Source organism: Amborella trichopoda, chromosome 13, assembly GCF_054954075.1.
Source record: "Amborella trichopoda isolate Santa Cruz 75 chromosome 13, AtrichopodaSantaCruz75HAP2 v2.0, whole genome shotgun sequence".
Classification (NCBI taxonomy): domain Eukaryota; kingdom Viridiplantae; phylum Streptophyta; class Magnoliopsida; order Amborellales; family Amborellaceae; genus Amborella; species Amborella trichopoda.
In genome coordinates this window covers 23,873,213-23,945,301 of record NC_142348.1, presented here as the reverse complement: position 1 = coordinate 23,945,301, position 72,089 = coordinate 23,873,213, and the positions used below count along the sequence as shown (strand labels likewise).

Below are 72,089 nucleotides of genomic sequence, written 5' to 3'. Positions count from 1 at the left end.
TTAGTATATATATATTATATATATATACACCCTGTATATATATATAAACCACTAATGAAGGTCTACATGATCATTATATTAGTGTATGTAGAATGCATCTATTAGTGTATACATATACAGTACAAAAGCACTTATCAATACATAAGAGTGCATGTGCGTGCGCATATCCATATATATATATATTGATAATTATATATAATTGATAGGAAGCAACTGTTTGCTACACGCATAAACATATTAGTATATATACACGCATCAGTCCATACACAGCGTACATATATGTGTAGTATAAATATCTGTGAGTACGAGTGTGAATGTGAGTGCGCGAGTGTGAGTGTGAGTGCAAGTGCGAGTGTGTGAGTGTGTATTTTTTACACACTAATAACTATATATACAACTGATAACAAATGTGTTGTATGGTTCTATGCATCAGTATATATATATATATATATATATATATTTATACTTTGAAACCAATGGTATATATTACTTTACATCAATATGTTTTCAAATTGTGCTATTAACTGTATATATCACTGATAATAAGTATATACATGGTCTTATACATTAGTGTAGATATAAACCCTTTAAACATATGCATATGAATGTGCGTTTATACATATCGGTATACATAGACGCCAATAACAGTAAAAAAGTTTGGGTAAAAAATAACAGTAAAAATTGATAATAAGTGACTATATGGTCAAATATATCAATGCATATACAAATGTATGTACGCAGTATCAATGCGTAAGGGTGCATGTGCATGCGCATATCGGTGTATATATAACTGAAAGCAAGTTTATACATACACGCATAAACATATCAATATATACGTATCGTATATATATACACACTGTGTATATATATATGTATATATATATATATATATATAAACAGCTAATAAGTGTCTGTATGGTCACATATTTCAGTGTATATAGAATGCATGTATTAGTGTATACATACACAGTAGATATGCACTTATCAACGAGTTAGGGTGCATGTGCATGCCATAGCAGTGTATATATACTTTCATAATTGTATATAACTGATAGAAGGTAACTATATACATGCGCGCATAAACATATCAATTTATACATATCGTATAAATACTCACAGCAGTCCATATATAACACGCACATATGTGTACTATATATATCTGGGAGTGTGAGTGTTAGTGTGAGTGTGTGTGTGTGAGGTGTGTGTGTGTGTGTGAGTGTGTGTGTGTGTGTGTGAGTATGAGTGTGAGTGTGAGTGTGTGTGTGTGTGAGTATGAGTATCAGTGTGAGTGTGTGTGTGTAGCATATAAATCAGTGTACATATACGTTCATAATTGTTTAAACTGATAAATAGTGTATATATGGTTATACACATCAATGTATGTAAAAAACTATATATTAGTGCAGTGTATATAAAAAGTTCTGCACTTTACAAATACACACCTATCAGTATATACACATCGTATAGATACAAATATCACAAACACATAGACACATATCAATGTAATTTATACATACTAATAACTAATGTATTGTATGGTTATATGCATCAGTAACAGTATATATTGCTATACATCAATACGTAAACAAATTGTGCTAATAACTGTATATATCACTGATAATAAGTATATACATGGTCTTATATATTAGTGTATATATAAACCCTTTAAACATATAAATATGAGTGTTCGTATATACATATCAATGTACATATACGCTAATAACTGTAAAAACTGATAAAATGTATCCATATGGTCATTTATATCTGTGTATATAGAAATATATGTAAGCACTATCAATGCGTAAGGGTGCATGTATGTGTGCATATCAGTGTATATATAACTGATAGCAAGTTTATACATAAACGTATAAGCATATCAGTATATGCATATCGTATATATACACACTATATATAAATATAAACTGCTAATAAGTACATCGAATGCATGTGCGTGCACTTATGCGTGCGTATATTCTTCGATTATTGTATAAAACTGAAAGCAAGCAACTGTATACATAATATATACATATCGTATATATATGTATATATACACACATCAGTCCATACACAACACACATAAGTGTAATATATATATCTGTGAGTGTGAGTGTGAGTGTGAGTGTGAGAGTGGATGTGAGTGTGTGTGAGTGTGAGTGCGAGCGTGAGTGTGAGTGTGTGTGTGTGTGGGTGTAGTATATAACTCAGTATACATATATAACTTCATAATTGTATATGCACTAATCAACGCGTAAGGGTGTATGTGCATGTGCATATCAGTGTATATATATATTGATAATTGTAAATAACTGATAACAAGCAGCTGTATACATAAACGCGTAAATATATCAATATATACATATCATATATATACACACATCTGTCCATACACAACATGCATATATATGTAATAAATATATATATATCTGTGAGTGTGAGTGTGATGTGAATGTGTGTGTGAGTGAGAGTATCAGTGCACGTGTGTGTGTATGGGTATATGGATGTAGTATATAAATATATCATATATATACACACATCAATCCATACACAACACGCATATATATGTAATAAATATATCAGTGAGTGTGTGTAACTGTGAGTGTGAGTGCGAGTGTGAGTGCGAGTGCGAGTGCGAGTGCGAGTGCGAGTGCGAGTGCGAGTGTGAGTGTGAGAGTGAGTGTGAGTGTGATTGTGAGTGTGAGTGTGAGTGTGAGTGTGTGTGTGCGTGGGTGTAATATATAAATCAGTGTACATATATGTCCATAACTGTATATATACAGTTATGCATTTCATATATACACATATATCAGTATATACACATTGTCTATACAAACATCACACACATACATCAATGTACTTTTTACACACTAATAACAATATATATAGCTGATACCTAATGTATACATGCACGCATAAACATATCAGTATATACATATCGTACATATACAAATATCAAAATACATAACAAGCATATATGTATAGTATATATATATATTTATGTGTATGACCATATATACACTTATAATCAGTTTATACAGTTATTAGTGTATATGTATATATATATATATATATATATATATATATATATATATATATATATATATATATATACTACACATATATGCGTGTTGTGTATGGACTGATGTGGGTATATTTACGATATGTTTATGCGTGTATGTATACACTTGCTTGCTATCAGTTATATACAATTATACATGTATATATACACTGATGCGCATGTAGATGCACCCTTACTTGTTGATAAGTAAATATATACTGTGTATGTAAGTATGTATAATATATGTATTCTATATACACTGATATATATGACGATATAGATACTTATTAGCAGTTTATATATATATATATATATACCGTATTTAATATACGATATGTACATACTGATATATTTATTCGTGTATGTATACACTTGCTATCAGTTACATAAACAGTGTTTATATATTCGATATGTATATACTGATATATTTATGCGTGTATGTATATACTAGCTATCAGTTGCATATAACCTGATGTGCACACGCACATGCATCCTTATGCATTGATAAGTTCATATATACATTACATATACATTGATATATATGACCTTATAGATACTTATTATCAATTTATCGGTTATTAGCTTATATGTACACTGATATGTATATACACACACTCATACGCATATGTATAATATATAAGACCATGTATAAACTTAATATCAGTGATACATACAATTATTAAAACAATTTATGTACATACTGATGTATAGCAATACATACCATTATTTTCAATGTATATATATATATACTGATGCATATAACTATACAATATATTAGTTGTGTGAGCGTGAGTATAAGTGTGAGTATGAGCGAGTGTGTAGGTGTTTGTGAGTGAGTGAGTATGTCTATGTGCGAGTGTGTGTGTGTGTGTGAGTGAGTGTGTCTGTGAGTGTGAGTGTGATTGTGTGTGTGAGTAACATATAAGTTAATAACAATATAAACTGATAATAAGTGTATATATGGTCATATACATCAATGTATATAGAAATGTATATATTAGTACACAGTATATGTACAGTTATGCAGTTTACACATACACACATATCAATATATACATATCATATATATACAGACATAACACTCACACACTCACTTATAACAATGTCTTTTTAACACACAAATAACTGTATATAAAGCTGATAACTAATGTTATGTGACGATAATTGCATCAGTAAATAAATATACACCGAAAACAATGGTATACATCGTTATACATCAATACGTACACAAATTGTGCTAATAACTGTATATAACACTGGCAATAAGTATTTACATGGTTTTATACATTAGTGTACATATAAATCGTGTATACATATCCATATGAGTGCATATCAGTGCACATATATGCTAATAAATGTATAAATTGATAATAAGAGTCTACATGGTCATATATATCAATGTAAATAGAAATGTATGTATGCACTATCAATGCTAAAAGGTGCATGTGCGTGTGCATAACAATGTATATAACTGATAACAAGTTTATACATACACGAAGAAACATATCAGTATATACATATCGTATATATACATACACTATATATATATATATAAACAGCTAATGAGTGTCTATATGGTCATATATATCAGTATAGATAGAATGCATGTATTAGTGTATACATACACAGTTATGCACTTATCAACGCGTAAGTGCATGTACGTGCACATACCAGTGTACATATACATTGATAAATGTACTTAAAAGATACAAAACAAATGTATACATACATGCATAACATATAAGTATATACATATCGTATATATACACACATCAGTCCATACACAATACACATATATGTATAGAATATATATCTGTGAGTGTGAGTGTATGGATGTGTGTGTGAGTGAGTGTGTGACTAAGTGTGAGTGAGTGTGAGTGTGAGTGTGTGAGTGAGTGTGTTTAATATACATATCGGTATACATAAACGTTAATAATTGTATAAACTGATAATAAATGTATATATGGTCATATACATCAATATATGTAGAAATGTAATATTAGTGCACTGTACATATACAGTTTACACATACAAACATATCAAAATATACACATCGTAAATATATAGACATCACACAAATACACATATCAACATATTTTTTACAAATTAATAACTGTATATATAACTGATAACTGACGTATTGTAAGGCTATATGCATCAATATATATATATACACACTAAAAATAATAGTGTATACTACTATACGTCAATAAGTTCACAAATTGTGCTACTAATCTTATATATCACTGATAATGACGTATATATATGGTCTTATACATTAGTGTATACATAAACTATTTATACATATGCAAATGAGTGTGCGTATAAATATATCAATGTATATATACGTTAATAACTGTATAAACTGCTAAAGGTGTATGTAGAAATGTTTCTATGCACTCTCAATGCGTAAGGGTGCATGTGCGTGTGTATAAAAGTGTATATATAACTGACCGTAAGTTTATACATACATGCATAAACATTTCAGTATATACATGTCGTATATATACACACTATATATATATACAAACTGATAATCAGGGTCTATATGGTTATATATATCAGTCTATACATAATGCACGTATTAGTGTAAACATACACAACATATATGCACTTATCAACACGTAAGGGTGCATGTGCATGGGAATATCAGTGTATATAAACAATGATAATTGTATATAACTGATAGCAATCAACTGTATACATAGACGTATAAACATATCAGTACATACATATCGTACATATACACATATCAGACCATACACAACACACATATATGTGTAGTATTTATATCTGTGAGTGTGAGTGTGAGTGTGAGTGTGAGTGTGTGAATGCATGTTTGTGTATATGTGTGTGTGTAGTATATAAATCAGTGAACATATAGGTTAATTACCGTATAAACTGATAATAAGTGTATATATGATCATATACATCAATGTATATAGAAACGTACATATCTTAACACACTAACAATTGTGTATATACAGTTATGCACTTTACACACTATGCACTTTATACACAAACATATCAATATATACTCAACGCATCTATATAGACATCACACACACACACATATCAATGTTATTTTTACACACTAATAACTGTATATATACCTGATAACTAATGTGTATTAAGGTTATATGCATCAGTGTATATATTCACACTGAAAACAATGGTATATATTGCTATACATCAATACGTACACAAATTGTGCTAATAACTGTATTTATCACAGATAATAAGTAAATACATGGTCTTATACATTAGTGTATACATAAGCCCTTTTTACATAAGCATAAGAGTGTGCGTATATACATATCAGAGTACATATACGCTAATAACAGTATAGACTGATAATAAGTATCTATATAGTAATATATATTAGTGTATATACAAATATATGTATGCACTATAAATGCTAAAGGATGCAAGTGTGTACGCGTATCAGTATATATATAAATAATAGCAAATTTATACATAATCGTATATATATACACACTGTATATATATAAAAATAAAAATAGCTAATAAGTATATATATGGTCACATATATCAATGTAAATAAAAATGCATGTATTAGTTTAAATAAGTATCTATATAGTCATATATATGTCAGTGTAAATATAATGCATGTATTAGTGTATACATACACAATATATAAACACTTATCGAGTATGGGTGCATGTGCACGGGCATAGGAATGTATATATACATTGATAATTGTATATAACTGATAGCAAGCAACTGTATGCATACACGTATAAACATATCAACATATACATATCGTATATATACACACATCAGTCCATACACAACATGAATAGAAGTGTAATATATATATTTGTGAGTGTGAGTGTGAGTGTGTGTGTGAGTGTGAGTGTGAGTGTGAGTGTGAGTGGGAGTGTGAATGTGTGAGTGAGTTTGTGTGTGTGTATGTATGTGTGAGTGAGTGTGAGTGTGAGTGTGTGTATATGTGTAATATATAAATCAGTGTACATAATATAAAATTAGTGCACTGTATGTATACATTTATGCACTTTACACATACACACATATCATTATACACACATCGTATATATATAGACATCAGATACACACACACATATCATTGTATTAACCACTAATAACAGCATATATAGATGATAACTAATGTATTGTACGGTTATTTGCAACAGTTTTTATATTTACACTGAAAATAATGGTATATATTGATATATTGAAGGCTTCCGAGCTTGGCGGGTTGTGCGCGGCAGATCGGTTAGCATGGGCTCAGTATGCCTCTATTGAACTCGAGTCTTATTTGCTGATCGCGTAAGGACCGGTTCTTGATGGTCTAGGGATCGTGACAGTTTGGTGGTTAGGTCATATTTTATGGCGCTGACCACTATGCCGGATTCACGCACTTGCTCTGCGGGCCCTGTGATTTGAAGAGGGTAGAAGGGGCTCTAGTGAAGAGGGTCATCAGAGTTGGCTACCCCGATTGTTTTAGTGGCTTCTCTGATCAGGATTTTCTGACCACTGTCGTGCTTAGCTTTGAGGTTTTTATGGACCTTATGCCAGAATTGCGATTGGGATTGCGACTGGCCGACTTTTCTTGCGCAAGAAAGAGCCGTCTCCATCAGATGAAGAAATGAGTATGGGTCAGGAACTGGAGTCAACCTAGGCCAAGGAGAACGAAGGACTTGATCTCCCAACGGGTCATTGCCCTGAGCTCTCTTATGGGCTTTAGAGACATGACCGAGCTGATGGGGCTGGCTCAAGATGGTACTCTTGGGGAAGGCCTTCAGATGTGCAGATGCACAAGAGGCAAATAAGGTATTGGAAAAAGTACACTCAAGCATATGTGGGCTGTATCAGTCCGGCCCCAAGCTCTATGTACGGATACATAGATTGGTGTATTATTGACCTTCGATGGCTGCTGATTCCTTAAACTATGCCAAGAGGTTCCAGGTGTGCCAAATGCACTCGAGCCTTATTCATTAGCGTCTAGAGCGCCTACTCCCTACAATGGCATCATGGCCCTTTTCACAAAGGGGTATGGACATTGTAGGTCTTATCGACCCTCCTTCTGCAATGGGTCATGTCTTCATTCTAGCGGCAACAGACTATTTCTCCAAGTGGGTTGAAGCGGTCCCCCTCAAGCAAGTTCTTAGGGCTACAGTGGCCAACTTTGTGCGGTATCACATCATATACCGGTTTGGGGTGCCTGACCGAATTATATCTGACAATGGCCCTCAATTCAGAAGCCATCATCACATTGATCGCTTGGTTAAGCATTTGGGTTCAAGTGGAAGTATTCAACTGTGTACCACCCTCGGGCGAACGGCTTAGCTGAGGCTTTCAATAAGACCTTGCGCAGTGTTTTAAGGAAGTCAGTATCAAAGACGAAAAAGATTTGGCAAGAGAAGCTTCTTGAAGCATTGTGGGCCTATCACACCACCACACGAAATGCCACCGATTCCACTCCTTATTCCCAGGTCTATGGAGGTGGAGTCTTACCTCTTGAGATTCAACTCCCTTCGTTGTGTCTCACCATACATCAAGGACTGACCGAAGATGAGAGGGCTAAGCTTTGCTATCAAGAATTAGATGGCCTCGATGAAAAGAGGTTAGAAGCTCAGCAGAATCTCGAACTCAACCAAGGGAGAATGAAGAGGGCCTTTGATAAGTCTGTCAAAGTCTGCTCATTCTCTCATAGAGATCTGGTTCCCGCCGTCAAAAGGCCGATCATTATGCATGGGCATAGTCATGAAAGTCTCGCCAAATGGGGCTTACATACTGGCCCATCCTAATGGAGAGGAGGCGATGCCCCCCATCAATGGGTGATATCTAAAGAAGTATTATCCTTGATGCTCTCTCAAAAGACTCAATAAACAACAAAAAGGAAGTAAGAACAAAAAGAAAACAAAAGGAGGGAAAGAAAAGAAGCGAGACAGTTCAAACAAAGTTTAACTATTTTTATTGCATTAGAAGGAATTACAAGCCAAAAAGCCCATTATTAGGGAGATTACAAATCTAGCAAGCAGTATTGCTCTCACAACAGAAGAAAAGAGGGTAGTTGTGCCAGAGTTTCGCCCTTGCATCTGAGGAAAAGATGATGGTTACAGGCCAAAAAGTTGGTCTCGCATCAGAAGAAAAGAGAGTAGGTGCGCCAAAGCATCGCTCTTGCATATGAGAAAAAGATGATGCTCTCGCAGCAGAGGAAGGCAAAAAGGGTTCTAGATGGCTTTTATCAGACATACAAGGCAAACCCTTCTAACAAGGAACTGGCCTATGATGGAGAGCACGCCCCTTCACAGTGAGTATCCTTCCACAGAACAACATGGAGTTCACAGTTGTGCAGGAGGACTTGGCTTCCAACAGACTTCATAAGCCTGACCTTACCATTGGTCACCACCCTTTGCCTACCCAAGTCATCGTCGTGCATGACTATCGCCGCGCGTGACTCAGCGCCATGTGTGATCATTGTCACGTATGACTTAGTGTCATGCGTGATCATTGTCACGTATGACTTAGTGTCATGCGTGATCATCGCCACACATGACTTAACACCGAGCGTGATCATCGCCGCGCATGACTCAGCGCCATGCACAATAATTGTCGTCCTCAACTCATTGCCGAGCATGACCACAGTCGGGCACGACTTGCCGCCGTCCATGAAAGGATCGCCGAGTGGGCATGAGGGCATAGTTACTGCCGCTCACTATGAGAGCCGTGTGTAACCTACCACTGTACGTGTTGGCCTGCAATTGTTCAGGCCCTGTGAATCTTCGTCTCCCCAGAGACTATTCAACTCCCTTCAGTTTCTGTGACCCTTCGGTTGCTTATGGCTCTTTGCACCCTCCCAATGACCGTTCGTCTTCCCCAGTGATTGCTCACTACCCTACGACCTCTTCTAACTGGGAAACCTTATACCCATCAAGGAACTCTGCCACTTAGTGGGACCTTTCCCCTACCTCCACACCATCGGAAAACCGTCAGAAGTCTGCGGAACTACACCCTCAATCCCTATTTTCTCGCTCGACCGGTATCTCAGAACCCTTGCCATAATAACTTAGCTAACAAGACACCAACAATAGTGACCCCCGCGAACACCTCTGTGTTTCCAGCCAGAACTCTCTTTCTTGCTACTCTCGCCCTATGTTCTTGCCAAAATCACCGTCAGGAAGTTTCCCTCTCTCACAGCTAAACCTCTAAATGTCTTACCTTTGGTAAAATAGTGAAAAGGAGTTTTACCCCCTTAAATAGACGGCGTTCCCTTGAAGTGCCCCAAACAATTGAAAATGCCAGTCAGGTCCTTAAAGGCCAAAAGGCGATGGGCTGGATAGGAAGCCCAAACACAGGTCACTGCTGCCCATGTAGCGCCGAACATCCAGTGTCAGCCGGATCAAGACTAGGTCGAGCTCAGGCCTTAGGCCCAAACCTAGCACCGCGCATGAAAGTCACTGGCCAACGTCGTGCATGACCGTCGTTTATGAGGGCTGCTCAGCGCCGTTTGTGCAATTGTCACCTTGCCTATTGTCGCGCATGTTGTCGTCGACCACACTAGCGTCGTGCGTGCCTAAGCATGGCTACCGCCATTTGTGTTCTACTGTTATCCCTAGTGGAATTACATATGTGCCCCGGTCTGTCATTCCCAGTGGAGTTGCCAAGCTGGTTCTCGCCCTCCGAGTGGTAATGACCAGGTAGCATATGGCTCGGGTTTCAAGGAGAACCCGAGACTTGAGACCGCTCTCTTAAAAACCTTGTTAAGAAACAATGGTAGGTACACCAACCAGTGAGAGAGGAATTTAATGTGAGGCGGGACACACCTCACCTGGGTTCGTGACTCACTCGGGCTAACTCACGTGGGCACCCTCTTAGATTACGACGGAAAGCCCCCTAGTCCTACAACTAGTTCAAAATTGACTCCATTGACATGTACTCTCCTGTTTTTGCAATCACACATACACGATTAATTTACAAGACAAGTGGGCCAAGGGACCTCACCTTATCTTTGGGCGAATTCACACATATGTGCACATTCAAAGGAGAAAGGGAAGAAGTGATGAGATGAAGATTGGGGTGATGGAAGGAGAAGAAAGAAATAGAATAGAGAAAAGAGACATTTGACCGGGTGGCTAGCCTGACACAGTGGTTAGACTGGTATGGTGACTGACCTAGCGTGGTAGCAAGATAGGCACGGTAACTCAAACTGACACGGCTAGCGGTTTTGGGATGAACCATACCTGGGCTGTCGTAGACAATCAATGGTGTCGTTCTATTCTCTTTCTCGATGGAAGGGTGTGCCATTAGTGCCCTATGTAATAGGAACCTTAAAAAGGGACCTTGTGCCTAATCCTATGGGTTCCCTCCACAAACGGAAGATTTGGCTGAGAGCCACTGATATCTCCCTCCATGTGTGGCATAAAAATACTTCTAGACAGATTGGTGAGACCTATGAAATTCCATTGGAAGTCTTCTAAATTTCTCCCATTGGACACCATTCAGTTGCTCATTGAAGTCGTAGATTCCCTGCTCATACCTTCCAAGTCATGGCTTGCCATAAAGGCCACTTTTTTTGGGTTCATATTGCTTGGTATACTAGCTGACCCCAAAATAGTTGGGATAAAGCTAGGACAAAGATGATGATAGCCTCGCATTCTACATGATATACTCTTGGCAGCCATGGGCAGAACCATGGTGTAAGTTGAAGAGGGACTATGGTAAGGTCCATTTAGAACAGACAACAGAAGTCCATGAAGGGTGGACTGCTGTAATCCACAGACACCAAGGAGAGCTCTTGTAACTATCGAATGGTAAATCTTGGGAGTCCTCATGTTCGTACCACCTCAGTTTAGATTCTAGATGCGAATGCATCTCAACATTGATGCCCCCTAATCTCTTTTGTGTAGCGCTGACACATGCCCTAGTGAGCTCTCCCCCAACACCTCCACTTCAAGACTACCATCATCATGTGTGCTAAAAAGCCTGCTAGTTCATGTAGAGGGATGATCAACTTGCCATCCTGGACCTGTCGATCTTCCCTACAACCAACACATGAGACAACTGGCTCCCCCTAATCCCATCTGATAACCCACAATCGCCCCCCCTTCGCCCATCATGTGATATTCCACCACGTCTCCTCGATACAATCGAAGGCTGCAGTTTCATGGGATTGTGACACCTGTTCCCCCAACCTTGTCCTCTCATGTTTCCATTCGACCTATTTCTTTGGTTGTCACTTGTCAACTAACTCACCCTTCCCCACCTCTCTTGAGTAAAGAGTTGCGGGTGCTATTGTGGGAGGCACCCTCTAGCCATCTCCAATGTCATGTCAATCCCCTGTCACCGAACTCATCACCACCTCCCTCTCATCCACATGTACTCTCCCTTAGGGCTCTACTTTCCCACAATCAATGCAGGTTCTAACCCCCCTCCTTTCCTAAGTAAATCCACCACACCACCTCTCATCCCCCATCTTACCTCTACCATCTCTCATCTTGCATAACAGGATGTCCCCCAGCTATTGGCCCCCATTCCGCTTACAGACCTGAAAAGATCAATCCCATGGGTGAATGCTTAAAAAATGGGTGAATGCTTAAAAACAAAACTTAATTACAATTTAGGAAATTGGAAATAAATCTCGAAATTAGGCGCAATGACCAAAATGTTCCTGAGATCTTTTCGGTTAATGTCGAAGCCGTCCCTGCATGCAGGTTGTTTTGCCATGGCCAGATCTTGGAAGCTTTTTCTGCAACTTGTGGTGATGGTTCAGATGATTCGTAAGCATATCTTCAATGTCCTTACGACTCTGAGCGTTTTGATGCCCTTTAGTATTGCTGTGGTGGCCTTTTCCCACGGGGTGGAAGTCCAGCCAAATTTGTGAACTTTGTTTGCCAATGCAGTTTAACTCGCGATGTTCTAGCTCCTGGCTCTGCTTGCAAATGAGAGAGGAGATAGTCGCAGTCATTTTGCACTAAGTTTGGACTGATTTTGTTCTGGTTTACGTTTTTGCCTAATTTGGGAGGTCACCGGAAAGAGGGATTTCGGCAACCGAGCAGATTTACTTATTCTATGACCTGGGGACTTGCATTCATCGGCCCTTGGATTAAATGCAAGAGTCATACCAGTCTGCAGCTCTTTGCGAGGCGGTTGCATTGAACTCGTCCCCACGTTGATTCGATGCTTGGATGTTGAGCTATGCTTCACTGGATTTGAGGCTTTATTTTAGGCACAACTTCGGCTCCCCGGTGTCTTGTGGACCCAGAGGACCAGGCTGTTGCCGGCTCTCTCCTTGTTCACTTGGGAGATGTAAGTATGTAAAAAATGACGTACAACACTCATGCGCACCTTAAAGTAATCTCAGGATTTAGCGGGGCAATTCCAGCCTTTGCTTGTAGGGATGTCTGATCGAGGAACGAAGAGGACCAGGTCACATTGCCCGCTGAATTACCCGACTCTGGTGAGCAAGTTGAGGTAATGGTGGTGAGCCATGACGGGGAAGACCCTAAAAACCCAATGGCTTGCTATGAGAATGTAGTAAACAACATTCTTGACAAACTCAAAGGGCTGGAAGACGTCTGTCCTATGGTGTCTTCCCATCAGGAGGTGAACTCTCCTCTTGAGCTGCCATGTGGAGAAGAGGAAAGACCTCAACTTTCCTTTCTTGTCTAGGCCTCGAGGCCTCCGAATACCCCTGTCTCTCTTGAGGACCAGCCCAACGTAGCTTCCCAAGCTACTCCATCGATGTTCACACAAGAGGACGTACACAGATGATCAATAAAAGCATCCAGGACTTACAGGCGTCAAAAACACAGGAAAGTGTTTCATACCATAAGCCTTATCCGCCTTTTATTGATCAAATCCCCTTCCCTATCAAATACTAAAAAAGGAGATTGTCGGTCTTTGATGGCACTGGTTCGCCTCAACAGTACATGGCCCACTGCATGTTCGCATGCCCTCTTTCTCTAACTTCTTTCTTCCGTCCCTCTCTCTCCCTTTCTAAACCCATAAAATCCTTCTCTTTCTCTCTCTCAAACTTCTTTCTTCTATCTTTCCTCCCAATCCACCTCTACTTGTCAATGGTAAAATTTAGATAATATATATCATCTTATATATTCATGGGGACCATGGGTTTGCATGATTAATACTGTAAAAATGTGAACTTCAAAGTAAAAGATCACACAGAAGGAAAGGGATAAATGCATAATTTTTTCCACTTTGTTTTTTCAATGCAGTGAGAGTTGAATTCCACGATTTTCCATTTTTCGATGCAATGAGTTGACTTCTAGGATTTTTTAATATTGTGCGATGTTGTGAATTTCAAATTTCAGGTATAATATTGTAAACTTTACAAAATAGAAAAATAAATATCAGAAATTTCCTAAGGGGACACAAAAACCGCTAGTGTTGAATCAAGCAAAGTGGGATAAAAGCCTACTTTTAGGTTTACTTGTTTTTTCTCTTCATCGATTTTTCAGATATTGTGCGATGTAGTGAAAGTTTCAGAGATTGTGCGATGTAGTGAGAGTAGAAGGAGAGTATGATGATTTAACAAAGAAGAGAATTGCCAGGTATAAAGTAAAATGGATAAAATGGAGTAGAGAGAATGAGGAAAGAGAGGAAATGAAGGAGACTTGAAAATATCAATGTCATACGTTTTATAATATTAGCGGTAGTTATGAGATGTTTATAAATGACATATCTTTTGGTGGAAAGGTATCTTTGTAATATTTTGCAAAAAAAGAGGGAGGTGACCCATTCCATAAAAATAGGGCAAGTCCTCTTAAGAAAGAGGGAGATAACGGTGTAGTTTTCTATTTTTAAGGATGGGGAGAAAATGACGTATCTTTTGGTGGAAAAGTATCTTTGTGATATCCATAGCTACTAATCTCCCGAAAAAAAGGATGGGGAAGAAATGACATATGTTTTGGTGGAAAGGTATCTTTATGATATTCATAACTACTAATTAAAAAAAAACAAAAAACAAAAACTAAGAGGGAGATGACAATATCATAAAAATAGTGCAGGTTCTCTTCTGGTTTAAGATATAGTAGATAGATAGATGGATAGATAAATAGATAAGGGAAAGGTTTATCGTGAGAGGAGTCTTTAAACAATCAAATTTGTGCCTCTCTCAAAAATTTTAGTAGAAGAGGCTGTTTTGATGCCCAAGTATCATCAAATTGATCATCTTGAAATTAGATATGAGAAAAAAATAGATTTCAAGTTTTGAAAATAATATATTTTATAAAGCATTTTTGATAGTCAATTTTCAAGATTTTCATATATTTGTCCATCTACACTATTTTGAAGCTTTAAACAAAGATGAAAATATTATTTTAAAAATAAAATGACAATTGTCCGCTTGAAATGCGGCATTAGGGCCTAGCCGGCATCCAACGGGGCCTGATTGTAGTCGCTGATGCATATTTCTTCTTCCCTATTTTATTCTGACTGGTGAGGATGGAGATGAGCACAAGATTGGGTTTGCATACAATGGAAACAGAAAAAGGGAGGGCAAGCCCTGTATTCAGTCATGGAAGGAGGGAATTTGAAAGGGAGAGAGCAGGAGCAGGTGTCAATTCCTTGCAAAAATTCCATCTCAACTCCACCTCACAAAGACCATCTCCCTCTATACAAACATCGACCTCCACTCCATTTAATTCTTTCTTCCCTGATTCCACGTCGCTTGGCGGTGAGCTTTCTTTTTACTTTCTCTCCTTTCATTCTTTCGGATTCTTGACTACATTTTGATTGTAACTTTTTGTGTTTCCCTCTTTGTTTTTCTCATATCAGATGTTTCTTTTGTTAGGAACATCCTGTTTTATCAAAACTTGTGTGTGATGACCTGATTCATAGATGATGAACTTATGCGTGGTGAGGATATGATAGATTGGTGACAATGATGGTTGAGGAGGTTCCATTTCTGTTTTTTCTTTATGATGAACTTATGCGTGGTGAGGATATGATAGATTGGTGACAATGATGGTAGAGGAGGTTCCATGAAATGCCCCCAAACAGAAAAGAAACCTCGGAACCTGAACACTCTATGTATTCTTCTATGCTGGTTGTGTTCTCATTGTCCTCTTTTATGCCCATGGGGCCATGATACAAATTCAGGACCTGACTGCCGTTACCAATCACACTGATGTTGGAACCTAAATGCTTGTTTTTTTTTATAAAAATGATGTGTTTTCAGTTCTAACAGAATTGTGATGTCAATATAATCAGCATCTCTGCTCTATGCTCCTTTTGATCCGAGATGGGTCGTGTAGACTCTTCCAGGGATAATCTGTCCATGTTTGAGTAGTCACGAAATGAGATGTTAAGAGCGCATTCTGTACCAAGAACTTGTATTTTGACTTGAATTGTTTAATGATGAACTCATTGGTTATTTTTATGATGAATCCATTTGTTTGTGCTTGAATCCTTTTATGTAGGTGCCTGCTACCAGTTATCTCTAGTGCCGGGTTTGCTAGGACTTAGATGCATTTCAGTTGTTTTCTACTAATTAATTTTTATTGTATGAGGTGATTTTATGTGTTGTCTAGGGCTGGAGGCATTGATTGTTCTGGATCCCAATCAAATTTGACATTCATGGATAATTTATTGTTTTTGATAATTTTTAATTGGGGTGCTTTTATGTTTTTGACGAGAAAAGAGTGTTAAGTGCCATTTGTATTGTCAATCATATGTGCTTTTCTCATTCTAATTCTAAGTATAATTGGGCTCTTTTATGGGCTAGAATGTGAAGTTAATAGCATCGCTTTGAGAGTCAGTAACCATTGAATTGTGTGTCTTGTTATATTGATGATGACTAAGTTTCTTAAGAAGTGAGTCATCATGGTATGTTTTCATTGCCAATGTTTGATATCCATCCTAGATGCTGCAGTAGTGGTGGTACCTGGTAGGTGTAACATTGTTGGAAGCTATTAAGGTTTATCTTTGGCTTTTTAACTTGGATTTTTCTGTTATGGCCCTGCATAGCATAGATTAATGTGGTAGAGCTGGACTGTTAACCTTGTGCTTGAAAGAATTTAATAATTAGCTCCATGGAAATCAACTATTTTTTTTCTCTAAAGGACTCTATAGTAACTACTACCATTTAATCCACTTGTTATCCACAATTTTCAGGCACTAATGACAGCCTCAGCCCTCTATTATTCCTGCATGATTCCCATATAGATGGTATAGTGTGGTCTAGATGGACACTAAACGTGGTGTTTGAAGGAGCTGGATAATTAGCTCTATGGACATCAACTATTTAAAGGAAAAACAAATCTTAAAGGAAATTCCTAGTGCTCTTCAATTACCATATGTGTTTCTTAGTTGGTGGAGACCACCCTGTATTGTTTGCAATTCTATTTAATAGCAACCATTAATTCTTTACAAGGAAACGAACAAAAATTTGAATTACCCTCATGAGTTCCTCTCTTGATATATCTTCTTCGAATAAAAAAATAATAAATTTCTTTCTTTTCTTCCCAAAAATCCTCCCATCTCTCTCTCCCCCCTCCCTCTCTCTCTCCTAGATATCCAACTATATAAGTGATTTAAATTTCAACAATCAATTTCTCTTCTATACTCTTAAATAAAATCTGTCACATATCGGCTCTTATTAAATCTCTTTTAGTCACATTCCCCCTTTCTTTAACTCTTCTTCCATAAAGAGGAACTGAATAATAGTTTCCTTTTTTCTTTGCATACATGTTGCATTATCATCTCAGTTGCATGTGGATTGATTTATATCGTCAATCCCATATCTTGATACAATAGATAGGGTGGTAAAAAATAATTCACATAAAAGTGCTTAACATGAGCTTTTTGGAATCAATGTAATTGATGGTTTGATAACTTCAATCTAGGTTACATGGATTCTTTTGTTTGGGTACTTTAAGGGTGTCAGAGAAATATTAAGACCCATACCAGCATGGATTATTTGTTGGGTAGATTGCTCGCCTGGTGTGCATTAGTGGCATACAGTGCAGTTCCTATGGTGGCATTTGGATCAATGTTTAAAAAATCGTCGACCCAATTCAGAATCCGGCGATTCGGATCGGGTATCGTTCAGGCCATCCCGGATACACTAACAAAACAGGATCCTGCATTTTTCTACAGTGAATCATCATGATGATGTTATGATTCGGAAATGAATCGCTATTATGACAACATGGTTCGGACACCTCACATGTCCGTACTGTTCTGATGCCATCTCTAAAAGAGTTTTTTATACAAATGGACCCCGAGCATTTAGTGGCCTCCATCCGTAAACACGTGTACTGATCATGAGGGCTTTTTCCTTTTATAGAGCTTCACGCTTTTTAGATTTCCCAATGTGGGATAATTATCCCAAGTCTTCGTGGCACACAACAATCATCTCTCATCCATAAATAAAAATCAATAGCTTCGATGCCCTTCCTTACCCCCTTTGTCTGTCTCATCAACCGTCAGTACACTCCAGTCTCCAAACTCCCATCTCTCTTTCTCTCTTCAATATTCATCTTCCTCAGTACACCCATCTCTCTCTTCAATATTTAGATCTCTCTCTCAGCAATACTCATCTCTCTCTACCTCTATTTTACATTGCAGTCAACACTCTTTTCCCCACCCTCTATCTACTCCTATCTTTCTCTCTCTTTAACAAGACTCACATAACCTTTTGGACCCCTTTCTCTCTATATAAAATTAGCATTCCCCTACATTACAAACTCCACCACCCAAAACCAAATCTCCCAAAAACCCAACCCAAACAAAAGCTGGAAAAACTGATAAAAATGGCCGTAACAGAAGCCCTGCCTTCAAAACCAAATACTCTAAAGAGATTACTCTCCGTCTCTTTGTAGTAATTTATAGGTAGATCGATCGATCTTTTTTTTTTTTTACCTAGTTTATCCTCTCCCTCTCTCTCCCCCCGTTAGCATCCGTCTCCTTATCTCTCTCTCTCTCTCTCTCTCTCTCTTCGTAGCTATTTGGGCCACAAAGTGGCGATTTTGATAACTTAATTTTTTCGGATATACATATTTAATGTCATAACATTAAAATAAGGTGAGCATGAATAATGGACAAGCTTCGGGGATTTTGGATTATGAGCGCAACAAAACACTAACACTCAGGGAGTTAGGTATAGTCAGGTGCCCACTAATTTGGATGATTCGTTTCTAGATCGATTCAATGAATTGTCACTCGAATTCAATCGATGGCACCAGTGTGACCAAGATGAAGAACGACATCGTCTTTCATTTTGGTATTAGGTCATATTTTACGAATTGTATGCTTTATTGTAGTCCATGTATGACAATATACTACATCCATGATACTTTTATGCTTCTCCTTTTGTGTGATGTAAATTTAATGGTTAACAGTAGTTCATACAAAGAAAGAATATCTCAATATTCGCAAAAAAAAATGAAAGTTTTTAATGGAGTACCCCTATTTCTTATTGGATTCCTAAAAAATAACATTTATAATGATTTTAATATATTTTTTAATATTGGTTTTTGGATTTTTTCAAGCCGAATCCGATCGATTCGGTTGATTCCCGATCCGAATCGTCGATTCACCGATTCGGATGGGTTTTTGGGGTGCTCGATCCGGGGCACAGATCCGTTTTTTAAACCACTGATCTGGATTATATTTTTTCCAAACCTAATCTTGTCCAGTGTCTAATTTCCATTTAACATTTATGCTCAACCCTCGAATGACTTCTAGTGGACCTCCATTGCAATTAATCAAGAGTTAGACATGTACTGATGACTCACCCTACACACCCCACACGCCCCCCACAAAATATAAAAGAAAAGCTTTGAATTGTTTCAAATGGCAGAAGGTCGTTTTCAAATGGCGGAAGGTCGATGTCGCCAACGTCTTCCTCATCGCCACCGTCTTCCCCATTTCTCCTGGAATGAAATTTACACGTTATACCCAATAACCCATCTTCGCACCTCCCACCAGAAGAGACTTCCGCCTCTATCTCTGTCCATCTCTTTGTTCTATGCTCGAGTTGCATCTTCCCCCCCTCCTATTCTACTGGAGAAGAAGCATCAGGAGTCTTCCACCCCTACCGCGTTTTCTCAGATTTCCCCTTTTTTACCTTACTGTATTACCACAATCCCAGAAGAGACAGATAGACTAGTCAGGAAACTTTCAGCATCCTTGGTCGAGAGTTTTCACCTGGGGCGAGATGACTCAACAGGGATCGAGAAGTGGGCCAGAAACCTTTGGGGGGAGCCCTATCTTATCAGTAGACGGCTCTCTAATGGAGACTACTCTCCTTCCCCTCTTAGGAACAGGCTAACCACCCCTTACTCAAAGAACCTAACCCTTCCTTCAAAGGTGTTCCCTGCTCCTTGCGCCGTTGGTCTTCTAAAGAAAGTTCCTACAAGAAGCAAAGGGTATGGCTTACCCTTCATCATATCCCGTTGCATGCTTGGTTTCTAGAAACCTTTAAGAGACTGGCGGCATCCTATGGTAACCTAGTTTCCATCCATTGGATCTTGCTGGAGTCCTTGCCTTTGGGCTCCATTCGCCTCTTGATCAAGGTCCTGAACACCACAAAGATTCCGAGCACGCGTTGGCTGGATGTCAACGAACTCTTCTACCCTATTTCGATCTCATGGTCCTCTGCTTCGCCTCCCTCCCCCGATTTCCGTCACCAACCTATCGGGGATTCTCTTCTGGCTACCTCTTCTCAGCAGTGGGTGGTGGTGACAAAGAAGAAACACAAACGTTTGAGACCTCGTCGGAGACCCCTAGAAATGCTGCATCAACAAACTTGGCGCCCTCGCCGGTCGAATCCTACTCAGAAAACGGCTAGGAAATCCTCTTCGATCCTGGTAAGGGATTCACAGGAAGGCCAAACTCAGTTTGACTCGCTTACCTCTCAGGAATCGGTGATGGACTAGATGGTGTCTCCGAGTCCTTTGGAAGACACGAGTGTTGTCGCCGACTTGAATCGATGCTTGGGGAAAGAGGTAATCGTGGACAACATGCCTCAAAACTGTTCGGGGTTAGGCGATCGACCCGGCCCATCGTCCCCCCTTCCCCCTCTTTTGCTTCGCAAGTCTCTGGGTTGTCCCTTCTACCCGACCCATCCTACCCCATTCCCCTCATCTCCCCTTCTCACTTTGCCTCTCTCTCCTCTCTTGAGGCTACCACGTGCCCCACTCCCGCACCTACCCCCTCACATATGTTGCATGCCTTGGAACCCACGCGGCCGCCTCAGCTGACTGCCTCCTCTCGTGTGGCATCAGATAACTCTTCGCAGCAGAGGGAGCAACCCGAGGCCATCCCCTGTCCCTGCTTCAGGCTGCCTCCTCACCCTCTCTCCCCCAGGTGTCACCTTCCGACAACTCTGACCCCTCACCTACCCCATGTCCTTTCCCCCTTGGTGGCGAGCCTCAGCCCGACCCGCCATCCCTTGTTGTACCCCTCTCTCATTCCCCAAAGAAGGGCCCGCTACCCGATGTTATTGCAATGGTCCTCTGTCGCTTGATCCCAGCCAGCTGGCCATCATCCAGCCTTTGTTCGAGAAGGCCCCGTCGAATAGTATTGACGTACCTCCTACGGAGCGTTCATCAAGAGGCTCTGTTACTCCACCAATCTCTTCCCTTATATGTCCCTCCTCTCAACCACCTCACCCTGAATCTGGGTCTGTCTCCCTTCATACCTCCATCTCATCCATTGATTCTGGGGTGGTGCAGCACGTCGAATCTAGCCTTGTTTCGCCTCAATCTGCTACTTGGTGGGTTGGTCCTCATCTTCACTCTACCTTCCTCTCTCTTTCTTTCTATATGCTAAACCTTGACTCCCTCTCTCCCGTGCGCTCCAGACCTTCCCCCGCACAGAAGATGGACAACGATCTCTTCCCAGTTGGCATCGTCACCGCCCAATCGCTGGACCCTTCCCCTCTTGATCCTGCTTCAGTCGCAGACATCCTGGCCCCCCACGTTTCCTTTACCCCTCACCTTGTTCATATCCAAAGAACCCAGATCATCCACTATGTGTGGCCCCCAAACTCCCCTTACCCTCTGTCCTCCTACACCTCCATCCAGACTTACCAATTCCTGACTTATATTCCTGCCTTCTCCTTCCTACTGATAATGCCTTCCCCTATCTCGGCTAACCTTACTACTCCTAATGTTCAGGACCTGGAAAACACTCCGGTTGATAACTCTCCACTATACCCCATTCCGAATAGTTCCTCTGGTCAACCTCTCCATCCTTTCGCTCACGACATTGACCCTGTGCTGACCTTCTCTCCTCCCGCTCATACTAGCTCTAGCTCCCCTCCTCTTCCAACCCTACCCTCTGACCTTTACCCGTCGGCCCAGCCCTTCAACTCTTCCTCTAAAAATTTTGTTGAACCTTGGTCCCAGGGTGCCGAGGATGTAGAAGAAAATTTAGAAGACAGGTCTAACCGAGAGGAAGATAGGATGAGAACAATGTACATGATAATGGGTTTTGAGTACAATGGACCTGAAGGACCAGCACAGGTTCATCACGGCTGACGCAGAAAGCAGAATGTAGGTGAGAATCAAAGGACAAAGTGAGTTAAGCAACTTCTTTTCTTCCTTTTCCTTCCCAAGGAAAGTAACTGATTTCAGCCCTTCCCCATCCATTCTTGGTCGCCCGAGGAGGTCCCCCAAACTGTCATCCTCCCTTGCTATCACCTATCACAAATGAAACGACTAATTTGGAATATCAGAGGCCTTGGTCAGGACTCTAAGAAAGACGCCGTCAAAGCCTTAACCCTGAAACTCTCCCCAACTATTCTTGCCCTTCTAGACCCTGACCTAAAGCTTGTTCGTCTGGTCTGGGGCAGGAGACCTTGCCAATGGGTCTCTCTGCCGTCTATTGGAGCCTCAGGAGGAATATGGGTGATTTGGCATCCATCAGACCTTTCTCTCATCTAACATTTCGTTGGGAATTTTCTATGACTCTCCTCCTTTCTAATAATTCAGATGGAATCCCCTGGAAATTTTCTCCTGTCTATGGCTTAAACTCAAACACCATCAGACAAAGATTGTGGGCTGAGTTGGATCACATTGCCTCCCTTCCACATCCCATTTGGTGTGTTGGGGGAGATTTTAATGTGGTCCGCTGGTCCCACGAGAGGAACTCCTCGTCTTCAATCACCCAAGAAATGAGGGATTTCTTAGATTTTATTAACCTTAATCAGTTGATAGATATCCCTCTTCAAGGCTGCAAATACACATGGTCCAACCACAACTTAATAGGTTCTTGATTTCAGCAAATTGGGAGGAACATTTCCCTAGATCGCTATCTTTGGCCCTACCTAAACCTGCTTCGAACCACTGTCCCATCCTTCTCGACACGAATCCCGTAAATAGGGGCACCCGACCTTTCAGATTCGAACTGCATTGGCTCCTAGAGAAGGACCTCCCAGCCCTTGTTAAATCTTGGTGGATTTCCTTCGATTCTCAGGTCTAGGGGAGAGCGGGATTTATCCTCCAAAGGAAAATTCAGCTTCTCAAAGGAGCTCTCAAATCTTGGAGCAAAACCATTCCTGAGAACTTCGCGCAAATATAGTCCTCTTTACTGGAAACCATCAACAACCTTGATGATATTGAAGAGATCAGACCCTTAGACGTCTCAGAACAGGATCTTAGGTCTAAGACTAAGATGGAGTATCTCGCCACCCTAAAAAAAGAAGAAATCTTTTGGTTCCAGAGATCCAAAGTTTCGTGGTTGAAAGCAAGGGATCATAACACTGACTTTTTTCATCAGATAGCCAACTGTCATCGCAGATACAACGCTATCATGACAATAAAAGTCAACCATACTTACCTTTCCCAAGCTGGTGATATTCAACAAGCCATCCTACAGTTATTTCAGAACTTATACTCAGCTCCCCCTGAACCCAAACTCAGATTCTCGACCTTAGACTTCCTTTCAGTCAATGAAGGCCAAGCAGCTTGGCTAGAGCGACCTTTTTCTGAACCTGAGATTCTTAAAGCGGTCAAAGCTCTAGCAAGTGACAAGGCCCTTGGGCCTGATGGCTTCTCGATTGCCCCCTTCAAGGAGTATTGGGACGTAGTCAGCCATGACTTCGTCAAATTTTTTGAGGATTTCTTCCATAGGGGCATTTTAAATACAGCCATGAATGCCACTTTCCTAGCCTTGGTGCCCAAAAAAGAAGGAGTTTAGGAAATTAAAGACTTTCGGCGTATCAGTCCCCTCAACTCTTCCTACAAGATCCTGGCAATGGTTTTAGCGTTTAGACGGCAACATGTTTTGCCTTCCATCATCTCTAACTCACAATCTGCCTTTATCAAAGGTAGACAAATTCTGGATGGGGCCCTTGTGGCCCACGAATGTGTCCATTCGAGACACATTTCCAAACAACTAGGTCTCATCTTCAAAATTGACTAGGAGAAGGCATATGATCATGTGGATTGGTCAGTCTTTGATGCGACTATGGCCAGAATGGGTTTTAGGGAGAGATGGAGGAAATGGATGAGGGGTTGCTATTCGAACCCTCACTTCTCCGTCTTCATCAATGGAACCCCTCTAGGCTACTTCCCCTCTTCTAGGGATCTCAGACAAGGAGACCTCCTTTCCCCCTTCCTTTTTGACATAGCTGCTGAAGTCTTTAGCCATTCCATTGCTCGAGTCTACCAAGCAGGCCTTATTATAGGTTTCAAAACTAGTAGACAAGGGCCCACTATCACTCACCTACAGTACGCGGACGACACTTTAGTCTTCCTGGAAGCTACTGCTGCTGAGGCAAAAAATCTAAAAACTTTTTTCAGCTGTTTCCAATTAGCTATTGGGTTCAAGATTAATGTGGAAAATCTTGTATGCTGGGGGTGGCTTTGTCACTTGGTGAGATTAGGGATCTCATTTCAGATTGGGAATGTAAAGTCCAAAACCTGGGAGGCTGCAGAGTTTGGAATCCTTCCTTTAGAAGGAGCCTAAACGAAGTCGAGACGGCAGATTTCCAGCGACTATTGAACTCCCTGCACTCTCTCTTCTTCATTTCTCAAGGAAGAGATGATATCATTTGGACCTTAACTCCCTCGGGCAAATTCTCTGTGGCTTCACTCTACAAAAACTTTTCCTCCTTCCCCTCCCCATCCGAACACTTCTCTAGAATTTGGTCCACTATTGCACCACCCAAAGTACAGGCCTTCAACTGGCTCGCCTTCTCACAAAAAGCTCTCTCAGTTGATCAAGTACAAAGAAGAGGGGTGCCCATTCTGAATAAATGTGTTTTGTGTGAATGTGAGGAGGAAACAAACTCCCATTTGTTCCTGCTTTGTGCCTTCTCTTCAGACTTATGGGGCAGGGTACAACTTTTTGGCTTACAATGGGTTACCCCACCCTCGGTAAAAGGCCTCCTTACCATCAATTTTGAATCAAGCTGGCCAAAGGCAGGTAGAATCCTGTGGAAAGCGACCTTAGCTGCTACCATTTGGCTAGTATGGATGGAAAGAAACTCCAGATTTTTTCGAGGGACTAAGCTTTCAATTCCGGCCATTTTTCAAAAGGTAACCTCCCTGGTGACCTTTTGGGCATCCAACATGAAGTTCTTAGCTGGAATTCCAAGATCCTTCTTCCTTTCCCAATGGGGAAATATCCTTCATCACCAACCAGCAGGGGCAGCTAGACCAAGTCTCTGGTTACCACCGAAGGATGGGTGCTCCTTGAGGAACCCTGGCCCAGCAGGGTCAGGAGGGGTTTTAAGAGACTTTGAAGGCAATATTCTCATCACCTTCTCCGATTACCTCGGCATCAAGGACTCTCACGATGCGGAAGCCTTAGCCCTCCTCCTTGCTCTAAAAAAATTCAACTCCTCCTAGGGCTCTAGCTTGATAGTGGAAGGTGATGCCAAGAATGTCATCTCATGGGCTAGTAGGACATGTGATCCTCCATGGTACTTGATCCAAGTTTTTAACGAGGTTCAATAAATTTGCAGGGCTATGTACTTCTCATGGCAGCATACCTAGCGGATGTCCAACGACTTCGCGGATTGGTTGGCGAAGGAGGGTGCTAGAAGACAGGGTGAGGCAGTTTAAACTGGGTCCACCTTCTTTCTTGCTTTGGACCAGTAAAGCCCCTTTTTAATTTTTTGGGCCCTTTTATTTTTCCTTGTCATTGTACATCCGAAGGTGGGGTGGGGGGGGGGGGGGGGGGGGGAGCAATTTTATAAAGCCCTATCCTAGCCTCTTTTTGTAAACCGCACTTATGGGGGAAATCCTATTACTGTACATGGGTTTTCGATCTTCGTTTTATCGGGTCGTCTAGAGGATTCTCCTGGAGAGAGAATATACTGTAATTCCCTTTCTCAGCAATACAAAATGTTAACATTATCAAAAAAAAAAAATTTGTGGTGTGTAGGTGGTGACGTCAATGTCATAAGTTGTTATTTTGAATATAATAATGGTGGCTTACATCTAGCTGATAGGCTTCTCTTCCCATGTGTCTAAGCATAACCTCATACACCTCTAACTCAATAGTGCCTCTTCCACTTGGTCAAATTACCTCGTCAACCACACCTTAATGAAGCTCGATCCACTTATGTTCAGCCTGGATTGGGAGGCCGCTTTCCAAAGCGTTCACACTAGAACCTTGCGCAAAACTTTATCAGACAATGCCGCAGTCATCCTAGACTCTGAACCGGTCTTCAATGGACCTTGATCTTTTCGGTTTAGAAACGATGTGGCTGGAGGACAAATGTTTTCATCAATTGATCCCCCAATGGTGGTTGTCTTTTGCGGTTGAAGATGTGCTGATTTTTGGCTTTCTAGAAAACTACAGTGGCTGAAAGAAAGACCATGAATACTTTGGTGAAGTCGATATAAAGAATGAAGCTTTGATGCTTAACATTGAGGATATAGATCTGTTGGTTTCATCATGAAACCAAAGTTCAAGAGTCGTTAGAGAGGACCAAGAGAACCATTGCCAAGCCAATATACAAAATACTAAGCAAGAAATACTTTATTGGCAACGAAGATTGAGATGCAAATTGTAGAAGCAGAGACAACTCCTCTCAATCAAAGACGGGCAGAATTTATGATGACCTTTAGTAGTTATTTCTGAAAGATTTTCTCGGTAGAAGAGGTGGAGCCAATCTCCAGTTTCCGAAGAATCACTAGCAGTGATGAAGCATGGCTAGAGTGGCCATTTTTGGAGTTTGAAGTACTTAAAGCTATCACAAAGCTTGGCCAAGACAAAGCCCTGGCTTAAGGTATTCCCAATTGCCACTTTTGGGAGTCTTTGGGGCCTGATGTGATGGGGATCTTTACCCCTCTTCATCCTGATGTGATGGAGATGTTTGCCAAATTACACCAAAGAGTTATCATTTACAACGGCCCTAAACGCCAAGCTTGAAGTTGCTTGAGAAATTTAAACTTCAGACTATAAGCTTATTGAATGATTCTTACAAAAGTCTTAGCCAAGGTTGTTGCATCCGGGCTTCGCCTTCTTAACGAGGTTGTTTCTCCACCCCAAGGTACTTTTGGACAAGGTATGCAAATCTTGGATGCAGCCATCATTGCTAACAAGTGAACTGATAAAAGGCATAAGTCCGGAAGCCACCTACATTGATCTATTAATTGGGCCTTGAAAAGGCAGACGACCATGTTAACTGGGATATGTGGGACCTAGTTATGACAAATATGTTGTTTGATTATGACTGGGGAACATGGATGACTAGTTCCATATCAAGTGTTCATTTCTCATTCCTCATAAATGGATGTCCCCATGAATGTATCCCATCTGTTAGGGGCTTGAGTCAAGGTGACCAAGTGTCATTTTTCCTTCTCAATCATAACCAATGTGTTCAAGAGAGGTGAAGAAGTACAAAAATGTCTCTTAAAAGGAGAGCAATATTGGGCCAAATGTCTAATGGCCTTCGAGTTATATGTTCTCAGTGGGAGTTGTACCCTAGTCCCTATCTCTCCAACGGCTTTAGGGAAGTGGGTTGGTTTCCTCTATTTAATGGCCTAAGGGTGGTTTTGGTATTTTGATGTTTTCTATCTAAGGTTAGGGTTTGTTGGGAATTGTGGTTAATGGGTTTGGGTTAAGGTTCTGTCTCTGTGGAGGTTTCTTTCTCAAACCCCATGGAGATAGTGTCGAGGCTTCAAATATGTTCTACACGTCGAGCGCTTTCCAATGCAGTATATTTTGTGGGCATTTTCTTGCTGAAATGTGGTTTATTTTTAGAAAGAATATGAGATTTTTTAGCATCATGCAATCTTCAAGTTTCATGATCTATGATCGGTTTTTCGGTGATTTCTCACCATTTGGGAGGAGATTTTCGATGAAATGAATCGGGATTCCACAACTGTTCTTTTCATAAATATCAAGCCACGATCAACCCAGAGATGGGAGGTGATTTTGGGGCCTATCTATGTCTAGCTTTTGGCTTGGACACCTTCAATGACCAATAACTCATCGGGTTTGAGGAGTTTTGGGGTGACTCTTGCTGCAAATCATTGCAGGATCGAGCTCTACAATTCTAGGGCAGCAGAATAAAGAAGAAGACATGTATGGAAAGTGGCACGTTGCTGATATTTTGATGTTCATCCATAAAAGACTCAAAATCCCTTCAAAGCTTGAAGTCTTTTATTCAAATTTGTTGCAAAACAATTGTTACGTGACCCTCTACAATTTGGTGGTGTCCAATAATTTGTTTGATAGTAAGTGCCTGTATGGGTATGGGTTAAACCAAGTTTTCCAAGGACAAATATAGATATTTTGGGCATTTTTATGTCAAGAAAATTGCCCTTTTTGCATCATAACGGGACAAAAAGGTGATAATTCAGCCATGTAAGGCCCATACTTTAAATAATCCATCCATGGTTCAAGGCATCTATATAAAATCCTGGTGGGGACAATGGTTGGAAGCTATTTGCATTGTTTGGACTGTTTACAACAGTTAGAAAACCATTGAAATGGGCCATTTTGCTGTATTTCCTATCTAAAAACAATAGTTGCATGAAATTAACTTTTCAATAGTTTGCTATGACACATTACCTTTAGTAAATGTGGTCAAATGGCGTCAGATTAATGTTAAATTTTAAAGTTATGGGTTTTTAGCCTCGTGCTACTATTTTCAAAAGTCTCGGGCCCGTCAGGTTCCAATTTCTGGTTGTTCTTTTGTAACTTTGCTATCTTTTGTGTGCTTCATAGGCGATGTACTATAGTCTGAGAATAGTTCTCCCTATTTCTCATCATCGAGCATCCTTTTGAGCTGATTTTTAGGGGATATCTTAGGGGTATCTTGGATTAGATTTGAGTCATGCTTTTGTCATGCTCTATTACTGACGATCTGATAATAGATCTGGGTCATAACTGACTTCATAACTCATGGCTTTTATTTGTTGGGCCTTCCATCATCCAAAATGATCCCTTGAATTTAGGCCCAATACGTTTCTGTTTGGGGCCCCCTCTACCATCTTTGGTATGTCCGGCTTTTTCCGATGCATACGATCATATTGCTATCAGACTGGACTACCATTAGTTTGTTTGCAATCTGTGGGTTGCCTTAGACTGGGAAACATCATCTACCATACTTCTCAAGGATTTTGGGTACAATGTGGCCTGGATACCTGTCCTCTGGTTTCAAACTCGCATTTTGCTACAGGTTTGCCATGTGTGGCCTACCAGGTGCTATATGGTGTAACAATAGGCTCGAACAAATGTGTGCAAGATTCATTTGATAGGAATAAGTTTCAAAGTGGAGGCTTGGAGAGTGGGCGAAACGAATGAAATAAAGGATATAGGACAATTTTTTGGAACAAATGTATTGGTCTTCACTAATGTGTAGGTAAACCCAATAAAGCTGAATGGCATTGGTTATAGGAAGGTTCCAAAGAAGGTCGGCATCATGGAAAAGCTTATTCTTATTCCTGGAAGGTTGTCTTACGCACATTAAAGCCACCCTTTAAAGCATTCCCATTTTCTACATGTCCTTGATTCATAAGCCTATGAGCATAATAAGAAAAACATGAATGACTAAAAAAACATGAATGACTGATGTGTTAGTTCCTCTGGAGCACGCATAGAGACCTACATGAATTCCATTTGCTGAACTGGTAAAGGCTTGCTAACTCAAGGAGCCATTTGGTCAGGGGATCAGGAGGTAAAGAGTGTATCAAGCTAGGGAAATGGTGGTGGTTCACAGTGCACCTTGACCACATTTGGCTTATCCATCATCCAACCATAGTTATGCAACGGAACCTTCATGAAGGTTTCCTAGAAGACCATCTACGTCTCAGACATCAGGCTCATGGAAGGGTATCAATTTTCTTCGCCATTCCTCTACTCATACCATGTTCATTTCATTGCCAAGTCAGGTGAAGAAACCAGATTTTTGAGAGCTCGTAGCTTAACCAACGGACTTGGAGGTCCACTTTCTATGTAACCCGTGTTGCACATGGTGTGGAACAGTTTTTGTAGGGTGCTGGGGGGCGCTCTGCGGGCATGGGAGGGGGCATAACAAGTTTGAGCTCCTCTCTTTTGTCATAATTGGGATGATGAAGAGGTGAATTTGGAGGCTCTAAGAAGCCACTTCATCCCCTTTAGAGGCGGCTGAGATTATTTGGTGCCCCACCTCAGCAGGTGCCTTCTCTGTATCCTCCTCCTAAAGAGTCCTCACTTCACAGCACTGGCTCGTGAACCATTAATTGTCCGAAGAGTCTGGTCCATCCCTGCCTTGTCAAAGTTGCACGCATTAAATTGGCTTGCTGAATCCAACAATCCTTTGACCGTCTGACGCAATAAAAATAGAGGCATCCTGCTTTCAAACTACTATATCATGTGCATACATGGAGAAACGGTCAACCACCTCTACTACGTTTCCAGTTTGCCTTACAGGTATGGTCCTTTCTTGGTATTTCCGAGTGGCAATAGGTCACCGCTGTGCCTTTAGAGGGCCTTTTCCAAAGTCGGCTATTGCCACAAGAAAAACAAACCCCTCTCCCCTAAACACAAACACACATAAAAAAAAACAAAGTAAAAAAAGCAAAGAAAAGGAGAAAATTCCTTTCTGGCCTGGGTGTTGCTAGCATGGCATTTCACTTTCCTAGGCATAATTTGCTCTTTACTGGTAGTGCATTCTGTCTTCTATTTGGTGGTCTTATTCAGGATGGAGAGGGGGAAAATCTGTAAGTTTTTCCCAAGGCCTTTGTGCATTTGTGATTGGGTTTGCAGAAGCAAAGTGCTGCTCAGAGGTTTAATGTTTAAACATTTCAGTTAGGCTTCCATTATTGAAAAGGATTGTCTTAATGTCACTAGCCAATCGTGGAGACAAAAAGAAATTCCTAGTGGTTCAAGATGGGCGGTGACCCTTTTACCTTTATGAACAACGCTTGCATTTGTTTTCCATTTTGGAATTTTGTTATAGATAAAAAAATCCAATTGAATCATTTTGTCATTTTCATAGTTTGGTCTCATTGATGCTGATGGGGGTGCTTCCATATAGCAGCAGTTTTAGGTCATGTAAATTATTTAGCATATGATAGATGTAATCCTAAAATTCCTGAGTCTATTCAGCTCTTGAGAGTGGCTAATTTGGAATTTGAGATGCGTTAGCCATGTCATACTAGATATTCGTTTTGATTGGTGCATGTATGGCTAGGTTTCTATAGTCAGAATATTGACAAAATGAAGTTTTGTCACGATGATATGTCTCGGTATTCCAGTGCTTCTCTAACACAATCTATGCTTCTCAGTGTTTGATGCATCAGATTTCTCATGTTATTTTTTTTTCGTTATGCTTAGGTCAGAAATTTCAAAGTCTTGAGTACAACACAGACATAAAACTTCTCTTGCTTTGCACTTTCCTTGCCCTTTCTAGGATGTTTATTATTCCTGCAATTTGCATTTATTTCTCTTTTGAATGAATGCCCATTATTCTCTAAAACTTTGTGTTTCTTGTAGTTACTATAGAATAAGTTTCTTTTACTTCTATAAGTGTTTTTCATTTTTCTTTTGAGGGATCAGTATGGACTGAGGCTAAAACTGGATAAGTTATTAATAACATCTTAATATGTAGTCTCTACATTATTCATTGCAGGGTTACATACTGGAAGCAGGAGACCTAGAAGTCTAGTTGCCTTATGTCTTGGAGTTCTTGGCAAACATTTGGAGGATATCATTGTTGATCTATGTGAGGTTTCTTCGATCTTTCCACCAGACATCAAGGTGAGTACTTGACTATCGAAGCCATTTGAATATCCAAGCTTAGATTTTCAAGTTGCACGTCCTTAGCTTTCATTCTTCCCATTTTAAGAGGATTCTATTGTGTGAGGTCATCATTCCTTGATAAGTGATATGTCCAATCATTTTCTTTTGTAAATAATTTATGCCTGTGCATTCTTTTTACTTTTCTTTGGTGCATGAAAATAGGAGAGAAATGATACAAATGATGATAATTCTATGTATTTCCCTAGAATCTATATTTAATAATTTAAAAATCCTTCTTGTCTCTATAAATCTTTCATTGTGTAAAATAATAGATCATATTTTTGTTGTTCAGGGTCTATTATATGTGTGATGGAAAGAGTTTAAGCTGGAAAAAATTGCATTTGTTTTTTTTGATTGACCAGATCAAGTCCTGTCACCCCATTGGCTGTTGACAGCATGGGGTCTGCATCCTGCATTTTAAAACACTGCACAAGAGTTGAGAGGAATTGCTGCTCCCATAGAAGATACTTGACCTGTCCACTTGATGTGCTTTGTGCATCATCATTCTCCTTTGGGTTGAGGAGAACTCACCCTCGACTTGGAACCTTCATCTTCATCTATCCCTAGCCCAAGTTACTCAGACAAATCAGTAATGTTGAAGATATCCGAAGTCTCCATATTGAAGGCAAAACGACCTTGTATGCGTTGCTGCCCATCTTCAAACCGTAAACAACCCTATCGTGTGGTAATTCAACTTGTTGTATTTGCCTGTGGGATACCTTTCATCTGCTCAACCAACTCGTCAACAGTAGCATGACCCTTCATTATAAAAAAGAAGAAGCAGTAGCATGTCCCTTCCATTAGTCTAGATAGGAACAAAGTCAAGCTAATGGATTCAGTTCTTCCTATATACCACCTCGAGCGAAATCTTACCAGTTGACTTGCTATGAGCACTGTTATAGGCAAACTTGGCTTGAGGCAATGCTAGATCCCACTGTTTCTTCTTTTTCCTCACAATACTTCGGAGAAGATTTCCAAGATTTGCCAGTTCAGTCTGCCCATTTGTCTGTGCATGATAGGCACTACTGAACGACAATCGAGTATCCAATTTCTTCTACAAAATTCCCCCAAAATGGCTGGGAAACTTAGTATCCTCATATGAAGTTATCATTTTCAGAACATTATGCAAACTCACTATCTTTCTGAAGTATAAATTTGCAACATGCGTGGCATCCAAGGTCTTCTTGCAAGCCATAAAATGAGTCACAAATATAGAATCCATACCTTGTTGAGAACCGTGGAAGTCCTAGCATGAAATCCATGCCAACATTTTCCTAAGATGCATTGGGAATCGGAAGTGGAGAATAAAGCCCTAGCCTGCTGCCCTTTGTGTGAGAGTGATATATTTTATTGTTGCTCCTAAATGAGCTGATACGTACGACATTTTCTTGACAAACTGCATAATATCCCTCTTCAATTTTGGCAACTAATACTTGACTCCAATGCTATGGCTTCATCTTAACTAAAATGTCCGCCAATACCTCCTTCATGAAGTTCTATTGCAAGGGTCTCTCTAGGGGAACTTGCAACTATAATCCTTTAAAGAGAGATTTGTCTTAGAATAAGAAAATCCCCACTAACTCTATCATGGCACCAAACGAATATCTCCTTGAAGTTAACACAGTAATAGCATCCGGCATGGTAGCCGACTAGGCCGATTTTCTACTCAAGGTGTCTGCCACTCTGTTTTGATTCCCTGCCTTATGCTGGATGACGAAAGTAAACTCCTGCATATAGGCTACCCACGGAGCATGTTATTGATTTAGTTTATGTTGCCCACTAATATATTTCAGCGCTTCATGATCTAAGAACAAACGAAGCTCCCTTTGGATCACATATTGGTACCAATGTCTTGAGGCTTGAATAATAGCATAAAACTCCACATCATATGTGGAATATCGGTGCTGGGTGTCATTGAAGAAGGCAATAGGACTCCCCTTTGAACTTAACATTGCACCAACTGAAAACTCTTCTTGGCCTTATCATTTGATGCAAACACCCCCTTCTTAAGCATTCTGTGATAATTTCTATGATTGAACTGAAGCCCCTGACGAACCTCTTGTATAAAGTAGCCAATCCATGAAAACTGCGAACATCAAGCACTGTAGTAGGCTAATCCTTGATGGCTGCTACCTTTTTCTGTTCAACTTTAATGCCCTTAACCGAGACAACATAACCAAGAAATATTAAGTTGTTTGTCATTAACTCGCACTTTTTAAGATTCGCCTACATCTGCTTTTCCCGTAACAAGTCAAATGCCAATCGCAAGTGCTCCGTATGCACTTGCTCACTTATGCTGTATACTAGAATATCATCAAAGTAGACCACCGCAAATTTACCGATTAGAGGTTTGAAGACCTTTAATCACCGTCATAAAAATACTAGAAGCGTTGGAGAGGCCAAGTGGCATCACCAACCACTTGTAAAGGCTCTCTCATGTTTTGAACACTGTCTTCCATGCATCTCCTGGACAAGTACGGTTCTGATGGTATCCACTTCTCAAATCTTCATTCGAAAGCATAGTAACACCAGCTAGCATATCCGAGATATTTTTGAGATGCGGAATTGAGGCGGTACTTGAGTGTTATCTTGTTAATAGACTTACTGTCCACATGCATGTGCCAAGTCCCATCCTCTTGAGGTGTCAATGAGGCTGGGATGGTGCATGGACTCATGCTTTCTCGAATGAACCCCTTCTATTGAAGCTTTTTGACTTGTCTACAATTTTTCATGCTCCTTTAATCTCATTCTGTATGCAGCCTTGTTCAGTAGGCTAGACCTTGTTCAAGGTCTATGTGATATTGGATGTCCCTCATAGGTTGTAATCCCTAAGGAAGCTCATTGGGGATGACATCACAAAAATCTCTCATAAATGGCTGCAACCCTTCTACTTAGACCACTGCATAAAACATCTTGGACTCCTCCAATCCATCCACATCCTCAACCAAGCCATCTTGTACGGCTTTGGGTGGTTTTCCATCTTCAATTTCAACTTTCACCATCTCCTAAGACATATTTTTTTCACAATGCCCCCTGCCAATCATGATTACAAACCTTCCCATAGGTGGTGCATCATGTGTGAAAGATAGTAGTGCGCAACCAATTTGCCTCCTCTACTTCTTGGGGTAGAATCATACTACCCTGGATCACCAAAGCTTCCCCATGATCTCTAAATGTCACTTCGAGCTCTTCTTTCTCTAGTGGCTCATCATAAACTAGGTCTCTCACAATTAATTGCTTGGTGTCCTCTTCAAGAAATTCCTCAGCATGGTTTACAAATGTTCTGTTTGGGCCTTGAGAGGAGACGTGGCTGATTCTCCAATACTTAAAAGCACTTAAATAATGTTGGTTTTTGGGCTATTTAGGCTACTAGAACTGCCCCCAACACTTGCAATATCCTAATGTTTGGATGAACTAACAGGCTGTGAGGTTTGTCGAGCTACCAAATTCCCACTCTTTTCTCTACATTCGCTTATGCTGGCAGTTGTACTGCCTAGGCCGCAGCCCACTTTAGCTGCATGGTTGTAAGCTTCATCTAAAGTCCAGTAACATTATATGACCACCACATCTTGTATAGGTGTTCTTTGCCCCTCCTACTTAATGAGCTAGGGACTGTTCCTCTTTTTCAACAATGTCACATCGAGCCATCAACTGATGAAATTCATTGTTGTACTCTTCTATACTCTTTTCTCCTTGACGAAGGTTATTCATCTTATGATAAAGGGATTGTAGATGATTTTCATGTAGGTATTTTTCCTTTAATTTCTTTTTCATCATCTCCTTGGCATTAATTTTTGGCTTTGCCATTCTTTCCCTTCTAGACCTAAGTTTTTTCCTACCATGCCAAGGCACCCTTCTTCAATTTTATAGTAACAATTTGTACTTTTTTATTTTTGAGAACTTCCTTGTAATCAAGAACCCTTCTTACAGTATTTAACCAATCTATAAACCCCTTGGGTTGAGGATTACTGTCAAAATCAGGAATATCAACCTTCATGTCGAAAACCGTAGATTGGTGCCTCCCTGTTGTCTAGGCCTTCCATTGCTGTCTGTATCACTTGACTTCACGCCAGGAGCGGGATGGTGAAAGAGATTAAATTTGGCTTCTTCGTGGGCAAATAAATCCCATCTTGCCCATGAGTGATGTCCGCACACTTCTGTGTAAGCTGCTGGACTTGCCTTTTGAGGTCTTCAATCGCCTCTTCTCTGGGGTCATGGGCAATATCTAGGAGAGCTCCCTTTCCTTAGTGCCTTCTCGCGGCTATGGGTTCACCGAAATCACAAGCCTAGATAATCAATATTATATAGCAGAAATCAACAAGTTATAGGCAAAATTTGGCAAACCTTGGGTTGAGATCAGTAAACTTTTGGATGAAATTAGCAAAACATGGCCCAAAATCAACAAAACACCCTAGACTTGGTTATAGTTCTCTGGTCTTGTTGTTGAAGAAACTTGGGCTCCCACACGAAATTGATGTGGGAAACTTTTTAGAGAACACCAATATCAGCAAATTTCAGGCCAAGCACAAGCATCAAAATAGGAGCCTAGGGTTTCTTATTAAAGCACAATTAGAGCTCCCAAAAGCCCAAGCTTTCTGTCTTTTTCATTCTGAAAAGTCACGTGAATGGCTGTCCATAGCCCCACACACCTCTTAAATATTATTACTTAATGATCAGACATTAAATGTCCATAGAATAAATGAAATAACCCAAAAGTCCTAAACTTAAGTGACTTTTAAAATAAATGACCCTGCAAATAAAATGAAAATCCCCAACTGGTCCAGAAAATAAAAGCCATTAAAATAATTTGAAAATCATCCTAAGCAATTCTTGCCCTTATTGTTCTTCGTAGTAGCCCTCCTAGGGTTTACATCCCTCAAATTATACACAAGAGTTAGGAGGAATCTGCTGCTCCCATGGAAGATACATGCCACCCTGTCCAATTGATGCACTTTGTGCATCATCACATATAATGATATGTCACCTTCTTATCATGCTTTCTATCATCTTTTGCCTACCGTTAGCATTCCATCCCATGTAACAAAGGCTCTATCACAACCTCAATTGAAGGCTGTAATGTGGGAGGTACGGCAAGTTCTTGAAAAGAGCAATACTTGGGAGATCCGTAAGCTTCATAAAGGAAAGGTGTTAGGATGCAAATGGGTGTTTACAGTGAAAAACGAGGCGGATGACATGATTGACGGATACAATGCTAGGTTGGTTGCAAAAGGTTTTACTCATGGTATAGATTACAAAGAGCTTTTTGCCCCTGTGGCAAAGTTAAATACTGTTTAGAATCATGCACTTATTGGCTGCAAAAAAATCTTGGTCCTTGCATCAGCTAGATGTGAAAAATGCCTTTTTATGTAGGGATCTTCATGAGGAAGAGTGTATGCCCATGCCTTTAGGTTTTCAACTTCAATTGGAGATAGGAAGGGTGTGCAGATTGAAAAAGGCAATATGTGGACTTAAACTATCATTGAGAGCTTGGTTTTGACAAATACAATTAAGCCTTAGTAAAAATTGTATTTAGAAGGAGTCAAGTTGATCATACACTATTTGTGAGGAGAATAATGTTGGGATTATAACACTCATATTGTAAATAATATTTTAGTGACGGGATAGCTTGGCACTCATCAAAAAACTTAAATGTTACCTAAGTGTTTGAAATAAAAGATTCGGGTCCACTGAGATATTTTCTGGATATTGAAATGTTAAGATCAACGAAGGGAATTACTATTTCCCGGAGGAAGTATGTGCTAAATCTGTTACAACAAACTGGAATGTTGGGTGCCAAATTAATGGATACACCTATGCGAACCAATCATAGACTTCATGAACAGATGGGAGAGTTACTGAAGGATTCTTGTCAATAGCAAAGGTTACTGGGCGTTACATGTCTCACAATTATGCAGCCAGATATATCTTATGCGGTTTATGTAGTTAGTATTCATGCATGCCCCTCAAAAACCTTATTTAGATGTCAACTATATCCTAAAGTATCTAAAGTCATCTACTAGTAGAGGGTTGTTGTTTATTACTCATGGTCATATGGGTGTTGCAATCTACACTGAGGCTGATTGGGCTGGTTCACAGATTGATAAAAGGCCAATTACAGGCTATTGTACCTTGTTGATAGGAATTTTGGTTTCATGGAAGAGTAAAAAAACTAAATGTGGCCAAACCAAGTGTTGAAGTTGAATATAGAGCTATAGCACATGGAACATGTGAAGTCATGCGGGTGGAAACTATCTTGGCTGATTCGGGAGTTAAAGTTCAGTTACCTGTGACCCTTTATTTTGACAATGAAGCAGTTATTCACATTGTTAAGAACCTTGTTTTTCATGATAGAACAAAGCATATTGAGGTATATTATTTTTTCACAAGGGAAAAACTTGCAGCCAGAATTATTTGTACTCATGTGAAAAATCAAGAGATCATTTGGAAGATATCTTCAACAAAATAGTTGTCTGTGACGGACTGCAAAATAGTGTTCTCAAGCTGGGCATAATTGATGTCTGTGCTCCATATTGAGGGGAAGTGTCGAAAGTACAGCAGTAAGGTAGGGACTTAAATAGAATAATTGATTCTATATGTCATGTATTCAATGTACAATTGTAAGTTAGGGACATAAATGGAATAATTGATTCAATAGGGTTATGTGTGATTTATAAAGTCACACCAAGATACTGTGTGTAATCTTTAATAATATAAACATATGGTGGATTCCAAAAAAATGGGTCATGTCATTCTCCTCTCTCTCTCTCTCACACACACCTCTGTTTCTTTCTTCCCTTCATTCCCCTTCCACCATCAAATACTTGTTGATAAGTGTAGATTTAATATTTTATATTTTTCAACTAGAGCTTTATAGCCTCATAGGGGTTTTGTTCACGAGCCAATTTGCAGGTTGGGAAGCACCCAGCTGTATAAATTTGCTAGTGTGAATGAAAGCACCATATTTGTGACTCGTTGGGCCTAGTCACTTTTTTATGTGGTAGAAATACAAAAGCCAGGTATGGTGTATGTTGCCAATTATTCTCTTATTTTTTCTGTGTAGATCTGGGCAATATGAAAGCAAAATGAAGCATGATGGCAAAGCCAATATGTAGTACTTTTTCAGGGAGATCAACAAGGTAATACCTTTAATGCTGATGAAAGAGTGTAAGTTTCTGTTGAGAAGCCAGAAAAGAAGCCAACATGTGCCTTGATTACTTGCCAGTCATTTTATGAAAACTTAAAGCTGGCCACACTGCTCCACCAGGAAGTTAAAGATGCCTATGGCATACAGACAGTTGAGCAGTAGCCCTAATTTCATCTCACTTGTGGGTAGTGGACTATCACTACGAGGCATTTATCTTTAGGTCATGACTAATTTGGACTTTTTGTGAAAAAGAAGTCGCGCTTTCTTTAATAAATATATTACATGTAGAGGCCCTCAAACTTTTATAGTAAGGTTGGCACATGAGTGGGAATTTAGTTTGAGCAGAAACACCATGTTTTTGTGTGTCAGATTGCCCTTAAACCAACATATGAGGAACAAGTAACGTGACAACGTACTCAAGATTCTGTGAAAGAAATGGAGAGATGACGTTACTCTCCAAAAAAATAGAAATGGACAGTTGAAGTTTATTCCTCATACATACAAGTTTACACCCACCCAACAGAAATAAGAAAAAGAAAGAAAAGAGGGAAAAATAGAATATTCTTCCCAATGATTTTCTGTATCTGTTGAAGATCTAGGTTATGTATGCTTCATGAGGTTCTTGCTTTGTGGGGTTTTGTTTGTCCCTGCCGTGCAATCATTGCGTATATTTGTGGGGTTTTGTTTGTCCCTGCAGTGCAATCATTGCGTATATATGGTTCCTTTATTTTCGAGAAACACTTCTGATTGTCTTGCAACTGTGGTTTATTCCTTCGATGAGTACCTTGCAGTAGGAGTTATTGCCTTGTATTTGCTCCTTTAATGAGACTTGTAACTGTGTTTTAACTGTTTGAATAGTTACTTTATGGGAGTTTTGTTGGTCACTGCAGTGCAATTATGGCATATATGATTACTTTATTTTCGAGAAGCACTTTTGATTGTCTTGTACCTGTGTTTTGTTCCTTTGATGAGTATGGGCTTGTGTTTGGAGTCATATCCTTGCGTTTTGTTCGTTTGATGAGTCATGTAACTGTGTTTTTATTGTTTGCTGGAGTCTCTTTCTATCTTGCTACTCGCTATGATTCTGGTTTATAAAATGATATATTTTTGTTTCTTGTAAACAAGTAAACATCTGGAATGTGCTTCTGGTCTTGTAAATTTATTTGTGGCTTAAAAATCACAACCTCATCTTGTTTGATGTCTCATGAACTGCAGATGGCAATATTGAGCATCTCAAGGAGAAGGAAGTTACTAGATGATTACAGCATCATTGCCCTAGCAGACACCTCATGGGAGCTATTGGATATTTCGGGGTCTGCTGTCAGCAATGTTGGCTTGGAAAGGGTCCCAGGCATCTGTCCCAATCTGAAAGCTCTTGATATAAGGTTTGGAACAGGAAACCAGATCTCAGAATAATGAGACCTTTATTTATTTTTATTTTGATAAATAAAATAATTTTTATAGATAACAGATAAAAACATGAAGAAAGAATAATGTTTACTGACAAAAAAATAAATGCAAAAATGAATTGCAAAGAGAAAATAAGCTTAGTGCTTAATCATGTAAGGAAATATTTTTTGGCCCAAATGGACTCATCAGAGTACAACACAGTCTGACTCTAAAATGGGATCAAACCTGTTGGCTGGGATTTTGTCTCCATTACTAAGTTCCTCAGATCCACAACTGAGGAGGATGCTCTAAAGACCAACCCTTCTGTTGTTTTAGCCACCCAAAGTCTTGGATCACATGATCAATGTGCTTTCTGGGTGCCCGGAAAAGGGGGAAACTGTAGGTATTCAATGTAACACTTCTAGACTAACCACCAGGAGGAGGATAGACCTACACACATGATCTATGAAAATAATTACTTGCCTCTTCCATCAAAGCACCCTAACTACTTGGCTAACCAGTGTAAGGGAACATGTTATCCCAAGTAATATAGAGTTACTGCTAGAAATCAGCAAACTGAGCAAAAGAGAAGGGGCTAAAATCAGTTATAAAAACCCAAAATCAAATTAGAAATAAAACCCTAAACCAACAGCAAACCAGCTAAACCAACCCCACCCCTGGCCCCGGCTCCCGCCCCCCCTCCCAAAAAAAATCCTAAACTAGAAAAATCAACAATAAAAGAGAAATGCCCTAAATTAAAAACACAAAATATTAATAGAGGTGAGAGAGAGAGAGAGCTTGGCAAGCGGCTCTTTTGGGGATTCATATTCCACCTTTTTTTGAGGAGGTGTGCTCTCATTTTTGGCCCCAAAATAAGGAGACGCTTCTCTCAGCAAGATGTATCTCTGCTGCATTTTTGTGAGCCAAACGTCTGAGATCGCTAATCATCTTGGAGAGGCATCTCCTGGTGCCCAAACAGACCCTTAGTTTCTTTAGTAAGGAGGTTTCTAAAGCACTCCAGAGCGATGAGAAATAAGTAGGGAAAGAGCGTGTTGTCTTGTCCTGTTCCATTCTTGCCTTTGGAAGCTCCAAATGAGTCATTGATGATAACAGAAAATCCAGGGGAGGTGAAACACATTCGTATGCAATTGTTAAAGGTTTCTCCAAAGAAAGACATCAGTTTAGTTAATTGAAGGATTTTCAATTAACTTAGTCCTTTTGAAGATCTATCTTAAAACAAAACGCATTCTCTAGTTGTTCATTGCACAGGCTGTGAACAATTTCATGGCCAACAATAGCTTGCTTGAATATGCCTCTGTTTTGGCAAAGGCTTCTTGTATTGATTGACGATCAATCTAGCTTTTGCGCTGATATTACTAATTAGCAATGATTTTGAAAATCTTCTAATGCAGATTACAAAGGTCTATCGGTTTAGAAGCAATCACAGAAATTGCACCTATTTTCTTTAGAATGAAGGTGATAAATGTTGATCTAAGAGATGTCATGATGGAGTTAAGATGGAGAGAGCTATGATGGATTGATGGTTAGCCATATTTCATCACTCCTTATATGCCACGGTTTGTGGAAAAATTGGGTTGGGAACTATTTGAGTGGGGAGATTTATTTGTGCTGAGGTTCATGAGGGTAGAGGCAATCTCCTCATTGCTGACTTACCTCCCTAATTACAATTTTCTATTTAATTATTTTGGTGTCACTAGGTGTGGGAGGTGTGAAGGAAATTGGCTGAATGGTGCCGGGCAATTCCTCGAAAAACAAAAAAAGTTAATTTCATTGATGATCTCTTGTTTTTGTGAAGTGATGGATCCATCTGAATCGTTTAAGTTTGGATATGGTTGTACTAGACTTGGGGGCCATGGTTCTGTAAAGGAAAGAACTTGGTGCAAGAATCGCCTTGCCAGTTTGGCTCTGAGGCTAGAATCCCAAAATGAAAGAGGAAATGAAGGTTGAGGATGCAAAGGGCTAGAATTCCATGAGATGGTGAGGCAAGTGTCGTGCTCCAAGGGATATGTCGGCTTCGACTTGCTTCAATGTTGGAAGACCGGCCACATATGAAAAGAAAACCGAGTTCAAACCCACAATTTAATGATGACTAGGATGTCATAAAAATGGACAAAAGATGAAAAGAAAATTAGTAGGATTTATATTTCAATCATTATCATCAATTTCTTCATAATCATTGGCTTCATTCCTGTCTCCTCCATCCGATTCCAAATCATCATTAGAATCGTCATCTTCTTCAACATAATGGTCCTCCTCAGTTTCTTGTGAATCGGCCTCCTCTTCGTCACCTCTCTTTCCTCCTCCTTTGTGTACTAGTAGTGGTGGTCATTAGCCCTCCTATGGGTGGAAGCTGGTCCTAAACTTCCTCGACCATATCCCAGGTCAACCCTCACGAAGGATCTTCAACCAACCACTCTTTTGGCATAATCCAAGTCTTTGGATGAAATGGGATCTCTCTTTGGGATCTTAAAAATGCTCATCTATAGCATCATATTATGCTTGACAAATACTAAATTATTGAGCCTCTTTTTCTCAAGCTGGTTCTTGCTTTTGTGTGGAACTGTAGTAAAATATATGAGCCACAATTCAGACTTATAAAACTAAGATAATACCCTAATAATATGAATCACTAAATCTATGATAGTCTTAAATTTTTACCATATCAAAGGAACTCCAAATTTAATATCTAAATTCATATGAAACTATGCAAAATTAATAAATACTAAGGAAATTACCTACATTTGATTTAGTCCTTGGTCTCACCACCATTTCCTTCACAAATGATGTCAAAGTACACTTATACAAAAGTAACTCGTTAGCATATATCTTATCTTGGATATCATTGTGTAGATCTAGCCTCTCAAGACATTCATTAACGGCAAAGCCTTCCATAATTGCATCCTTTTTCTCAACTCGTAAGTTTGTGCAGAAGAACTTCACGTTCAAAACCTCAAATAGTACAATTTCAGGTAATGACTGATGAAGCTGCCTAAGAAAAAGGGTCGGTTGGCTAAATATGCCACTCCTGCCCTTCGAAGTTGGGTGCTGTATGGCTATCAAGACATATGGCCGACACAATTTCTGGGCTGATGAAGCTGCCTATCCCATTTTGTAATCTATTATCTCCCATATTGAGCAATACGTACTCTCATCATTGACCAAAGCCTTTGCTACCTCCATCTAGTGCATCATATTTAGAGCCCATAATGGGCTTCACGTCACCATTAACCTATTTTTAAAATTCACTGAGGGTAGAAAGACTTTAACCTAGTAGACTACCCACTTGACAAACTCTTAAACACACTGTCACATGCCCTTTCCCCTTTAGCACATCTAGGCCACTTACATCTAGATAACTCTTCTAAAGTTAACATCAAACTCAATAGCTTTCTCTTCTGCAATATTCTTTGTAAACTTAGAAAAGAAGTGGCAAATCCGGTTACCTCAGCCCTTGCTATATCGCTCTTCTAAGCGATCTTGTGCATCAGAAGGCAATGGTGTGACTATATATGAACATTGTCACGACTGTAGCCTTAGGAAGTGTACTTGATACCCTAGGCAGTTCACTAATAGCCTTAAGCATGGGTCTATGCACTTTGCTAAACATGGAGTTCAAAAGTTACAAGGCCGCTTTTAGTCCAATAAATTAGGAATAACCATATTTTCTGTAGCATTATCAATTACCACTTGAATACCATTCTCTTCCCCAACCTCATTGAACTTGTCAATTAAAGTAAAAAGGAATGGTGCATCCTGTACATTATCAAATGCATCAATAAACTTTAGAATTCGTGTCCTTAAAGGACAATTCACCTTTATGTTCATTACACTTCTGTTCACATCACTCCATGTACCTGTCATAATCATGATCCTGTGATCTTGTATTGGATGCTCGCATCCTTGTGGGTTTGGGGCACTCCTTTGTGAATTGTACCTCCTTATGTTATCGTTTGAAAAAACAGCTTGCTCAGTGCCTAGGAGGCTGTCTCGCCTAGGCTTGGGCAGGCCTTCCCGAGCGGAAGTTCTTAGGCGTTCGCCCTAGCAAGCTAGGTGGGTGCTTAGGAACATTCATAAAAACGACATTTTTTTTTTGCATGTTTGGGGCCATTTTGCGCCTAGAATCTGGGCAGCCCAGTTGAATCCAAAAAGGATTCTACAGTTATATATTGTATAAAATATAAGAATTAGGTATTTGGGGCACATCAGAATTCAAAGTATAGTACAAATTAGCACACACTCCATAAGTAACCATAAGTCGGTCCATAATCCATATCCAATTAAAACCTAAAATTTACCATTCATAGTTCAATCAAAGTTCAAAGTTTAATAATTATTCAACATTCATCATTCATCATCAGAAAAATTAGGGTCAGCTGCATTGGTATCATATTCATCGGAATTGTCATCCTCGTCGACATATTGGTCGTCCTCATCTGTCTCTTCTGAATCTGCCTTTTCTTCCTCCACCCTCGTTCTCTGTGCAGAAGATCTAGTGGCCCTAGGAAGGTCAGCTGATGTCCCTGAAGCATCTATAACCATGTCCCATGTCAATCCTTCATATCCCTCGACTCATCATCATCAACTAACCGCTCCATAGCGTTGTCCATATTTTTTGATCTAATGGGGTCTCTCTTATCAAACATGTCCTTCAAGAATCGATTACACTTGACATAGACTAGGTCATTAAACCTCTTTGATTCAAGCTTGTTCCTTCTCTTTGTATGAATCTAACAAAATCAAATGAAACTAATTAAAGTCTATGGTTCATGTATTATTAATACAATTATACAAATTACCTTTACGACCTTACCCCTTCAAAAGCACTCCAATTGCGCTGACAACCGGATGAGGAAGTGGTTAGGTTTAAGATCTGAATGATCAACTTTTGTAAATTTGGAGAACTACACCCATGTTGGCTCCACCAATTGGCTGCAAAGATATAGAATAAAATCATAAATAAATAATAGAATTATAAAAGAAACTTGATTACGTGAACTTGATGAGCTTAAGAATATTATTACTTCTTGGATCAATTTTGGCCCTTAACCTCATTGCCATTGGACTCCCAAAAGACTTTAATGAGCACTTGTAATTTATCATCTCATCAGCGCATATAATATCTTGGATATTAGGATCAAGGACTAACACATCTACAGACTTATTAAATCCAATCATAATTGTATCATTTGTGTGTATATCTTTGTCAGCATAAAACAAAGCTGGGTTCAAATAATAACCAGCTGCATGCAATGGCCGATGTAGCTGCGTATCTCACTTCTCATCAATAATCTCCCAAACAAGGTTATAACAGTTCTCATCATCATCAAAATTTTGAGCTCTCTTTCTTGCATTTCTCCATGGCCTCATATATATAGCCCATATAAGGCTTGTCACTATCAACCATGCGAAGGACTTTGACAAGAGGAAAAAATACCTTAAGAGCGGTTCTTCACCTCTCGCCAAAAAGCCTTAGAAAGGATAATATTTGTCACCTTTTTCCCAACTTGATCTTTGGACCACTTGCATGCTTTCCAGTCATCCGAGGTAAACATTTTCCTTAACTGCACTCTCCTCGAATGTATGTTATCTAGGCATAAGTACCGGGTCGCAAATCTTGTGACCCCAGGCTTCACAATCTCTTTCTTCCTTGTAAATCTACGCATCATGCTGAGGGTGGGATGGTGGCCATAAATGAAATTTGTAATTGACTTTGCCTTCTTCACTGCACCTGATATCTCGGTTAAACCGCCAAGAGCCTCAAGCTTGAGGTCTATATAATGTGCTGCACATATTGTCTAAAAGATTTTAGGATAAGCTATGCGCAACAAATTAGCTGCAACAACATTAGGAGCAACATTGTCTTGACAACCTGTACAACATGATGCGCTCCCCAACCTCCTTCATTCCCTTCTCTAAAACTTGGAATATGTAATGAGCATCATGGTTATGATCAGTGGCATCAATAGACCTCAAAAAAACAGTCCCTAAAGGACAATTCATAAGCAAATTCATCTGACTTCTTCTCTTCTTATCACTCCAAGCATCAGTCATATTAGATACCTCATATTGAGCCCATGCATCTTTCTTAACTTCTACAGCTTCCTTCGTGACACTCACCGCCTTTTTCAAAAGAGGCTCTGAAAGCTGGGGTTGGGGGTTTCATCCCAGGCCCAAATTGGCCAATTGTCTCTACCGCGGCATAGAAGTTGCTTAAGCGAGCGGTATTGAAAGCAATGCTCGCCTCATAAAATCATGTAGCAAGATAATAAGTAGCTCTCTCTCACTCTTCCTTCGTCATTCTATTTTCAATGGTGGTTTACTTCTTTGTTTTCTCTCCTGCAACCTCAAGGTCAGACCAAGGCTAAAAACTATCCATAGGGCCCATAACCCGAGGCTTCTTACTCCCAGAACCAGAACCATAAAAAATTACGACTCCCTTTCCCTTTCCACTAAATGATTGTTCGACTTCTACCTCTTGACATTCCTCCCCAATCCCATCCTCATCACTATAATCATCATCATCATAATTGACCCAAGCCCCAGACCTAATCTCTGCTATGGAGGCAAATCTCTCATCTTTTTTTATTTTTACCATATTAAAAAAATTGGTTATTTCTTCTTTAACAACATCAGCAGTCTTTTTACATGGGGCAACATCCCCCCTGATACTAGCAAGATGTTTCTTGAACCAGTTTATGCCCCGTTTGTATCCTTCTCAAAAAAATTGCATCTTATACAATTTTTATCATTAGGATTTAGGTTGTAGCCATATTCCCAACCCGGATCGCCACTCCTATGAGATCTCAAAGAAGACATCTCAAAATAATGCAATTTATACAAGCAATAAAAAAAAAATCACCTACTTTGAGTTTGATTGCTCAATCTTCAAACTTCCACCTCAAAGATGCTTCTAAGGACTCAAAATCTTCTAAAAAACCCCCCAATAGATTTATAAAACATCAAAAATTAAGTTTAATATCAATGGGTGATGTTTTGATCAATTTCTCATAACTTTGAGGAACCCTTCGATCTCAAAGAAATCACGAAAAACTAGTTTTTTGGGGGCTTTCTCTCTCTTAAATGGGCTCCAATAAGTTTTAGGTTTCAAATGGACCTAAAACCCATAAAAAAAAATGGACAAAAAATACCCCCACCGAAAGCAATTTCCGCCTCTGGGTGGGGCGCTGGACCTGAGCTCCGCCCACGTCTGGGGCCTAGGCGGCCGCCTTGGCGGTTTCCTGGGCTTGTAGGCGGGCGCCCAAGGACCATCGCTTTTTTTGGGCACCTAGGCTTGGGTGATGTGCCCAGGCTCCCAGATCCGCCTAGGCGCTGGGTGGTTCGCTTTTTGGAAAACTGAGCCGTACCATATCTTAATATGACTTTTTTGGAGATGCGATTTTTTTTGGATTTTGTTGGATATTTCTATGTTTTGGGAATGCGAAATTTTGAAATATATTATTGCAATAAATTTTAAGGTCCAAATGAAGTTCTTACAAAGATCTTTGGGGTAATTCTGAGCTTGTTAGACAATCGAAAAATTGAGCATAAGACATCGAAAATATTGAATAATTAGAGATCTCTTTCTTTTCATTTGCATGCCATTTTTTTTACAGCATCATTTTGTATTGGTATTTGGTCTCATTGGACACTTGGAGTCCATAAGCATGATTGTTTGAAATATGGACTACTGAGTATGCTGCATGGACACTAAAGGACTAGTGCATCATGTACTTGTTTTTTTTCTTCTTCTTTTTTCCACTTTTTTAATTATTTAAGCAAAAGTTTTAGTGATTTGAAAGTGTCAACATTCACACACAAATTTGCATAAAAAAGGTGGTTAGAATAGAGATAAATGTATAAATACGCATAGGCATATATGTGCGTTTAGAAAGCACATATATGCATATATGTGCATGTTTCAAACCTCTGGGCACCTGAGGTTCTGGGTAGCTCGCTTGGGTGCTGGGCACTCGAGACAACCCCGCCCCCCCCCCTGCGGGGCGCCTAGGGACCGCCCAATGTTTTTCTAAACCTTGCTTATGAAGCAATGGCTTCTTAAGCTTATAAGGATTGGGCCCTTCAACCCTGGTCCAAAATTGCTTCCAATATTGTATAAAAGCTACTTAAGTGAGATGCATTAAGGGCAATACTTGCCTGATAAACAACCGATGAATGTAGTGAACTTCTGTCTTGAACCTATTTTTGATCGTAACTTGCTTTTTCTATTTCTCAACTGCATCGTTGGGATTGGGGGGCAAAGGCATCCATTGGCTCCTTCATACAAGGCTTCTTCATCTACAAGCCTCTCATTGAACTTTGAGAGGAACCCACTTTTATTTCCCCTCCGTCATCATCATCATCACTCCCATTGTCACCATAGATATTCACCCCTTCCCTCAACTCTACGATACTCTCCTCTTTTTCTTCCTTCTTCCCTTTTTCAGCATCCATATTCTCAAGAATCTCCTTCCTAACTTCTCTTAGGACCTCCTTACATGGGGCAACATCCCCCTTAGTACTAATGAAGTGTTATTTAAATTAATTACAACAAAAATTGCAATGGATTTTGTTGTCATTTTGTCCCAAGCAAAAACCATATTTCCATCTTGAATCTCCACTCCAATTAGAACCTGTTGTAGACTTTTGGAGAAATTAAGAAATATCAAATGCAGAGATAAAAACGAACCTTGTGCGATCTTCGATCTGCAATGTTTTGGATGAGTATGAACCTTTAAATCACCTTAAAATAACCCTTATTACTTTTTTGTGTTCCACAATGCTTCATATAAAAGAGACAAAGTTTGAGATGATTCAAACTTGGAAAAGTTCTTTGATAAAAAAAAATCCAAAATTTATGGTTGTTTTTCTAAATTTTTTGGGTTTCAATGCCGCTAAAATTATTTTAAGGTAATATTCAAAAGAAAAAAATTACTTAAGGGAGGTTGGAAACACACCTAAGCCTCTTTTCTTCCCTTATTAAGGAGGAATTTTTGTGGAAATGCTTGACATTTTCTACCGTTGGGCAAGGGCAAAACCTAGGCGGACGCCCTGGTCTAAGCATTGGGAGCCCGCTTAGGCGACGTCCAATCTGCTTGGGGCGGCGCCAAGGCCTCCCAGGGGCACCCCACCTTGATAGATTGGCTGTTTTCTCTTTCCTTGGTTGATTGCTTCAAGAGATTTACGTTGGGGGTTTGAGATTCAGTTAAGGAAAATAAGTAAAGTTCTTAGAAGTGATGGGGGATACAAGTACACCCTTAACTGTTTGGTAAGTCCAATGCGGATCAAGGGATAGGTTCCGCAAGAAACGATATCCTATGCTCAGCATCAAAATGGTATCGCAAAAGGAAGGAATTTTTCCCTAATTTACAAGGGAGTTCCATGATGGCAGAAACACATATCGTATTGACCTTTTGTTTGGGAGATGCTTTGTTGATTGTTATGTACATTTTTACTAGAATTCCTTCAAAACCTGTGCCTAAAACCTCTTATGAGTTGTGGACCAGTAGAAAACTTGGTCTATCACATCCCATATGACTAGTAATCTAGATTAAAGGTCCATGGAATGTCCTTTCATATGATATGTTACTTCAAAGGTATATCCTAATCTATGATTTTGAAATGGGTGGAATCTCATGATGTCAACTTCATTTTGTCGAAGTACTTAAGCACTGAGAGGTCGGTGGGATCTTAAATAGGGAATGGTGAAGCGATTCCTCTACTAAAGGGCTATAGTGTGAGTATTCCAATAGTCGTCAAGAATAGCGGGAATGAACCACCATTCATTCTCAAGCATCAAAGGAGTGCAAGTGACAGAGTTCCCCATAGACATTTTGAGATTGAAGGGGAATGCCTGACATGTATCTCCATTAATGAGGATGAATCAGGTCTTTATCAGGAAAGCACTGCAATTCTTTGTTGTAGCCAATTGGATTGCCACAATGTCCCAAGAGATTAGTTCCATGGCTATGGTCGCTCTAGGATATTTTTTTACGCTTGGAGTGGGAGCGCTTTTCCGGTATAATAAGAAGCAGACGTGTTTGCTATTGACTTCCTTAGAGGCGAAGGACATTGCTTATTGTGCAGCATTTGCAGGAGGGCTGATGGCCTAGGAGGTTCTTGCAATGTTAGGGGTCGGATCAAGTGCTAGAGAGCCTGTTGCCGTGTGTTGTAACAACTCGACAACACTAGCTTCTATAAAGAATCCAAAGTATCACAATAAGTGAAAGCACTTGGAGATAAAAAATTATCTTGTGTGAAATGTTATTGAGAAGAAAGAGGTTTTCTTGACATAAATTCCCCTGCGTAGGGTGGTAATAGACTCTCTGTTGTGCGTCAACACGCTCCAATTAGCATCCCACTTGATGCATTGCTTGCGACAAGACACACGAATGTGACTTAATTGAGACATGTTTGGTGAAATCTGATATAGTATCTTGTATTATATATCGTTTACATCATGTAGTTCGACTCATAGTGTGACATGAGTCACACGTGCCGTTATTACTCATATTGGGGTGCATACGATATTCCCTGCCTCTTGTTATACCGTCGATAATTGCCCGTCACCAAGTGACCTTGAGTGCCTTCATAGATCTGGTGACTAGGTTAAGAATTGGAGACTTGATTGTGCTACTTTAGCATGTCTTCCCTATTTGTTATTTGGGGTTCTCACCCCATAGGTAGGACCTCACCACGGTGACCATTCACCACCTAGTGGCTATTCACCATGGTGGAACAAAACTCCCATATAATTGGGCCCTACAGTGGTCAATTGACCTCGATATTTAGTAAGGAGTCGCTGAGATCAAAATTAGGGGATTTGGAGGCATGAGTGAACTTGTTTTCTTTGGAGTGTTAAATGCCCCGTCTCGGTAAAATTTCGAAGCGCAACGGTTCCGACTAGTACAACTCCAGGATACAATTGAACAAATATAATATTTTTGAGTCTCTGAGTTGCACACTCAAGTCCCGTACAATATATATATATATATATATATATATATATATATATATATATATAAATAAGGTTAGCCCACTAGCTAACAACTATAGTGTTAGCTCAACGACCCTTATTGAATCTGGGCCGATCTGACGATCACAACCTCATTTTATAATATAATTTTAATATTTTTCTACAAATCCAAATCACATAAAATTTGAGGTGTCCATTCTTTTCTGCAAGGTGCACATAATAAAAATATTAAAAAATAATTAGCAAAATATAAATTGATCAAAATACCCTTGAAAGTTTTTGGGGATATTGGTCAATTTTTTTTTTGCGAATTGTTTTTTTGATGTTTTTATTTGATTCTTCTATTTTTAAAGAATAGACACTCATAATTTCAAGTGATTTGGATTCGTAGAAAAAAAATTAAAATTCAAGTAAAAAATGTAATTGGATTGTCCTAGATTCAATATGGGCCGTCGGGCTTACGCTGTAGTTTTATAATGACCCTTTTCTTTGTAATTCCAACATATTCTTAGGTCTTTCTCTTTGTTTTTGGATTTTTTATATTTAAAATTTTTATTTTTCTTACGGAATTATTTGACTTTATGTTTATGATCTTTTTTATGATCTCTAATCAGTAATTTCACCCGTAAGACATCGATTGGGCATGAAATGCCGGAATAAATTTAATTTGATCGGATCAATGGATGATACAAGAAATGATCCAATTAAATGTGTATTGATCGATGGATGATATAAGAAAGGTCTTGAACATTCCCGCACAAAATAGAGTACCAAATATGTGTATTTTTTCCTTATCTCTCTTGATTTTCTCTAATCGCCATTCTCTCTTTAAATATCAAAAGTTACATACTCAATGGAGATGGAACATTAGAGAGAGAGAAATTCCGTCAAGCCCAATGCCATAGTCTGTCTCTCCTATCCGTTCTTCTCTGCATCTTGTGCTTGTTGTATATTTCCAACAAGAGAGGTAAACGAGACAATGTCTAGAAACAAAAGAGAGTTTTTCTCATATTGTTGAGAGAGAGGGAGAGAGTAAAATAGCCCCTTTCTTAATGCCCCCATAATTAAAGAATTATAAAAAGCTTTCACCCCACTTGGGTAAGGGAGAGAAAAAGATGAGTAATAAAATAACAAATATTAAAGAGGAAATGCCACATCAAAAGAAGGTAGTGAGCATGCTCTTCTTTAATAGATGGAAGACCATTAAAGCTATTAAACCACATGAGAATAAAGACAAAGAAGTAATGTATTACATAAAGTAGAGGGGAAAACATGGCCCACATGATAAGAGGTTAAAAGGGGGGAGCTCCATTTAACGAAGGTACGAAATCACAGTGAAAGAAAAGCAAGAGTGCACCAAGTGAGAGAGAAAAAGATTTATGGTCCATAAATTATCATCAGAACCTTTTCCCGACTATTTGGGGTTGGCTATACGAATCTTGGTTTGCCATTATGTTCTATCAAGGATCATACCCTTAATGAGGCCATAAGTCCCCATATCTTTTCTCACTACTTCCAACCATGCCCTTTTAGACCTATCCCTTGTCGTGTTTTAGCCTTCCACTTGAACCGACTTGCACCTCCTAACAGGTGTTGTGCTGGGTCTATGCTGTACATGGCTAGCCCACAAAGTCTACTCTCTCTTTCATCTTATCGCCTGTTGGAGTCACACGTAAGTTCTCCCTAATCGTCATCATCATAGCCTTTTCCTAATTAATTGGGGTCAGCTGCACGAATCATGTCCGCGAGTCTGCTCTATTAAAGGCCATACACTCAGTGAGGCCATAAATCCCAATATCTTTTTGGATTACTTCCAACCACGTTATTTTCGGACTACCTCTTGCCCTTTTTAGTCCTTCCACATGAGCTAGCTCACACCTCCTAACAGGTATTGTACTTGGTTAGTGCCACACTAGCCAGCCCATTTAGGTTCTCTCTAATGTATTTATCTTGAATTCTATCTCTTCTTGTCTTGCCAATTATCCATCTCAACATCCTCATCTCAGCTACATTCATCCTATGGATATGTTGTTTCTTGACCGCCAAACATTTTGTCCCATAAAGCAAAGCTGGTATCACAACTGTTCTATAGAACTATGCGGTGATCACATAAAACTCCGGTTACATATCTCCACTTTGCCCACCTAATTCTAATTTTATGTGCGGCATCTTCCTCTGAAAAAGGAATTCTATAAGATTAGGATAGTTATTTTCTGGATAGCATATTTTGAGAGAATCTTGTTTGAATTGAAAATATGAATCTAGATCTTGGATTTGGATGGATTTCTAGGTTGAAAAGATAACTATCCAGTGTAGGGAATCTTGAAAGGGGGCTTCTCTATATTAGAGAATTTAGAAAGAGAGGAGATTCTTTTTTATAGAGATCACTTACCAGCCAAAGTGGTACACCCGTCTCTAGGTCCCTCTTTCTACCGCCCCATCAAACCATCTTTTTCCCACTTTTCTCTATAGGGAAAAAGAAATTTAACCATACAATTTTGCAAGAACTCTCAGGCCATCTCCATTGAGGGCCGTGACTTGCTTTGTGAGGTAACCCTGTTGGTTATTGTAATCAAGGAGGTTGACCGGAGGTTGCGAGCATCAAACTCTCGACCCTTAAAAAGGAGTAGCCACAAGAGCAAAAAGTAAGAGGAGGTCGACAAAAGGGCGATTGGACTTCCAAAGGTATGTAATTTTATCTGATTCTCATTTTTTTTTAAATCTTTTTGTGTTTCTGCTGCGTTGGGACTTGCCCACAGTTTCCAACCAACATGGGGTAATAATACAAGTGGTAAGGCCTTAAAAGGCCGCAAGACCCAAAAGACAAGCCTACCAGCTCATTCCTCCTACAAACTCAAAAAGTATTTTATGCTAGGTTGCAGATTTTGTTTGCCTGCGAAAGATTAATGGCGGCAAAATCACATCCCATGTTCCAAGGGGGAATCTGTCTCCTTCTGGTAAACCAATCTAACATCTTCTCTGTGATTCCTAGATTTCTTGGTGCATATATTGTTGAAGGAAGCCACAATAGTCCAATTTCCCATAGATGGGTGCCAAAAACCTTCTCTTTGGCACCCATCCTAAATCTTGATGACCTTTAGTTATGCATTTGCCATCTCAATATAACATGTTAATCATTTCCAGTCCCTCCTAGAAGTGAGGCTGGAGTTGTAAACAAAATGGTGCAAAAGAAGACTGGTCTGGGAACAATATCTCATGTATTTGTTAAATGGTTGTATGTTGATTTTGCTTTTGGAAATTACCATGAACTATTATTATTCTTTGATTTTCTAATGCCAAATTTATTACAATTGGATTACAGCTTTCTGTTTATTAGGGCAGAGTTCCAGAGTCACCTTTGACTTGGGTTGTTGTTACTTTAGTTTTTTCTTTTTCATTTGTGCAGTCAATGTGACAAAATAACTGCAGATGCTGTTTCACACCTTCTGTTCCAGTGCCATAGATTGGAGATATTGCGTTGTGGGTATGTACTCTTCAAAAATTCTTTGTTATGTTACTATTATCGTTGCTCCAGGTTTCAATTCATGAGTAGCAAAATCCTTTAAGGTCCGATATGAAACTGTTGGTAACTGTCAAGTATGGAAGGCTGTTATGGGCCTTGACAAATGACAATTCTTGAATCCAGTTTCTGAGATTGAAATATCACATATTTATCTGCAAACATATTCACAGACATCTTGGTGGTGCTGATTGTTTCACTTTCTTTCATTTTCTTAATTTCTAATGGTAGGTTGTAGCTCATTCAATTAACTTAGTAAACCTTACTGTGAGAATTGCAGAGGCAGTCACAGAAGTGATTTTACAGCATGGAGATGCTTGAAGTTTTTAAAGCCAAGTTTGGAGGTTGTAGAGGAGGAATCATGGGAAGAACTGGATAGCAGTGTTCTAGCCAAAGGTGCCCAGTCTCTACGCTGGTTGATATGGGTATGAGCTTATCATTTCTTTCACATTAGATTCCATTTTTCATATCAGTCATCTGCAAGCATAGAAGATAATCGTTCATTCCCCCTCATTAATCATTAGTTACCTATTCTGATCTCATGGCAGATTGCCATATTATGACTGCTTGTTTATCCTAAGAAATTAAATAATATGTCAGATTTTTATGATTAATTGTATTTCCAATGGAATATGTAAATTCCGGTAACCATGAAGGCACCTGATTGTGATTCCATCAAGCTTAACTTTGACGGTTGCTCCTTAGGCAACCTGGGTCCAGCGGGAATAAGCGGTCTGTTCAGGAACCATGAAGGCACTATCCTTGCCTCCTTCTCTAAACCTATTGGTGACTTTGACTTCCACTCGGATGAGGCCCAGGCCCTCCTAAAAGGCCTCAAACTCTTCGATCGCAATTGGTCTTCAACCTTTGTAATCGAAGGTGACTCAAAGAATGTAATTTGCTGGGCCTTTGGCACTGCTGCGTACCCTTGGTCCCTAGCGCTCAATTTTGAAGAAATCTCTTGCCAATGTTTGGGTCTCATTGTGTCATGGCGACATGTTTGGTGTGAATGCAACTCTCAGGCAGCTACAAATTTAGGGGACTAAGTGATTTTTTGTAGCATTGGTCCTTCCGTGCTGCGAGTGGATCACCCCTCTTCTCTCTACCCGTCTGGTCTTTATACACCGTCCCTTTAGGGGAGCCTTATTTTTTGTTGTATATAGCTCCTAATCTCTTGGGTTGCAATTTTGTACTTTTTTCGTTCTTCAATACAGAGTAAACATTTAAAAGAAAAATATGTAAGTTCTATAGGACAATTGTGAGACCAGCTTTGCTCAATGGAGCGGAATGTTGGGCGGTCAAAAACAATATACCCATAGAATGCGCGTAGTAGGGATGAAGATGTTGAGATGGATGAGTGGGAAGACAAGAAGGTATTGAATTCGAAATATATACATTGAGAAAATTTAGGTGTGACACCAATAATCGATAAGATGAGATAGAGTAGACTTAAGTTGTTTGGTCATGTGTGGTGCAGATCCAGTACAACACCTATTAGGAAGTTGAAGTTAGTTAAAGTGGAAGGCTCAAAAAGGGCAAGGGATAGGCCTAAAAGGATATGGTTAGAAGTAATGAGAAAAAATATTGGGATTTATAGCCCTACAGAGGGTATGACACTTAATAGAGTAGAATGGTGTATCAGGATTCGTGTAGCCCCGACGATGATGATGATGATGATGATGGTCGTCATGTATTTAGGAAGGAGGTAGATTTGGCCATTGCCTTTTCAATGATCCACCCAATGATCTGCTCATTGTTATTTTAATTTGTCATCCAAAAAGATGGGTAAAAATACCGATAATCTAGATCTCCTGCGATCACCATTATAATGTTGGATAGATTATTTAAACCTGTAGTTGACTAAGAATAAAGCTTGGAATTTTTCTCTGAGGTACCATGGCACAAGTGCTTTCAAAATCTAATTAAAGGCCTTGGATTGATGTGATGTGTAATGTGGTAGTTGTAAATGCAAGGGCCACTTCAACAATTCTTAAATCATGCTATTTGTGGTATTCAACTGGGTAGTTTGATCTATAGTTGCTAGTGTTTAGGTGGTTTTTGTACTCCTCTAAACATTATTTGTAAGGGACTGCTTCATTATTAAATTTTGTCAAATGGAATTTTTCAGTTTGTAACTGACCAAATGTCAATTTGGTCAATTATCTGTTTGCTCTATCATCGTCATCATCATCATCATTATCCAAGCCTTATCCCAACTATTTAGAGTCAGCTATTATGAAAAGGTGTAGCAAAGTTTTATGTTGGCTGCCTTACCTAACACAACCACTTTCCTTTATCTGGGCTTAGGACTGGAATGACCAGCTTGGGACCTCTTTTATCCTTTAATTTTAAAATTGGAATGACAAATAGTTTTTATGTGGTTTGATAGTGGTGGTGGTGATAGTGATGGTGTGATGGCAGCTGTATAGTGTGGCAGTGATGATGGTGGAGATGCAATGGTGGTGGTGGTTGTGTTGGGGTGTGTAGTAGTGGTGGTGGTGGTGGTGTCCCCTGGTAAGCATTGGAGTGGTGGTAGTGGAGTGACAGTGGTGTTGGTGGTGGCGGTAGATGGATGGTGGTGGAGTGATGGTGGTGTTGTGGTTATGGTGGTGGCAGGTAGGCAGTGGTAGTGGAGGTATGATGATGGGGTGGTAGTGTGGTGGTGGCAATGGTGATGTTGGTGGTGGGCGGAGAGCTTATGATGATGGGTTGGTAGTGTGGTGCTGGCAAAGGTGATGGTGGTGGTGGGTGGAGAGTGACAAAGTGAGGGAGAGAGAGAGAGAACCAAGTTGAATTTTGTTGCAAAACAAAAGTTGGTTTTGCAAAAAATTCAATTTGGGGTTTAATTGCAATTGGTAATCAATTCAAATTCGCAAATCATACATTCTTTGAGGCCAAATTGTTGGGAGAAATTTTCAAATAGGCCCAAATTGCAATTTGTCTACGAAATAGGATGGTGCCCAATTGTGTTTCATATACATGTTGTAGATATGTCATGAGAGATGAGTTTCTGTAACAAAAAGTCATCATATTATGGCATTGCAAATGCTACATGTGCAAATACGATGTGCATGTTTCCCAATGTTATCGGAACTTGCCCGTACAATGCATATGTTACGAATTGAGATCCTTGAAGTTTTGGGCTCTCAATCCCACCTTTTGGGGATGTCCATACTGCCTTTTGGGATCTCAATCTCAACTTTATAGGGGATCTTGCTCTTGAGCTTAAAATAGAATTTCTTTATTTATAGCCAGTAAGCAATGCATAGATATTAAAAGCATAATTGCAATGCTAGTTGGCTATAAATAAAACAAATAATCACTTCGGAGATTGGGTTCCCTAATAACGGGGATCGAGATTCCAAAATTTAAAAATTGAGATCCCATTAAGATTCCTTTCCCAGAGCACCGGAGCAATATTCCGGAGCAAGATCACGACTTGGGTTGGAAGATCCCAACAACTATGGCTTGGAGTAGCCACAATTGCCCATGAGAAAATGTTCGCATTATGCCGATGCCTTAAGTGGTTAGTGTCTAACATGACTCATGGTTCTGACAAATAGCCTATCTCTAAAATAGCATATGCCCAATATGGCTCATGTCTTTCATAGATCACTAACATTTTATGAACTGTTCTATCTTGTGACTATCATGATTGCATCCATGGCACACTCTACAAGGCCTATGGGAAACAGCTTATGAGTGTACATGGAAAACTCTCGTCCATATACTGTGACACTGACCTAAATGAGATATCAAGTCAATGATTTGATGCTACCTAAAGGCAACATCACGTCAGCGACTTAACGCTTCATCAAGTCAGCTCCTGCCAGTATCCAAAGGTAGCTAGGTTAAAAAAAGGAAAATAGGGGAGAGATAAAATAGGAAAGTCCGTTGTTTATCTTATTTCTTAATTTTTTTTAGTATATTTGGAGGGAGATAAAAAAAGTTCATTGTAAAAAAGTTAATGAGTTAATAAATTTTGATATCGTGTAGATTCTCTTATAGACTTTAAGATAGGGTATATTATCTCAACCATTCTTTTTATTTTTATTTTTATTTATTTTTTCCTACATCACCCTCTATTTAAAGAAGAGAGAGAGTGTCATGGGAGAAGTAGAGGCTATAGAGAGAATCAGAAAGAGAAGATGGAGAAGAGACAACCAGCTGAAAACCTGCGTAACAATTGTACGTCCATTATCTTCTACAGCAATAATATAAGTATCCTTCATAATTATTGGAACGTATTTACAGTTAGCCATTGTAAAAAAAATCAATCACTCCAATGGCCGGATGTTACAAATTGAGACAAAGTCAAAGCCCATTATAGTATAATCCCTAAACCCTCTATAGCATGAACCCTGGATATGTGGGTTATGCAGAGGCGACGCCCTCTGCAAATCCAGGAAACATGGTGCTTGTAAATCATGTTAATAGAAATCCCTTAACAACTGGTACCAATCTCTCTTAAAACTCAAACCAACAACCTCAGGCGCACAACGCCAGGTACTCATTGTAAACCCGCCTGTCATAAACCCGAATTTGCTTGCCTATCGAATTTCAGGCCATCACCAAGACAATCAATGGAGGAAATAGGGCAATGAACCCACCCTTCTCCAAGCAACTGATCAATCTAAGGCCTATATTAATCCTCCCCAAATAGTAAATATGAACAGTTCAGCCTCAATCTCTCATTTCCAACCTGATTAGGAAATCACGATTTCTCATTTGGGTATTTGAATAGCACCCATGGCGTCTGATCAAACATAACAAGGGGTTCACTCTTTGAGTCTTTTTTCCCAATAACCATCGAATGGCATTCGAATGGCCGTGGATTATCTCATAGAATGAAACAGGGGACTGTGGACTCTGTTTCATCAAATTTACAGGGGGTTCCGATGGGTTAAAAATATTTAAAGGCGACTCAAGAGCTTCTTGATGAGGTTGATAGTGTAGGTAAGGGCATTAAGACTTAAAAGGAAGAGTTGGGGAGATTGACAGGGTAGAGAGAAACACGCGAAGTGGACTTACAAGGAGCAGTTGGGGAGATTCACGGGGTTGGGAGAAACACGCGAAGTGAAGAGAGAGAAGGAATTTAGAAGAAAAAAAAAAAAAAAATTTTTTTTTTTTTTTAAATAAAATTTGAGCTATGAAAGATAGGAGGAAAGTGGGTAAAGTTCATCTAAGTGGTTAAAAGATAGGGTGCAGTTGGCATACGGATCCATCCGTATCTAAGTGGTTAAAAGATAGGGTGCAGGTGGCATACGGATCCATCCGTATTTGTAGAGGTAAGGTGCGCTTTCTAATTTTATCATGGTATATAATTTTGATGTAAAATGTTTTTAGGATTATCTCAAAATTTATTTTTATATTTAATTATAAAATTTTAAATTTTAAAAATAGTTAAAATCAAGTGGATCTATAAACAAATGAGAATCTTAAAAGTGGACGGTGTAGATAATATGATATAAAATGCACTATTTTTTAGATTGAAAATCTTTTTATTTTTCATAGTCATACATCTCGATGTCGAGATGATCAATCAAACAATTTTTCAACATTAAAACTACATTTTCCGATGGATTTTTGAAGTGCATCCGAAGCTCTACATTATAAAGTTGCATCCTTATATAAACTCTTTCCTAAAAGATCGGATCTCTATGTTTCGAAATACATTTTGAAATCTTTATTAGATAAATGAAAATTAAAAATAGTCTACAAAAATATTTTCTCAAAAAAAAATATGCATCTTACAAGGGAATTTATTTGTAAAATTCCCTTTCTTGTTTTTACTTTGGCTCGTTTCCATGTCAAGCGGATTCACTGTGGTTAAAAAGTAATTAATGGCCAAGCATTCACACTAGTAAAGTAAAGGATCATCGCAAAACCATATCAAAAAGAAAAATTTTGGTACAAAGAAAAATCGTCTAATCAAACATTTAGACCTCGGCAATTATAGATCTGGAAAAAAAAAATTAAGCCTTAAATTTATGTATTGTAACATACTATTTGGGTCAATCCTTTTTCACATGTTCAAATCTATACCTTTTTGGAACTTCAAGAGTTTGAAAAATCAGGGGCAAAAATAAATTTTAGTTCCAATCCAACGCAAAAACAACATTTTTTTGGCAAAGTTTGGAGTTACAGCTTTAGATAAAACTTTTTCATCGTGCTAACCAACAATATCGGGAAGAAATATACTAGTCAACAAATCTCAATTACAAAAGAAACAATCAATTTCAAAAGATAAACCTCCAACGACCATCTCAAACTCATATAAGATATTAAAATTTTTAGTTTTGAAAAATACCGTATAGTATTTCAAAATAATATACATTCTAGGGGAATGATTGTTGGGTTTATGTGGTCATTAAAGATCTTATGAGAGCTTGTAAAAGTATTTTATATAGTGAAACATAAACTTAGTGGGAGTGTGGTCTTCATGTGGACCATACTATGTAAATGCTATTTGTCGATACTCAGACTAGGCTCGATGTTTTAGACCAGCTGAGTTTGGACAAACCAAAGTATCTGGGTATAGAGATATCACTGAGAAAGGTTTGCTTGGTTAGCCCTTGATGAGGTTGGAGTCTGCCTAGATGAGAGCCGAGAGAATGTGTGACCTTTGTATGATGAATAGCTTTAGAGATAAGGCTAAAACCTTATCATTATATTATCACACGACATGTACATAGATAGACGTATTGAGATTTATCATTGAGGGTGAAGCATGTACAAGTACGAGAGATTACCCTTATGCACCATTGAGTCGTAATTGCATCATGGTCTGAGGAACCATGGTTTTATCTCTAGGGAAGAACTTGAAATCTATAGACTGGGATTGCGTCCCCTAGTCTATTGGCTAACTTTGGTTGTCCAATCATGAGCCCTTGCAGTGGACTGTGGATCATGAAAACTGCTGGATCCGATTGAGAAAAGTAGGTTAATCGTGGTCCGCAGTTGAAAGTGGAGTGCTCATGTGCATTGATAAATTCTTAGATCGGATCTGATTCCCATTAAAATTAATTAATTTTATATTATATAATTTTTGAAATGTTTATTTGAATTTTTGTGAATTTTTTGATATTTTATTTTTGTCATTTGAATTTATAAATTAAAAAAAATCATTTTCCAATGTTTTTAATAAGGGAAAGTATATAATGAGACCATTTACCTTTGGTACAAGATGGGCACAATAAATCTGACCACTGCATGTGAATTTGGGTGGCTGCATTATTTCATTGACCAACTCAAAGTTCAAAAGAGTTTTTCTTGAACTTTGTGACATCCAAGCTATCAGATTTTACATCAGTTGTCTGTAGGTAATTGTGGTCTCTTTATTCCAAAGGTAAATGGTCTCATTGTATATAATCCCTTTAAATAAACTATGAGATTTAAAATTTTAAAATACAAATTTTATATTTTCTAAATTTATGTGGGGCCCTCCATAAAATATGGGGACCCATTTACACATGTGCTAATTGGGTTGGGTACATGAGAGGCCACCACGCGATGGCACACCCCACACATAGGGATTACTTGATCACCAAATAAGGTGATAGTTGTCTCATGTAAGTTGGCTTTCTAATTTTAGATGAAGTCAACATAATTAAATCAAATATTTGAAATATTTAGTAAGTTTTGTTTATGAAGATTGCTTGATTCAATAAATAAGAAATTGATATATACTAAAATAGAAAGTAAGAGACATATTTTCCTTATTTAAAGATTTCACGAGAATATGTTTAGAAAAGAAAAGATAATATTTTAACACCTTCATTTGAATCTTGATAGTGGATCAAAAGTATGGATGACTTACATCTCTCACCCTACAAGTCTCCTTAGATCGACGGTCAAGATTTAATCCTACTAATTATGACAAACTCAAAAGCATATAAAATATATAAATAGAGGTTCTCTCACTGCATAAATCTCTACACTTCTTTTATCCTCTCTCTAAGAATTATCAATCTGTCCAAGATCTATCTAAAAGGGGTACACCCCAACCTAGAGCATCATCTCTCTCTCTAAGTTTTTTAAGGGGCATGCCCCAACATAGCTGATCTCTCTTGGGTTTGAAAAGGAGCATGACCCTCTTTCTTGGATCGATTGTTTGCAGGTAGCAAAGGGGAGAATCCCCTAGCTAGTAGATCTCTCCCTCTCTCTCTCTCTCTCTTTGATGTTTATCTTTTATTTCTCTAAAGATCAATCCAAGGGGCTTGAGCAACGCTAAGACATTGAGGCCTTCGGTAGTTAATTCTAGATCGAGATCTATATGCTATTAAGAAGGTGTTGCCACAAGTAAGAGAAGCAAGAGATTGATCATTGATCCCGAGCACCATTAGAAGGAGGTGACTCAGCATGGGGTGTACTAAGCCCAATTGAGGTAATCGTCGACAATTTTACTTCTTCAAATTTTATTTTTTGTTGGGCTCTTTTATTCCCATAAAGCAATGAGTCAATGTTTTGATTTAAGAAATTGTATTCAATAGTGGTAGCAAGTGAGAACTGTATCTTTCTTTTTTTATTTATTCATTGATTTCAAGAGTTATTTGTTTGTAAATGGACATTGTGAGTGGTCTTGCCGATGTAAGAATAAGAAAAATTTTATTTTCTATACACCGTGCTTGATTACATAGTCCAACTTTCAATTATTGGCATGTTCAATCATCGAAAAGACAAGTCTGCAGAATGAGGTATTTTGTGTTGTTTTGAAGCAATGATATGAAGAGGATAATAAGGTATTTATTTGATACATACTTCAATGATATTATGTATTTTTGAGAGGAGGACCTCCAATTTCAATGGGAGATCCTGGGGGAATTGAGAGTTATGGACTCATCAATTAATGGTGTTAGTTCTGACCATATAAAATTCAGGAACTGTCCATTGAGTTCCGTGAAACACCAACCATATGACTTTATTTTTAGTTAAAATTTGACTGTAACTCATCAAATTGAGTCTACTTTCAAACAAAAATAGTTTCATGAAGCTCCTTGTGGTTTGAAAGATATAGTCATTTTATTCAAATGTGTGCAAGTGTTATTTTCTGTAATGAAAATCGTTTTAATGATTTAGAAGTCAAGATTTTATTTCTATTATTAACAGAATATTTTAAGGCTCACACCAAGTTTTTAAACTGTCATTTTGAGTCTAATTTCTAATATAAATTATTTGATAGAGACATATCCATTGGAAATAAAAAATAGAAATTTTGCATTGGAGAGAGGTCATCTTGAATTTTTTATAGTTTGGTGTATTTTCATTGAGATGTAAATATTTAAATTTATTAAGCCTACTTAACATAGTGATATGAGGCCTGCAAAGATATATTTGTTATTATTATGTGTCTACTTTTAAACAAAATAGGTTTGAAAGGGAAACTCCATGAAGGTGAAGAGGAAAGGCAATTTTACTAAATAGTGTTCATTCTGGAATTCTGCAGTATGATATATTTTATGATGTGAATGTCATTTATTTATTTATTTGAAAAAAATATTACTTGGGATTTACACCATGATGTTATGCTTTGGTTTGAGTCTAGTTTTCAACAACAAAACATTTCAGGAAGAAATCATTTATGTATCAAGATAAACAATTATTTTATTGAGAGGTGCACAACTTGATTTTCTACTATGAAAATTGTATTGTGATGTGAATGTCATTAAATCGAAGACCCACTAAATGGTGTGATTTAGGGATGGAGCAGAGCACTATTTTGTAATGCATGTAAAAACATCTTGGTTTCTTCACAATGAAGGGATATGTAGAGAGACTAGGTGACAGCACAAACTTTAAAACTCAGTGGGAGAATTAAATTTGTGAGATATGATGAAGAAGAGTATTTCTTTATATATGTATAGGAGAATCCAAAAGCCGAAGAGGTGGATGCTTCATCAACGTGTAAAAGATGATGACCAAGTGTTTTTTCATCAGTTGTGTGCTCTTTCAAGTTCATAAAAGTTCGTCAGCACGTAAAAGCAAAGAATCAAGAAAGTCTAAGTATCACACTACATGGTTTTGAGGTATGAAATCTATTTCACATTACATGGTAAGGTCATATGGGGAAAGATGATTAAATAACATTTTATTTTTTGCTTTATATACTTCTTTGATTATATTTTGGCTATTTTTTTATGAATATGTATGAAGTGTATGACATTAGGAAATAACTAAGAAGTTTGAAAGAGCCAGTTTTTTTTAATACCTTGTCTTTCAGTACCTACTTGTGCTTTTAAGAACTACATAAGGTAGTGATACACATAGAGATGTGGTTTGATCAAGGACTATAAGCTTAAGTATGAAAGACGAGAGATGAGTGTGACTCATTCAAATATGTAAGCACAAAGAGAGTGTTCCGATGGAATCCGGTCTTAATGACCATCCCCCCAATAATGTCTAATAATATGATGTGTTGCATGTGATGATGATCTCATGATAAAATCTTCATATTTGCCAATAAGAAGTGTTTTGTCAGGTTTTGATAATCATTCTTTAGTCATGCTTTATTTTAGATAAAATTATAAGATGGACTTTATGATTTGTTTTACGGCTATAAACATGACTTAGTAAGTAATTGAAGGTGAATGCTGTCAAAATGATTTATGAAGACTAAGCATATATTTAAAATTAATTTGGATCATTTGTGAAAAACCTAAGTTTTATTGTGAAAATATACCATGTCAAGAGTTTTAATATATATAAAAAAAAAAACATTGGGCCTTGAAAGTATTTTATGTACATATGAAAAGGTATCATTAATCTATGCACTATTTTGAAATACTTGCATGTCTTAACTCATGTTTTTATAGTATCGATTATGTGACCTGGTTTTGAGTTTTTTAGAATTCTCGATTACCTAAAATTATGAACCGTAGGGTATATCATAGGATGACCATCTTGCTAGGTCTCTTTGATATGTGCTGTGTGGATTAGATAACTTGGTTTGTATGGGTATACTACCAAGAAGACTAGTTTGTTATTCAAGAAGGTTTTTCATACTATGAAACCAAAGGAGCATTGAGTTACTATTTGGTATGAGACTTGCGATACTAACTCATGACATAAGCATGAGAATGTTGAGATAACATTTCTTATGTGTTATGTTTGAAGTGGGAGATGTTAACAATCCTATGATTATCTTTAGCTACTTGGATATTCAAATATACAAGTATCCTATTATGAAAGATCCAGATGAACTCAATATTCCAATGAGAGAGCCTGCTTGTGTTTGATGGTTCAGCTGGAACAATATACTATTGTTCACCTATGGAACCAGGATGCATGACGCTAGTTGTATAGCCGCAGAAGAGAGCAGCTTGATTGAAGAATTGCTTTAAGCTCCCGAAGATACGACCCCATGCGATGAGGGTATGTGATGATCTTCTGCGACAACAAGTCTGTGATTCGCAATGAGACATGAAAGATGGACTATGACCACGTTTGAGATGAGATTCTAGCAGCAAAGAGATATGGGCGTTGCTTCCATAAATGCTTTGTGAAAGGATTGATGGAAAAAATCATGATTAATATAATAAGAGAGAATAAGTGAAACATGCTTGAGAGATAGATTGTAATTAAGGGGATGAGAAAGTGAGAAAGAGATATTCTAAGGTCTTCAAAGCCCAAGCGGGAGATGTTGGGTTTATGTGCCCATTAAAGGCCTTACGAGAGTTTGTAAAAACATTTTATATAGTGGAACGTAAACTCAGTGGGAGTATGTTCTTGTGTGAACCATAATAGGCAAATGCTATTTGCTGATACTCAGACTAGGCTCGACGTACTAGGCCAGGCGAGTTTGAAAAACCCAAGGTACCTAGGCATAGGGATGTAATTGAAAAGAGTTTAGTGAGTTAGCCCTTGGTAATGTCGGAATATGTATGGATGAGAGCTAAGGGATAGTATGAACCTTGTATATGATGAATAACCTCTAGAGATAGGGCTAAAACCTCATCGTTATATCTTCACATGATATATACATAGATAGTTGTATTGAGATTCACCATTGAGAGTGAAGCGTGTACATGTGCGAGAGATGACCCCTATGCACAATTGAGTCGTGGTTGCATCATGGTCTAATGGACCATGATTTTGTCTTTAGGGGAGAAACTAAATCCATAGGCTGAGATTGCATCCTTTAGTCTATTGGTTGACTTTGATGGTCCAATCATAAGCTTCTGCAATGGACTGTAGATTATGGGAACTGCTGGGTCAATTTAAGAAATCTAGGTTGATCGTGATACGCAGTTGAAGGTGGAGTGCTTTTTTGCATTGATAAATTCTTAGGCCTGGATAGATCCGATTCCCATCAAAATTAATTAATTTTAATTAATTTAGGTTATATGATTTCTAGAATGTTTATTTAAATTTTTGTGAATCTCTTGATATTACATTTTTTTTCATCTGAATTTATGAATTAAGACAGTAATTTTCCAATGTTTTAAATATACATATGAGATTTAAAATTGTAAAATTCAAATTTTGTATTTTCTATAATTATGTGGGACCCTCTATAAAATATGGGATCCCATTTTATACATGTGGTAATTGAGTGGGGCCCATGAGAGGCCACCAAGGGGTGGCACACCCCACAAGTAAGGATTACTTGATCACCAAATAAGGTGATAATTATCTCATGCAAGTTGGCTTTTTAATTTTGGGTGACGTTAGCCTAATAAAATGAAATATTTGAAATATTTGAAATATTTAATAAGTCTCATGAATCAAGATTGTTTGATTCAAGAAATAAAAAATGGATATAAATAGAAAGTAAGAAATATATTTTCATTATTTAAAAATTTGACGGGAATAGGTTTAAGAAAGGGAAGATAAGGTTCTAGCACCTTTTTTTGAATCTTGATGGTAACTTTCATTTGAATTTTGATGGTGGATCAAAGGAATGGATGTCTCACATCTCTCACCCTACAAGTCTCATGAGATCGACAAACAAGATTTGATCATGCTAATTATGGCAAATCCTAAGGCATATAAAATCTATAAATAGAGGTTCTCCCACCTCATAAATCTCTACACATCTTTATCTAAGAATTGTCTCTCTCCAAGATTTTTCTAAAGGAGGCACGCCTCAACTTAGAGCATCATCTCGCTCTCTCTAAGTCTTTTAAGGGTTGCACCTCAACCTAGTTGATCTCTCTTGGGTTTGAAAAGGGGCGTAGCCTTAACTTCTTGATTCTATTGTTTGTGAGTAGCAAAGGGGAGGATCCTCTAGTTAGTAGATATCTCCCTCTCTCTTTGATTTCTATATCTCATCTCTCTAAAGGTTAAGCCAAAGGGGCTTGAGCAAGATTAAAATCAAGATCCATATGCCATTGAGAGAATTTTACTACAAGTAAGAGAATCAAGAGACCAATCATTGATCCCGAGCACCATTGGAAAGAGGAGAATATGTGTGGGGTACGGTTGAAGTTATCTCTAGCAATTTTACTTCTTTAAATTTTATTTTGTATTAGGCTCTTTTATTCCCAATTTTGTGTTGGGCTCTTTTATTCCCTTAAAGTAATGAGTCAAGGTTTTGACTCAAGAAATTGTATTCAATAGATATAGTAAGTGAGAATCGTATTTCTCTTCTTTTGTTTATTTGTTTGAAGAGTTATTTATTTGTAATTGGACATTGTGAGGGGTTTTATTGGTGTAAGAATAAAAAAAAAGAAAAATTTTAATTTATATATACCGTGCTTGATCACATAGTCCAACTTTCAATGATATCATGCAACGTTTGTATAGCATTATAATGCAACAGGCTTCAAAAACAATGCTAGTTCCATTTGTTTGATCCCAAAGTTTAAATACATACTATTTTCATTCAATTGAACAATAACAAACAAATAAAATTTGAAAATGCATCATAGAAAGTGTTATTTTAGCCCAATCAACATAAGCTGTCCATTTTGTTAAGGTGCCTAGATCTAGGCTATGGAATGATTTTTCTCTTTTCAAAATTTTTAGACAGCTTTGTTATCATTAGATAAACAATGTTGAAAAAGATAAAAAATAGTTTTGAGTTCGTAAAGGCGTAGATCTTAAAGTTCATAAAATGGATGGTCTAGATTCAACGTTGGAGGGGACTCATTTTAACTATATCTATTATACAAATTGAATTTTTTTTTTTTTTAAATTGACTATTAGGATGAAGAGAAGGCATGTACAATTTTTGGTGTAATACAAATGCTACAAACATGGTTGTCTAGAAGTGTGGTTGCATTATATTACTATACAACTGTTGCATGAAATTATTCCCCGAAACTATCAACCTCAACGCCATTTTTTTTGCAACCGTACCTAAAGTAAAAATAGTAATTTTTTTAGATCAAAATATCATTCATTTTAACCCGTGATTCCAAAATGTGATGTCAATATGTGCTGGTCTGGCACAAAAATGTGTTAGACCGGCGCAAGCCGAACCGGCACTACTTGAGTACAGGGCCGACCCAACCCAAAAACAACTTTCTTAGAGAGGGTGAAAAGCGTGGCTTAAAAAGAAAATGATTTAGTCCTAGAAAAACTTACTTTTTGACATTGACGGGTGGGTGAAAATGAAATCAGGAGTGTGATTTACGATCTATTGGAGGGCCATGCCTAGAAAAGAAAGGTTAAAGAGACATTTATAATTTTCCTTTTTTTTTTCGACTGTATTTTGTTGTGTAGCTTCACTAAATTCCATAATGCCGTGTCCTTCTAAAATTTGACCCTAAGAGTTAAAGATGATCGAGCCTCTGTGCGTGTCGTGTGGATTGGGTATTTGACCAGGAACTCGTGGAGTGAATGCAAGCACGCCAGCATAATCCCTCCACCCCAGCCACACTGCATCCCTATCAATGGATTTTTTATGTACGTGGAGCAAGCTTACCCACTCGTTAAAACTTTTCTTTATACCACAAGTATAGAGATTTTATATATGCCACCTCTCTCTCAACCGAATGAATGGCTAAGATAGCCCCATCAAAATATCACGCCTAAAAACTATTTTATTTTTAGTTTATTCTTACAAATCATATCATATCTACACCAAAGTTTGGACATGCCATACTCTCATAGAGTCACTTAAAAATACTTTTGAAAAGATAAACGAATCAAAGTACCCAAAAAATTTCAGGGGTAATTTGGTCTTTTTTAATTTTTTATAAATATTTTTTAAATATTTTTTGTAGACGCCCCCCATTGAGATGTTGACCCACCAAATTTCAGGTTCATATGAAAATTTTGAAAGTCCAATTTTCATGCCCACATCTTCTTTTTTTCTTTCTTTTTTTTTTTTAAAAAAAATTAAAATAAAAATTTCATGTTGGGGGTAATATAGAAAGAAAAAAGAAATTCAAAAAACAAAAATAACACCTCATCATAATGCAGCCAAAATATGGACCATGGGATAACATCAAATTTTTTCTGCGATGTATTTTGGGTCATTATGATCGGGTTCTACTTTTTTTAATATTTCTTTTCTCATTTTTCCCCATTCAAAGCCTTAAACTTTTCAACCACCCACCAAAAAAACGGGTGTATTTAGACAATTCGAACTTCTAACTTCCAAACTACCCGAGCACATTAATTATCTTGTATTTTGGTTGGTTAAAAAATTTGAGCTTAGAATCACTAAAACATATGTTTCGGGCAATTCAAAAGTCTTAATTTTAGAACAGTTCAAATACATCAATTTTTTGTATTTAGAGCAGTAGACTTTCATTCTAAATAAGTGAAAATAACTCAAAAAATAAAAAAATGTTATCATAAATATATCTTAATTTTAGCTTAATTGGAAAAAAAAAACTCAAACTTTCGTAAACTTTGTTTACACTATTTTTTCTTATTTTCGATTTTTTTTTGTTTTTACCAAAATAACATTCACGGTAGTCGTATTACCCTGAAGAACATTACGGTACTTTAAGTACCGTAATATTTAGCGCATTTTATACGGTACTTTACGTATCGTAACAGTTGCATTTTATATGTTATTTTAACTACCGTAATGTTTGATGCATTTTATACGGCACTTTTAATACCATAATATCTCCACTTTTATGGATCGTTTGGATACTTGGAATTATATTGCTTGCGTAATACATTACCAAATGAATTGTTACCATTTGGGTAGTATTTAGATGCAACCAGGTAAATACATTGCTACTATTTGGCTATGTCTGGAAGAGATATGGGAAATTCATTATCAATATTTTACGAGCAATTACTTATAAACTATCATTTCTTTTTTTTTGTCACAAAATTCTACTGAAATACGGAATTAAAGTCATCATCACATCATTCCAAAAAGACTTTTTAATAATAACATCATCACTACTCTGAATAGATTTTTTAATAATAACTTGTACCATTCTAAAGTCATCATCACATCACTTCCTACTTATTTTGCATGTTTTTGGCACTTACATGGAATCACATTTCCTACTTATTTTGCATGTCTTTGGCACTTACATGGAATCACATGTTTTCTGACATGATTAAACTTTGGTTTCAACATGATAAGTCATTGGAATAATATGATTGGAGTAACATGTTTTTATTGTGATAAGCCTTATTTTTATTTATTTTTTATATAAATATTTCAAATCTCTTTATATAATTTCAAATAAGCAATAAATTTTGATACCAAATTCAAAAAATTTATGGTACAAGTTAAAAATTAAGAAGAAGTTTAATTAGTAAATGTTGGTAATTGTAGTAAAAAAATTTGAGGCATTGGCGGAGAGTAAAGAGGTATTCAATTGAGCTTTTACTAATCTCTTATGATGATTATATTATGTGAAATTTTTTATTACCA

At 38.4% G+C, this 72,089-nt stretch overlaps 1 protein-coding gene and 1 non-coding gene across 8 annotated transcripts; both read left to right on the top strand.

Moving 5' to 3' along the window:
* The first annotated feature begins 15,416 nt into the window (after positions 1-15,416).
* On the top strand, positions 15,417-65,719 carry LOC148779111 (uncharacterized). 7 transcript variants are annotated; one of them, XR_016047662.1, is made up of 7 exons: positions 15,418-15,734; positions 32,061-32,209; positions 40,611-40,780; positions 55,184-55,261; positions 55,578-55,722; positions 63,417-63,683; positions 65,161-65,719. XR_016047662.1 is itself a non-coding variant. In XM_088855984.1 (7 exons), the coding sequence occupies exons 2-7, from the start codon at positions 15,910-15,912 to the stop codon at positions 65,209-65,211; spliced, it is 579 nt and encodes a 192-aa protein (XP_088712110.1). In that variant the 5' UTR covers positions 15,644-15,734; positions 15,852-15,909; the 3' UTR covers positions 65,212-65,719. The 7 variants fall into 7 exon arrangements, 6 of the variants coding, with proteins under 6 accessions (XP_088712105.1, XP_088712108.1, XP_088712106.1 ...); XM_088855984.1 differs by lacking the exon at positions 63,417-63,683 and adding an exon at positions 15,852-15,916 and having other exon boundaries at positions 15,644-15,734; positions 32,082-32,209; XM_088855979.1 differs by lacking the exon at positions 63,417-63,683 and having other exon boundaries at positions 15,417-15,734.
* On the top strand, positions 43,800-43,927 carry LOC148779112 (U11 spliceosomal RNA). The gene has a single exon (XR_016048722.1). It is a non-coding gene; the product is annotated as a U11 spliceosomal RNA (small nuclear RNA).
* Positions 65,720-72,089: the final 6,370 nt, after the last annotated feature.

Bases quoted from the DNA above. Each gene is read 5' to 3' on its own strand.
- LOC148779111 (XM_088855979.1), top strand. From the start codon at position 15,503: ATGGAGATGAGCACAAGATTGGGTTTGCATACAATGGAAACAGAAAAA. The intron at 32,210-40,610 runs GTGAGTACTTGA...CATGAACTGCAG, and splicing joins TCTTTCCACCAGACATCAAG to ATGGCAATATTGAGCATCTC. The intron at 55,723-65,160 runs GTATGAGCTTAT...ATATATGTATAG, and splicing joins CTCTACGCTGGTTGATATGG to GAGAATCCAAAAGCCGAAGA.